At 47.3% G+C, this 72089-nt stretch overlaps 2 protein-coding genes across 2 annotated transcripts; one reads left to right on the top strand and one right to left on the bottom strand.

The window, feature by feature from the left end:
- Positions 1–16523: 16523 nt before the first annotated feature.
- GPA33 (glycoprotein A33) lies at positions 16524–38571 on the top strand. The gene is made up of 7 exons (XM_072138890.1): positions 16524–16713; positions 25720–25877; positions 32968–33178; positions 34700–34864; positions 35016–35132; positions 36710–36836; positions 36948–38571. The coding sequence occupies exons 1-7, from the start codon at positions 16674–16676 to the stop codon at positions 37132–37134; spliced, it is 1005 nt and encodes a 334-aa protein (XP_071994991.1). The 5' UTR covers positions 16524–16673; the 3' UTR covers positions 37135–38571.
- Positions 38572–42813: 4242 nt separating this feature from the next.
- On the bottom strand, positions 42814–54244 carry MAEL (maelstrom spermatogenic transposon silencer). Its single transcript, XM_072138889.1, has 12 exons — positions 54067–54244; positions 51919–52047; positions 51725–51794; positions 50223–50378; positions 49489–49530; positions 49267–49394; positions 48286–48340; positions 47725–47866; positions 47077–47139; positions 45901–46036; positions 43907–43964; positions 42814–43823 (listed from the first exon to the last, which is right to left on the bottom strand). The coding sequence occupies exons 1-12, from the start codon at positions 54196–54198 to the stop codon at positions 43702–43704; spliced, it is 1233 nt and encodes a 410-aa protein (XP_071994990.1). The 5' UTR covers positions 54199–54244; the 3' UTR covers positions 42814–43701.
- Positions 54245–72089: the final 17845 nt, after the last annotated feature.

The following is a 72089-nucleotide window of genomic DNA, read 5'->3' as shown; positions in this document are numbered from 1 at the left end:
TAAAGCTGTCCAGCAGCATATCACTTCCAGATGGTCCATGCACACTACAGCATGTGGGGGTGGAAGTAAAAAAGTGCACTTTAGGGTAAATGCTGGCTATGTGGAGTGTAGGGGAGACAAACCGCCCACGGTCCTGGCTACAGGCACTGGGGTTGGCGTCGGACTAAGTACATAAATGGTGACTGTACAGTTGGTAGCTAACGCCCTTTCTTTGGAAAGGTGTGGTGTCATGTCCTCTAATCCACTCCTTGCACCAAGGCCTGAAATTTGTCTGAATACAAGTCACCTAGGTGGCATCATCATAAACATATATGTTACATGCAGTACATGTTATACACAATATACCTGCCATCTGACGGTCTTACCCTAGTGTGCGACGTCTAGGTGTCACTACTTAGACACCCCCAGTCCCCTTAAGACCCGTGGTTTACAGAGGCCACACAAGTGCGGAGCTCCGATTTGAGACATAAGCCTGCGGTCAGGATTTGACAAAAATACAATGATGGTCCGACACAGTCTTGTCCTCAAAGCTCAGCGAACAAAAGAGGCAGGCCCTGCTCTGACCAACCTCCAGTAGCTGGGGGTGCTGTAGAGGGCATGATGATGACTGCAGGAGCTTCAGATTCTTCTCCATTGCTTAGAGATAGAGGAGTGTCATTCTCAGACTGACCTGCAGCTGTTGGAGGCACTGCTGAGCTATTGGTGGCCACCTCTGTAGCTGGCAGGGCGTTCTCACCGGACAGACTGGGCCTCTTTCAGGTGGTCCTGGATAATCCACGGGCTGGTCAGTGTCACAGGTGGTCCCGCGATCCCCGTCGCGGGTCGCGGGCTCACCCGTGCCTTCGGTCCCCCGCCAGCGCGCCGCAAGCGCCACTCACGGGTCCCGGCTCCTGTCCCGCCGGCATCGACTCCGTCCGCGGCTGCTCCGTCCCCATTCGACTGTGCGCGCGCGTCCCCAACAGCTAGGGCACGCACGCGGCAGGTTCTGCAAATTTAAAGGGCCAGCGCGCCACTAATTGGCGCTGGTCTTTCCCCCTTAAACTATTTAACCCTGCCTCTTCCTGTTACCCTTGCCGGATCTTTGTGCCTTGCGCCCTAGAGAAAGCTGTATTTGATGCCTTGTGCTGTTCTTGAGATTTCCTGTTGTGACCCCGGTTCCGTTTCTGACTACGCTCCTTTGCCGCCTGTCCTGACCTGTTGCTACGACTCTGACTACGAACCTGTGCTGCCCGTCCTGACCTCCTGCCTGACCCCGACTACTAGATTGCCTGCCGATTCTGTACCTCGACCTTGGCTGCCACTGCGGACAAGTCACGCCTGTGGAACGACCTGGTGGTACCACGCCGCAGCAAGTCCAACCCGCTTTGCGGCGGGCTCTGGTGAAAACCGGGTGCCACTTAGACTCCGGTCCCAGGTAGTAGCTTGTGCCATCGTCCGCAGTGGTTCAGAGGATCCACAAGCTCTAAGCCTGACAGTAAGATCCGGCCATGGATCCCGCTGAGGTGCCGCTTCCTACTCGGCCGACTCTGGCTGCCATCGTGGGTCAACAATCCCGAGAGATTGTCGCTCAACGCCAACAGCTGGAACAGGTTACCGCCATGCTGCAGCAGCTGCTGGCCACCCAGCAGCAACAACAGGTTCCTGAGGCCGCTCCAGTGGCTCCCGCTACCCCGGCTTCTCTTCCTGCCGCTGAACCGAGGCTACGGCTGTCTATGCCCGGGAAGTATGATGGTGATCCCAAGTCTTGCAGGGGCTTCATAACCCAGTGCTCCCTGCATATTGAGTTGATGCCGTCTCAATTCATCACGGAACGATCCAAGGTGGCCTTCATCGTCAGCCTTCTCTCTGGTAAGGCCCTGGTCTGGGCTACTCCTCTCTGGGACAGAGGCGACCCAGTCACAGACAATCTCACTGCATTTCTGGCGGAGTTCCGGTCCGTTTTTGAGGAACCTGCACAGGCCTCTTCTGCTGAGACTGCGCTGTTGAATCTCCGCCAGGGGGGCTCATCCGTGGGAGAATATGCGGTCCAGTTCGTAACCTAGGCCTCGGAACGACGCGGCCCTGTACGCAGCCTTCAAGAAGGGACTTGCCTCTCATGTTAAAGACGCTCTGGCCGCTCGGGATCTGCCATCTACCCTGGGTGGTCTTATCACCTTAGCCACCCGGATTGACGTGCGATTTAGAGAGCGTGCCGAGGAATTACGCCTGGCTCCTGCTTTTCAAAGACCGCTCCAGCCTCCTGATGTACCACCTGTAGAGGAGCCAATGGAGGTGGACAGGCTCAGACTCTCTTCCCAGGAGCGTATCAGAAGGCGTCAGGGAAACCTCTGCTTCTACTGTGCCAGTCCTGAACACTTCCTGGGGTCTTGTCCTATCCGTCCCAAACCTTCGGGAAACACCAGCACCTATGGTTTTTGGGAGAAGCGTCCCTAGGTGTGAGCAAAGCTTCTCCACGTTTGATGATACCGGTGCTTCTCAGTGTGGGCACCGGCACCCAGATCCAGGTCTCTGCCTTCTTGGACTCAGGTTCCGCAGGGAACTTCGTGGATGCCGCCTTGGTCTCCCGGCATCACCTTCCTGTGGTCCGCCTTGAAAGGCCGTTGGTCCACTACCGCACCAAGCCACTGTCCGTGAAAGTCGGTGTGCTGCACAAGGAGAGACTGTCCTTTTATGTGCTCCCACGTTCCACATCCTCCATCCTGTTGGGTCTACCATGGTTGCAGTTCCACGCACCCGTTCTTGACTGGAAGACGGGGGAGATCCTTCGGTGGGGACCCGACTGCCAATCTCGCTGTGTGGATTTGCCTCGTCCTGTGCCTGTTCTGGCTTCTTCTGTGACCCTTAAGGCCCTGGAGGGTCTTCCTGCATGTTATAAGGACTTTCGTGATGTCTTCTCAAAGAAGCAAGCTGAGACGTTGCCACCTCACCGTCCCTACGACTGTCCTGTGGATCTGTTGCCGGGCACTGCTCCCCCACGGGGTCTTGTGTATCCGCTCTCAGTACCAGAAACCACAGCCATGTTGGACTATATCCAAGAAAATCTGCAGAGGGGATTTATACGTAAGTCTTCCTCTCCGGCTGGTGTAGGTTTTTTCTTTGTGACAAAAAGGACGGGTCACTCCGACCATGCATAGACTATCATGGTCATAACAAATTCACGGTTAAGAACCGTTATCCGTTGCCATTGGTCACTGAGTTGTTTGACCGCCTTCGTGGAGCCAAGATCTTCTCCAAATTGGATCTTCGTGGGGCTTACAACCTCATTCGTATCCGCCAAGGGGATGAATGGAAGACCGCTTTTAATACCCGTGATGGACACTTTGAGTACTTGGTGATGCCGTTCGGACTCTGTAATGCACCAGCCGTCTTTCAGGAGTTCGTGAATGACATCTTTAGAGAATTGCTTTATGTCTGTGTGGTGGTCTATCTGGACGATATCCTCGTGTTTTCTCCGGACCTTGAGACCCACCAGGTCCAAGTACGGCAAGTACTCAGTCGATTAAGGACCAATCGTCTCTATGCCAAGCTCGAGAAGTGTCTGTTCCATCAGCAGAGTATTCCATTTCTCGGCTATGTCATCTCGGACAAAGGCCTCCGTATGGATCCTGCCAAGCTGTCGGCGGTTCTTCAGTGGCCTCCCCCAGTGGGACTGCGTGCTATACATCGATTTCTGGGCTTTGCGAATTATTACCGCCAGTTCATCCCACGTTTCTGCTCTCTGGTGTCTCCAATTGTGGCGCTTACCAAGAAGGGTGCCAATCCCCGACTCTGGCCTTCGGCAGCTGAGGAGGCCTTAAAGAACTTAAAATCTTTGTTTGCCTCGGCTCCAGTCCTGGTGCGTCCCGACATTGAAAAGCCTTTTCATCTGGAAGTGGATGCCTCCTCGGTAGGGACCGGAGCAGTACTCACACAGAAGGGTTCGATTTTCTCATTCATTTCCGTCCAGCCGAGAAGAACATCAAGGCTGACGCCCTTTCTCGTGCCTCGGATGTCATTGGGGAAGAACCGGTTCCTCGTCATGTCATCTCTCCTGACCGACTTGTACTGGCCGCGCCAGTGGATCTTCGTCTATTACCTCCTGGCAAGACATACGTACGACATGCGCTACGGAGGAGAATTCTGTCTTGGGGACATTGCTCTCGTGTGGCTGGGCATCCTGGGGTGCAGCGTTCTATCGCCCTCATTACCCGATTCTACTGGTGGCCAGACCTGGCCAGGGATGTCCGGGATTTTGTGGGTGCCTGTACTTCCTGTGCCCGGAATAAGCCTTTACGTCTTAAGCCTGCTGGTCTTCTTCTGCCGTTGCTGATACCCAGCTGTCCATGGACTCATATTGCTATGGATTTCATCACGGATCTACCGTCTTCTTCAGGCAATACCGCCATCTGGGTGGTGATTGACCGGTTCTCTAAGATGGCCCATTTTATTCCTCTGGCAGGTTTGCCAGCTGCTCCATGTCTTGCCGACCAGTTCTTTCACCACATCTTCCGACTCCATGGACTTCCACGACACATCGTCTCTGACCGTGGAGTACAGTTTGTCTCGAAATTTTGGCATTCTCTCTGTAGCCAACTACAGGTGAAGTTGGACTTCTCTTCCGCCTATCATCCCCAGTCGAACAGGCAGGTGGAGAGAGTTAACCAGACTTTGGGCTGCTATCTACGCCACTTTGTTTCTGCCCGTCAGGACGATTGGTCCACTCTGTTGCCTTGGGCAGAGTTCTCCTACAACTCCTTGGACTCTGCATGAGCGGGCTCCGCTTATTTTTTGTCAACTATGGACTCCATCCTCGCCCGCTTCTACCTCTACCAGTGGCTTCTGATGTTCCTGCTGTTGAGGAGTTGGTACAGGACTTAAAAACCATTTGGGAGCAGACCCGCCTTTCCTTATTACAGGCTTCTACTTAAACTCCTTCCATGTCTCCCTGCTGAAGCCTGTCATCTTGAACCGCTTTTCCCGACAGCTGTCTCCTCCTGCTCCTGTGGCCGACTCCTCTGACATCTATGAGGTAAAGGAGATCCTTGATGCCAAGACAGTGAGGGGTAAGCGGTTCTTCTTGGTTGACTGGAAGGGGTTCGGGCCGGAGGAGAGATCCTGGGAGCCCGAGGACAATATCCTGGACCAGGACCTCCTGCAGAGATTCCTCCAGCCCAGGAAAAGGGGGAGGCCGAAGGGGGGGGTACTGTCACGGGTGGTCCCACGATCCCCGTCGCGGGCTCACCCGTGCCTTCGGTCCCCCGCCAGCGCGCAGCAAGCGCCACTCACTGGTCCCGGCTCCTGCCCCGCCGGCATCGGCTCTGTCCGCGGCTGCTCCGTCCCCTTCGGCTGTGCGCGCGCATCCCCGACAGCTAGGGCGCGCGCGGCAGGTTCTGCAAGTTTAAAGGGCCAGTGCGCCACTAATTGGCGCTGGTCTTTCCCCCTTAAACTATTTGTTTCCTGTTACCCTTGCCGGATCTTTGTGCCTTGCGCCCTAGAGAAAGCTGTATTTGATGCCTTGTGCTGTTCTTGAGATTTCCTGTTGTGACCCCGGTTCCGTTTCTGACTACGCTCCTTTGCCGCCTGTCCTGACCTGTTGCTACGACTCTGACTACGAACCTGTGCTGCCCGTCCTGACCTCCTGCCTGACCCCGACTACTAGATTGCCTGCCGATTCTGTACCTCGACCTTGGCTGCCACTGCGGACAAGTCACGCCTGTGGAACGAAATGGTGGTACCACGCCGCAGCAAGTCCAACCCGCTTTGCGGCGGGCTCTGGTGAAAACCGGGTGCCACTTAGACTCCGGTCCCAGGTAGTAGCTTGTGCCATCGTCCGCAGTGGTTCAGAGGATCCACAACCTCTAAGCCTGACAGTCAGCAATGGCTAGTGGAGTGCTCCTTTAAGATAGCCTCCAGGGGGGAGGGAGCCCAGGGGAATACTGGTTTCCCTACCGCTTGGACTGGCTGCGGCAGATTCCCCAAACAGAAACGGAAACCCTCCGGAGCGTACAGAACCAGGACGGAGGTAAGTGTCCACAAGGGAGGCCCGAGTTGTACCTCGATGCAGCCGTTGAGCAGCAAATGGCCTCCGGATGGGACGCAATAGCAATGCGTGGGTGTCAAGATCAAGGTGCGGGTGTCAGGAGCAAGACCTGGGTGTCAAGGTGTGGATTTCAGAAGAAAAGTGTAGATGTCAGGAGCAGGGTGTGAATTTCAGGAGATGGTTGAGGTGTCAGGAGCAAGGTGTGGATATCAGGAGCAAGGTTGAGGTGTCAGGAGCAAGGTGTGGATATCAGGAGCAAGGTGTGGATTTAGGTAGTAAGGTGTCAGGAGCAAGATTCAGACTTAGAGAGCAAGGTGTGGATGTCAGGAGCAAGTGGTGGCTGTCAAGGTTAAGGTGCAGATTTTAGGAGCAAGGTGTGGATTTCAGAAGCAAAGTGCATATTTCAGTAGCAGGGTGTGGCTTTTAGGAGAAGGTTGAGGTGTCAGGAGCAAGGTGTGGATTTCAGGAGAAGGTTGAGGTGACAGGAGCAAGGTGTGGATATCAGGAGCAAGGTTGAGGTGTCAGGAGCAAGGTGTGGATATCAGGAGCAAGGTTGAGGTATCAGGAGCAAGGTGTGGATATCAGGAGCAAGGTGTGGATTTAGGCAGTAAGGTGTCAGGAGCAAGATTCAGACTTAGAGAGCAAGGTGTGGATGTCAGGAGCAAGCTCCTGCAGATGTCAGGAGCAAGGTGTGGAATTCAGGAGGAGGTTGAGGTGCGGGTGTTAGGAACAAGGGTGGGTTTCAAGGTCAAGGTGTGGTGTCAAGGTGCGGCTGTGGGGAGCAAGATGCGGGTGTCGGGAGCAAGGTTCAGGTGTCAATAGCAAGGTGTTGGTGTCAAGAGCAAGGTGCAGATGTCAGGAGCAAGGCGTGGGTGTCAAGATCAAGGTGCGGGTGTCAGGAGCAAGGTGTGGATTTCAGAAGCAAAGTGCAGATTTCAGGAGCAAGGTCTGGATATCAGGAGCAAGGTTGAGGTGTCAGGAGTAAGGTATGGATATCAGGACCAAGGTGTGGATTTAGGCAGTAAAGTGTCAGGAGCAAGATTCAGACTTAAAGGTCAAGGTGCGGGTGTCAGGAACAAGGGTGGGTTTCAAGGTCAAGGTGTGGTGTCAAGGTGCGGGTGTGAGGAGCAAGGTTCAGGTGTCAATAGCAAGGCGTGGATGTCAAGGTCAAGATGCAGACTTTAGTAGCAAAGTGTGGATTTCAGAAGCAAAGTTCAGATGTTAGGAGCAAGGTGTGGGTGTCAGGAGCAAGATATGGGCAGTTTGCTGTAACCTCTCTGGAAAGAAGGCTACAATGTCGACCCCCAAAGCGGACCGGGTGAGAGGTCAGTCCTCCAGCCATTCACCAGATGTCAAAATATTCCCCCCAACCTATGAACACAATTTAATGTCTTCTCTTGGTCAAGGCCGACAAGGGCCACAAACCTTTGGAGGTCTTCAGTTCTTACCATAACTCAGGTCTGGTCCAAGTGGATCTACCGCCCAATAAAACCCTATAGCAAGTTGTCCAGAACCTTGAAAGAATCTTATTAGAAGAAAGGGGAAAGGGAAATGTAACTGTATAGAAGTGTTGTCTCGTAATTCTTCATTTCAGCTGTGGTGGCGCCGCAGGACAACAGGACACTACAAGATCTGATATCAACATCATATCCTGATCTACATCATCAGACCCAGGATATACATTACTCATGTCTGTATTTACATTGTACTGCGCGCTGCACCATGTATGATCTGTGTACACACAGTAACGTGACTCACATGTATAATACATCACTCATCACATAACACCGTAATCCTACTACTGGGAGATAAATACACCCCTAATCCCAGAGAAAGAAAGGACTAAAGAGACTGCATGTCCATACATAGGGGGCAGTATTATAGTAGTTATATTCCTGTACATAGGGGGCAGTATTATAGTAGTTATATTCCTGTACATAGGGGGCAGTATTATAGTAGTTATATTCTTGTACATAGGGAGCAGTATTATAGTAGTTATATTCCTGTACATAGGGGGCAGTATTATAGTAGTTATATTCCTGTACATAGGGGGCAGTATTATAGTAGTTATATTCTTGTACATAGGGAGCAGTATTATAGTAGTTATATTCCTGTACATAGGGGGCAGTATTATAGTAGTTATATTCCTGTACATAGGGGGCAGTATTATAGTAGTTATATTCTTGTACATAGGGGACAGTATTATAGTAGTTATATTCTTGTACATAGGGAGCAGTATTATAGTAGTTATATTCCTGTACATAGGGGGCAGTATTATAGTAGTTATATTCTTGTACATAGGGGCAGTATTATAGTAGTTATATTCCTGTACATAGGGGGTAGTATTATAGGAGTTATATTCCTGTACATAGGGGGCAGTATTATAGTAGTTATATTCTTGTACATAGGGGGCAGTATTATAGTAGTTATATTCTTGTACATAGGGGCAGTATTATAGTAGTTATATTCTTGTACACAGGGGGCAGTATTATAGTAGTTATATTCTTGTACAAAGGGGGCAGTATTATAGTAGTTATATTCTTGTACATAGGGGCAGTATTATAGTAGTTATATTCTTGTACACAGGGGGCAGTATTATAGTAGTTATATTCTTGTACACAGGGGGCAGTATTATAGTAGTTATATTCTTGTACATAGGGGCAGTATTATAGTAGTTATATTCTTGTACATAGGGAGCAGTATTATAGTAGTTATATTCTTGTACACAGGGGGCAGTATTATAGCAGTTATATTCTTGTACATAGGGGGCAGTATTATAGTAGTTATATTCCTGTACATAGGGGGCAGTATTATAGTAGTTATATTCTTGTACATAGGGGGCAGTATTATAGTAGTTATATTCTGGTACATAGGAGGCAGTATTATAGTAGTTATATTCTTGTACATAGGGGGCAGTATTATAGTAGTTATATTCTTGTACATAGGGAGCAGTATTATAGTAGTTATATTCTTGTACATTGGGGGGGGCAGTATTATAGTAATTATATTCTTGTACATAGGGGGCAGTATTATAGTAGTTATATTCCTGTACATAGGGGGCAGTATTATAGTAGTTATATTCTTGTACACAGGGGGCAGTATTATAGTAGTTATATTCTTGTACATAAGGGGCAGTATTATAGTAGTTATATTCTTGTACATAGGGGACAGTATTATAGTAGTTATATTCCTGTACATAGGGGGCAGTATTATAGTAGTTATATTCCTGTACATAGGGGGCAGTATTATAGTAGTTATATTCTTGTACATAGGGGGCAGTATTATAGTAGTTATATTCTTGTACATAGGGGGCAGTATTATAATAGTTATATTCCTGTATATAGGGGGCAGTATTATAGTAGTTATATTCTTGTACATAGGGGGCAGTATTATAGTAGTTATATTCTTGTACATAGGGAGCAGTATTATAGTAGTTATATTCTTGTACACAGGGGGCAGTATTATAGCAGTTATATTCTTGTACATAGGGGGCAGTATTATAGTAGTTATATTCCTGTACATAGGGGGCAGTGTTATAGTAGTTATATTCTTGTACATAGGGGGCAGTATTATAGTAGTTATATTCTGGTACATAGGAGGCAGTATTATAGTAGTTATATTCTTGTACATAGGGGGCAGTATTATAGTAGTTATATTCTTGTACATAGGGAGCAGTATTATAGTAGTTATATTCTTGTACATAGGGGGGGGGCAGTATTATAGTAATTATATTCTTGTACATAGGGGGCAGTATTATAGTAGTTATATTCCTGTACATAGGGGGCAGTATTATAGTAGTTATATTCTTGTACATAGGGAGCAGTATTATAGTAGTTATATTCTTGTACATAGGGGGGGGCAGTATTATAGCAATTATATTCTTGTACATAGGGAGCAGTATTATAGTAGTTATATTCTTGTACATAGGGGGGCAGTATTATAGTAGTTATATTCCTGTACATAGGGGGCAGTATTATAGTAGTTATATTCTTGTACATAAGGGGCAGTATTATAGTAGTTATATTCTTGTACATAGGGGGCAGTATTATAGTAGTTATATTCCTGTACATAGAGGGCAGTATTATAGTAGTTATATTCTTGTACATAGGGGCAGTATTATAGTAGTTATATACTTGTACATAGGGGGCAGTATTATAGTAGTTATATTCCTGTACATAGGGGGCAGTATTATAGCAGTTATATTCCTGTACATAGGGGGCAGTATTATAGTAGTTATATTCCTGTACATAGGGGGCAGTATTATAGTAGTTATATAACTACATAGGGGGCAGTATTATAGTAGTTATATTCTTGTACATAGGGGGCAGTATTATAGTAGTTATATTCTTGTACATAGGGGGCAGTATTATAGTAGTTATATTCCTGTACATAGGGGGCAGTATTATAGTAGTTATATTCCTGTACATAGGGGGCAGTATTATAGTAGTTATATAACTACATAGGGGGCAGTATTATAGTAGTTATATTCTTGTACATAGGGGGCAGTATTATAGTAGTTATATTCTTGTACATAGGGGGCAGTATTATAGTAGTTATATTCTTGTACATAGGGGGTAGTGTTACAGTAGTTATATTCTTGTACATAGGGGACAGTATTATAGTAGTTATATTCCTGTACATAGGGGGCAGTATTATAGTAGTTATATTCCTGTACATAGGGGGCAGTATTATAGTAGTTATATTCTTGTACATAGGGGGCAGTATTATAGTAGTTATATTCTTGTACATAGGGGGCAGTATTATAATAGTTATATTCCTGTATATAGGGGGCAGTATTATAGTAGTTATATTCTTGTACATAGGGGGCAGTATTATAGTAGTTATATTCTTGTACATAGGGGGCAGTATTATAGTAGTTATATTCTTGTACATAGGGGGCAGTATTATAATAGTTATATTCCTGTACATAGGGGGCAGTATTATAGTAGTTATATTCTTGTACATAGGGGGCAGTATTATAGTAGTTATATTCTTGTACATAGGGGGCAGTATTATAGTAGTTATATTCTTGTACATAGGGGGCAGTATTATAGTAGTTATATTCTTGTACATAGGGGGCAGTATTATAGTAGTTATATTCTTGTACATAGGGGGCAGTATTATAGTAGTTATATTCTTGTATATAGGGGGCAGTATTATAGTAGTTATATTCTTGTACTTAGGGGGCAGTGTGTGGGGGGGGGATGGGAGTAAATGGAGACATAAGGTAAAACCTTTGCATCAGTGGAAATCATAAAGTGCACAGTAAATCTTTACCAGGTAAGTACTTTCACTATAAGTGTTAATTATAGGCCTATAATGACAGGACGTGGTCACTCCCCCTATGGAGACATTGGTGCATTAGTACTAAATGTTCCTTATACAATAGGAAGAATAATCTCTACCAAAGCCTGAGAGTGGAGGGTGAGACCTTCTCTCCCCTGCAGGGACTATATGATAGACTTAGTTAAAGTAAGGGCACTCTATGGCGGTATTATATGGTCAGTGACAGATAGTATTATGTGATATTATATGGTGGAGTTATTTGGCATTTGGTTTCACCAGGACAATATAAAACGTCAGACGGCCAGAGCACAGAGCATGCTGGGAGTTGTAGTTCTGTAACAGTTAGTGAGCAGCAAGTTGGTGGCTGCAGCTTTATGGACATGTTGTGACCCCGGGGTTATGTGTGGGGGTCACCCACTGTCTGTCAGTCATCCTGTAAGCCGCTGGTGCAGCTCTCTATAAAGTCTTATAAAGCGACTGAACAATGGATTTTATTAGTCAATTATGAGGCTTTTATGGAGGCAGCTCCAGGTTTTACAGGAGGGAGAATCCCACAGCTCGTCCTGCAGAATTCTCTGGATAATACGGATAAGGGACAGGCTCATCTACAGGTTGTCTGGGCACAGAATACACATCAGGGCAGATTTACTTACCCGGTCTATTCGCAATCCAGCGGCGCGTTCTCTGCGGTGGATTCGGGTCTGGCCGGGATTCATTAAGGTAGTTCCTCCGATGTCCACCAGGTGGCGCTGCTGCGCTGAAGTTCCCCAAGGCCCGCCGGTATGCCCGGAAATTCACCGGCCTATACCTGGTGAAGGTAAGCTCGAGTCCCGCGACACTTTTTTCTTTTAAATGCTGCGGTTTTTCCGAATCCGTCGGGTTTTCGCTCGGCCAGGCCCCCCCGATTTCCGTCGCATGCGCCGATGCGGCAAAATCTGATCGTGTGCGCCAAAATCCCGGGGCAATACAGGGAAAATCGGTAAAATCGAGTATATCCACAGCAGCACAGAGTATTTCAGGAGTGGAATGCACTGGATCAATGGAGAGTTTGATAATGGAACAAAAAAGGGCCTCCAGCAGCACAGAGTATTTCAGGAGAAGAGTGGCCTGGTCTAGTAGGGGTTACATAGTCACCAGCAGCACAGAGTATTTCAGGAGAAGAGTGGCCTGATCTAGTAGGGGTTACATAGTCACCAGCAGCACAGAGTATTTCAGGAGAAGAGTGGCCTGATCTAGTAGGGGTTACATAGTCACCAGCAGCACAGAGTATTTCAGATGAGACATGAGCTGCTCTTGTTGGAGGTCACTTATACTGTATATGGAGAATTATTACATGTTTTAGTGTTTTTTGTGGTTTTGTGACCCCGCTGTCACACTGCCGGCTCCATCTGCTCCTCGTACATCCGGCCTCATAGGCTGCATTATTTATTCCTGACCTTCCTTCACCCCCGGTGACATCATCAATCACATCTCTGACCCTATAATCCCCGTCCTATACATCATCAGGACCGGGGCGCATCAGGCCTTGATTGGGTGGGGCTCAGGGGATCATATAGGAATAGGGCAAGAAACTGCCGAAATGTAAGCAAAATTTACTACTTACCTACCCCAGAACCCAGACCAGATCCTCTAATTCACAAAGACCCCAGAACAAGACCCCAGAACAAGATCTCCAAGGCCCGGCCTCTGGCCCAAAATACAGTCCCCAGACCAGATCCTTTAATAGAATTACCTGATCAAACACTAAAATACAGCCCCCAGGCCAGACCACAAAATATGCCAAACCCATAAATACAGTTCCCATTCCTGACCCCAAAATATGAATCTCACATCAGAACCCAGAACAAGAAGCCAAAAACAAGACCCCTAAAGAGACCCCAGCCTGGATCCTCAATACAGAGTGCATAGAGAGGGCCAATAATTACAGCCCCCAGGCCAGACAACAAAATATAGATCCTAAAGCGAACGATTAAATACAAACCCCACATCAGACCCCAGACCACCGCTTGAATTACAGCCTAGTGACCAGAACTTGTTAGGGACCCCTTAATAAAACCACTCGATCAGAACTCCAAATACAGCCCCCCAGGCCAGACAACAAAATATAGATCCTGATCGGAACCCATTAGTACAGATCACATTCCAGACCCCAAAATACAGATCTCACATCGGACCACTGATCAGACCTCAAGAGACATGGGGCGTAACTAGGAGACGCAGGGCCCCATAGCAGGCTTCTGAATGGGGGCTCCAAAGCAGGCTTCTGAATGGGGGCCCCATAGCAGGCTTCTGAGCGGGGGCCCCATAGCAGGCTTCTTAACGGGGGCCCCATAGCAGGCTTCTTAACGGGGGCCCCATAGCAGGCTTCTGAACGGGGGCCCCATAGCAGGCTTCTGAATGGGGGCCCCATAGCAGGCTTCTGAATGGGGGCCCCATAGCAGGCTTCTGAACGGGGGCCCCATAGCAGGCTTCTGAACGGGGGCCCCATAGCAGGCTTTTGAACGGGGGCCCCATAGCAGGCTTCTGAACGGGGGCCCCATAGCAGGCTTCTGAATGGGGGCCCACTTCTCGCTTAAAAAAATATACATATTTGTATACTCACACATGTGAGTTACAATCGCACACATGAATACACTCATATATACACACATTTATATACTTATTTACATATACATACAGAATATACACACATACATGCAGTACCATATAAACCACTCCAGCATATACACATCATATATACACACACATACAGCAAATACACACATACATACAATACCATATACAGACATACAGCATATATACAAACCACGTACACATACACCATATACACACTCAATACCCCAGATGCTGGGGCCCCCTAACACTGTGGGCCCCATAGTGGCTGCTACCCCTGTAGATAAACCCCTGAAAGAGACCAGACCCTCAATACAGGGGTGTAACTACAGTGGTAGCAGCCATAGCTGCCCCAGTATCTGGGTTATTGGTCGTGTATTAGGTGTACATGGTCTGTATATGGTATTGTATGTATGTGTGTATATGTGGTGTGTGTATACTGTATATATGTTTATATGTCTATGATATATATATATATATATATGAGTATACAGTATATTAATATGTTTTATATGAGTGTATACAATGTATATTTTTATAACTGGGGAACGGAGGGGCCAAATTTTGAAATTAGCTATGGGGCCCAGCGCCTCCTAGTTAAGCCCCTGCCTCCATACATTCCCTAGAGACAAGCATTCAGTACAGTCCCCAGACCAGGAACTGGTATTTTGGATGACAGCAACCATATTTTGTAATCCTGGACAACCCCTTTAAGTGGATCCCAGGTCTCTAAATACATTTCAACCCATGTCCAGATTCCAGGATCCAAACCAGAATCACAATCCTGAATACAAAACTCTACAAAAAAAAATACGGACCCCCTGACCTTCCACTATCCAGCCCCTAGCTCATTCAAGCACCTCACAATTGACTGCTTGTAGTCAATGAACATTTCTCTTGAATCTCTAAGCTAAGAACTAAGTTTTGTTACAATGTATCAGTGTGGACACTAAGCGCAGCAGCTCAGGTCTCCCTCTTACCCGGGGCTCCGGCTGTAACTGCTCACAGATGTAACATTTTGGGGGAGAAATACATTTATTTTTACATTTTAGAAACTTGTGAAACACAGAATTGCGTCTTTTCCTTTATTTCACTGTCGCTTTTGTTGACCCTGTGTCATGTGAGGCCGCGTTCACACAACGGGGCTCATTTACTAAGGGTCCGAATTGCGCATTTTCGTTGCGTTTCCCGAATTTTTCCGATTTGTCCCCGGGATTTTGCTGCACGCGATCGGATTGTGGCGCATCGATGCCGGCTTTCACACGACAGAAATGGGGGGGCGTGGTCGCCGGAAAACCCGACGGATTCGGAAAAACTGTGGAATTTTTTTTAAAATTTGGATCGCAAGAATAGCACTCACATACACCGAGATGGAGAAGGTGAACTCCGGCGGACTTCAGCGCAGCAGCGACACCTGGTGGATACCGGGCGCACGACCTTAGTGAATCCCGGCAGAACATGAATCAGCGTCGGAGAACGCGCCGCTGGATCGCGACTGGACCGGGTAAGTAAATCTGCCCTGATGTGTTGAGTTTTTTGCTGCCTTTTTCACGCATTCCAAAGGCTCCAACCGTCATCTAAGATCATGCGCCTGATATCCTGCATGTGTAACTTCCCCGTTCACCTTCTTCTTTCTGGTGCATGTAAGTGCATTAGTTGTGACACAATTTGAAAGTTAAATCCCGCGCTCAGTCCGAATCCGTCAGATCGTCCGACGGCACGGCCCCCATTTTGACGCATGGAAGCAGAGCAGCCGTGCCACAATCCCAGCACAGACACCAGCTCAATACCTGTCACTGCAGTGCAAAACCCGAAAGCATCGGAAAGTCCGACAAAAGTGCGTGCGCGGACCCTTAGTAAATATATAAACATATAGATCTACTACAGATGGCAGCTGAGCGTTTGTGACAATGTATCGGATATTTAAGGGCAAGTTCCCATCAGGGTTCTGTCTTCCAGTTTGCAGGTACCATATTTTTAAAAAACGGATTGTAATTTTTAACTTATGTCTGAACGGACAGATTACTAAAAAGAAAGTATCAGTTTTTCAACGGATACCTTTAACTTATAAGTTTAATAAATACACATGCCTCTGTTAGCGTCAGTTAGTTTCAGTTTTTCATTATATCCATCCTTTTTTTTCCCTACTATCTGCTGGAATAACGGAAGGTGTAAAAACGGATACTAACGGACACTTTTGCAAGTCCAATTTCGAGAAAATGGATCCGTTCTCATCGGTGGATAATAATGGGTAAAACATAGAACTGAGAACCGGTCTTCCTGCTCTTTTTTAATCTCCACTCCTGGTTTGGACACCAAAAACTGCACGTGTGAACGCAGCCTAACAGTTTAGACACTAGGGAGAGATGTAGCGGAGCTGAATGCACCACGAGCTGTGACAAGTTTATCTGCAGTCCTATGTAAACCACAGATAACCCTCTGTGTTATCTCCACGAGCAGCGCCGTAAGACAAACTCAGCTCTGCTACACCTCTATGTTGTTTGTCTGTAGTGAGGGGTGTGAATGGGACCCAGAGGTGGTGGGGGGATGGGTCAGGGAGGCAGAGACCTGGAGACATCATTGTTCTGCTATTGGTTGTTACCTGCAGGAAGAGAAGGGACTACGAGGAGGAGGAGGAGGAGGGTGAGGATCAGTTTCTTCAGATCTGACTCTGGGAAAGTCTTCACTCTTTACCCTCAGTGATTTGGACTAGTCTGGATTTGGGTTAGGAGCCCCCCTGATCCCTCCGCTGACCATGCAGAGACATGAGCAGGTGATCCTGTACCTGTGCACAGGTGAGTGCCGCTCCCATTCCCCAGGTGTGTGTGATCCCTACTGCTGCTCATGTTACACCAGTAACTGACAGGGCGTCTGCGGGGTCACGGATCAGTCAAATTACCGCCAAAAAATGGCCCTGTAAGACCTCCGATATATACAGAACTTATCGTTATCGGTGTAGCAGAGCTGGGATTGTCACAAGGTGCGAAGTGTTGGCTGTAGAATTAAATAGAGAAGCGGTTAAATGACAGATTCAGCTCTGCTACATCTGCACGCTGGACTGATGGCGTTTAGGGTCACGATACTGATATCTTATCTGTTATATAGAGATATGAACAAATGCAGGCTGGAAAATCTATCCTGGCCTATTGCTCTCTGTTATCAGCCATTCCAGGCAGGGGAGGGGCTGACTGTAATGTTCTGTAATGGGGAAAGTCAGTTGACTCCCTGCCCCGGGGATCGGCGCTCTATTGTATGTCACATGATGAGGCTGCGGAGTATAAGGGGAGCGCCCCCAATGACTTATTGCCCCCCAAGGAAGGGTTTAGGGCAGTGCCGTGATGGGCCCCAGTGCAGAGTCTGTGCCGGGCCCCCGACTATAATGTATGGTTTATAGTAATAGTCTTCACCATAAGGGCCCCCTAAACCTCTTGGGCCCGGGTGCAACCGCAACCTCCTCACCCCCTCGAGTTACGCCCCTGGTTTAGAGTTTCTGTTGTTGAGTGTCTTTACTACATCACACATAGACCGGGGATGTGTCACAGCTGAGGGTTTGGGACAGGGTATCAGTCCTGCCGTAGTTTTTAGCCTATGACTTACAAGTTTAGTTGAAAATGGGGAAAATTGAAACACAAAGTCTATAGGAAAGATCTAGAACTTCCCATTATTTCCCACAATTACAGATTTCCATATATTGTGTAACCACTTCTGTCAATCGCTGGTCATAGAGGGGCGAGGCCTGTGACCCTGCCCCAGTTATGTGGTATAAATACAGGATAGGGGGAGTAGTAGTACTGTGCCGTGCCAACATATACGAGATAGGGGGAGTAGTAGTACTGTGCCGTGCCCACATATACGAGATAGGGGGAGTAGTAGTACTGTGCCGTGCCCACATATACGAGATAGGGGGAGTAGTAGTACTGTGCCGTGCCCACATATACGAGATAGGGGGAGTAGTAGTACTGTGCCGTGCCCACATATACGAGATAGGGGGAGTAGTAGTACTGTGCCGTGCCCACATATACGAGATAGGGGGAGTAGTAGTACTGTGCCGTGCCCACATATACGAGATAGGGGGAGTAGTAGTACTGTGCCGTGCCCACATATACGAGATAGGGGGAGTAGTAGTACTGTGCCGTGCCCACATATACGAGATAGGGGGAGTAGTAGTACTGTGCCGTGCCCACATATACGAGATAGGGGGAGTAGTAGTACTGTGCCGTGCCCACATATACGAGATAGGGGGAGTAGTAGTACTGTGCCGTGCCCACATATACGAGATAGGGGGAGTAGTAGTACTGTGCCGTGCCCACATATACGAGATAGGGGGAGTAGTAGTACTGTGCTGTGAGATCAGGGCTTTTATATACATGTGACAGTGATTATCAAAAAGACCTTTAAAAATAAACTTTAACAAGTAACAGCAGCAATGGATACACAGGGGATTTACAGCAGGTCCCTTGTATCTTCAGGTTGGTCCCTGCTAGTTTTATGTAGGATCTCCAGCTGTAAGTGAGGGGCGCTCGGGCCTCCTCTCCTCGTCTGGTTGTCACTTAGTTTGTATCCGAGCCGCTCAGTCCTTATCTCTAGGAGGAATGGGATGGGGAGGCCTCACCTGCAGTCCGGATGATCCAGACATCATCAATGTAACGGATTTGTTTCCCTGAGGGCAGGCCCGAATTTAGACAAAGTAGGGCCCTGGACAAAACTAAAAGTGGGGCCCCAAAAAAAAAGTCGGCGGTCAGTAAGGGGCCCCGGCACAATAATGACACTTTGTAGTTACACACAGTGAGGGCCGTGTCACCCGGATGTCGGGATGGAGCTCACATGATGACGACTCCTGATATTTTATTAAACAGCAGCGCCGAGACTGTAACCCTGCAGGAACCATAGATCGCTGTCATGTAAGAAGTTCTGCAGCAGTATTGTCCGTCCGTGCCACAGGAATCGGCACGGTGCGGGGTTCACGAACCGACAATAACATCTGCCCTAATATGGCGAAATATTCTGTAAGATGGGATTCAATAGGAGAGAGATGATGGTAAAATAACGCCATAGACAGCGGCACTTCCAGTGGTTCTTTATCCCACAAAGAGCAATGTAATCCGCCCGCTACCTGCTTTACAGCCCAAATGTTACCTCCCTATGTGGGAGCGATGCCGTCCGGTGCTGCTATGTCAATCCTAGATTGTGCTGCTGATTTTGTATCTTTTTCTAGATGGATAAATGGATACATGATGGTAGAACAGTTAAATATATAGATATGGATACAAAAAGTATCGATTTATAGATGGATAAAAAGATTGTAGCAGTGTAGATAAATGGACAGATAAGTAGATTTAGAAAGAATAAAAAAAAAAAGAGAAGATATGTAGATAAATGGACACATGTATAAAGAAATTAAAAGTGGATGACAAATTATAGGAAATAGATATAATATAGATATAGACAGATGCATAGATGGATGGAAAGAAAGATAGAAAGAAAACCTCTCCCCACATAAGTCACACACTGGACAGGACCCTTTTGGTATGTGGGGCCCTGGGCAATTGCCCATTTTGCCATGTGGTGTTGCCGGCCCTGTCTGAGTGTATCAGACATTTTACTATCACATATCAATAAGATGCTTGGGTCCAGTTCCTAGAAATGGGTTCGGATCGTGAAGCAGAACTTCATGGTCTTTTGGTTCACAGACTGCGGTGGGGTTAGGCATTTTGTTTGTTCCCGCCTTAATTTAGGCCGCAGCAGGTTGGATGAAAAACCAGCAGTGGCTGCGCCTGTGTGTACTCAGGTGTCCTCCGCTCAGATCCAGGGGGGACGACTCTACTGTCCCCAGTCACTGGTCTCACTGCAGCTGCATTCACCCCCTGGACATGGCAATGGGTGCACGTCCTCCACCACTCACCCTGATGGTACTCATGTAGGGGGTGATAGGGAGTCACAGCCTAAATCCGCAGATTATAGGAAGGGATGGAGGAGCTGTCACCAGTAATTGGGCAGATGGCGGAATAGCACCTCATCCAGGAGGGCACATACTTCCTACATTACACTGGATAATTGTGTAGCATGACTTTTCAGTAATGTCAGTGTTATGTCAGCAGCTGTGACCATACAGGAAAGCAGAAAATATGTTTTCCTAATATGTGTAAACCCCTTCAAGTTTTGGCCTTGTCAGCAGCAGGAGTGACCATACAGACTGCAGCCGGTATACTGCATGTAGGATATGGGCAGACGTAGGGTATATACTGCATGTAGGGTATGGGTAGACGTGGTGGTGGGGTGCACTGCATGTATGGTATGATAGGCAGATGTGGAGGGTGCACTGCATGTAGGGCATGGGTAGACGTGTGTGTGTGTGGGGGGGTGTGCACTGCATGTAGGGTATGGGTAGACGTGTGTGGGGGGTGTGCACTGCATGTAGGGTATGGGTAGACGTGTGTGGGGGGTGTGTGCACTGCATGTAGGGTATGGGTAGGTGTGTGGGGGGTGTGTGCACTGCATGTAGGGTATGGGTAGGTGTGTGGGGGGTGTGTGCACTGCATGTAGGGTATGGGTAGGTGTGTGGGGGGTGTGTGCAATGCATGTAGGGTATGGGTAGACGTGGGGGGTGTGTGCACTGCATGTAGGGTATGGGTAGGTGTGTGGGGGGTGTGTGCACTGCATGTAGGGTATGGGTAGGTGTGTGGGGGGGAGTGCACTGCATGTAGGGCATGGGTAGGTGTGTGGGGGGGAGTGCACTGCATGTAGGGCATGGGTAGGTGTGTGGGGGGGGGGTGCACTGCATGTAGGGCATGGGTAGGTGTGTGGGGGGGTGCACTGCATGTAGGGCATGGGTAGGTGTGGGGGGGGGTGCACTGCATGTAGGGCATGGGTAGGTGTGGGGGGGGGTGCACTGCATGTAGGGCATGGGTAGGTGTGTGGGGGGGGTGCACTGCATGTAGGGTATGGGTAGGTGTGTGGGGGGGTGCACTGCATGTAGGGCATGGGTAGGTGTGTGGGGGGGTGCACTGCATGTAGGGCATGGGTAGGTGTGTGGGGGGGGGTGCACTGCATGTAGGGCATGGGTAGGTGTGTGTGGGGGGGGGTGCACTGCATGTAGGGTATGGGTAGGTGTGTGGGGGGGGGGTGCACTGCATGTAGGGTATGGGTAGGTGTGTGGGGGGGGGGTGCACTGCATGTAGGGTATGGGTAGGTGTGTGGGGGGGTGCACTGCATGTAGGGTATGGGTAGGTGTGGGGGTGCACTGCATGTAGGGTATGGGTAGGTGTGGGGACGGGGTGTGCCCTGCATGTAGGGTATGGGTAGGTGTGGGGGTGCACTGCATGTAGGGTATGGGTAGATGTGGGGGCGGGGGTGCCCTGCGTGTGACTATTTGTTTGTTGTGGGCGTGCAGTAGGTGAAGTTACTCATTCACTCAGTTTCACTGTACATGACCCTGGACGGTATTATTACTCCACCACCTACTATGCTGCATTATTTATATAGTGTATACATATACCGCAGCACTACATGCTCCTCTGCTTGGGGGACCCACATTCGTCTATAGACAGTACGATACTTTGGTTCTTTGGACCCACACTCCATCAGATAGCAGTCCCTAGTAGCCCTCAGGTTGGGTTATGTTCTACTCAGGGTCCACAGGTTTTGCTTTCCTTGTATCGAGGATAAGTTGCCCCAAATATAACTTCTCTACTCAACAAATACTCAGGTCAATGTCGAGTTGACCCCAGTGTTTACAATAACAGGAAGCTCTGCAGGGGCGGGGCTTATAGTGCGGGGGTGGGACTAACTGCTCAGCTCTGAAAGTGTTGGTCATCATAGGCTGCAGGTCTCTACATTCAGGGCCATTAATACGATAATTGTTTTGGGTTTCCCATTATATACAGATTAGTGGACCCAAGATTTTACTACCCTGTATATAGCTGGTCCCAGCACATGCCCCCACAGTATATGATGTCCAACCAGCACTGTACATACCCCCACAGTATATGATGTCCAACCAGCACTGCACATGCCCCCACATTATATAGTTGCCCCACCCCAGCATTGTACATGCCCCCACAGTATATGGATGCCCCCCCGCAGCACTGCACATGCCACATAGTCCTAGCCTTGGGGAAAAAAAAAATACTCACCTTCCCGCGCTCCCTGCAGCCTTGTCCGTGCTCTTCTATGGCAGTATCACTGTCTGATACGGGGTCCTCCACTTTATGACCCAGGCACCCCACCTAAGCAACAAGGGCAGCAAAGGCTCAAGCAGCGGAAATATTGTCCAGTGATCTCTATGGAGGGTCCGGACGAGGTGGGCGGTTTTGGGCCCCCTGCCTTTCACTGCAAAAAGGGGGGGCATGAACACTGTCCCACTGGACCCCCTCCCATGATGGTGGTTGTGATTACATTACAGATCCAACAGATTAGAGTTTGTTTCTATTGTATCCAATCTAAAAAGCTTAGAATCTGGAGTGATACATTGTAACAAACCTGAGGGTGAGAGTTGTGCTGTTGATGTATCTCATAGAGGATTATGTGGACTGGATACAACTGAAGCAAACCCCCAGCTGGGGAGTATTAGGTCTATACCTGCCCTTCATCCATTCACTGACCGCAAGCAGAGATCTTTATGTTTTTAGAAATGTTCAGATACAAAGATCTCCGTCCTGTTTGGTTGAGTCCCCGCCCCCATTGTTTCGGTGGGGTTTGGGTTTCACATTCGCCTCTTCTTTTTTTTTTTCTTTTTCCTGGTTTCTGACTGTCGGTGATACTGAGGATTCCTGACCCGGGGGCGGACAGGACGATAGCGGGAGGAGGGGGCACCGCACAAACCTGAAAAACCGGATCCTGACTCAGCCCCATGTACTGAGCGGAATGTACAGTGTGGGTCAGGGGCGAACTCCCGGGGTCACAGAGGAGGGTTAAAGGTTGTCCCATTATTATTGATCTCATATAATATTAGTGGGGGCCGACACCTGCCACCCCTACCCAGTGCATTCGGACAACCAATGTGATCTGTTCACTGCTTGCCCAGCACAGCTCCACTCACTGTATAGTGGCCATGCTTGTTTATTGCAGCCTAGTCCCATTCACTTAAATTTGTAAGAGCCCCCACCAGGTCATGTGACAGACGCTCAGAATCCGGGCTCATCAATTGGAGCAGAGACTGATCCGAAATTTGTGTCCCTACTCGGAGCTAGTATTACATCCCCCGCTACTGACCCAATGCTGTCCCTTTAAGAGGCTAATACTGTATAGTGTGTGACCAAGGAAAGGAGATTAGATTGTGAGCTTTTAAGTTCAGAGGTGAAAAAAATAGATACATTGTAATGTGTAGTCCGAGATCATCTTCTCTCTGCAGTCTGTAATAATGGGGTCAGTGGCCCTTTAAATATCCATAGCAGCGTTACAAGAGGAGCGTTTTTTACGGGGTTTTTTTGTATTTTTTTTTCCCTTTCTTCTCCGGCCGCCCTCGGATAACATTAGACCAGTCGGCACACGCCTCCACCTGCTCTCCTCTATGACGGGGCGTTCCTGACATTCCTGGGGCAGGTTAAGGGCTGAAATTAAGAAAATTCTTCCAGACTTGTCCCCATCTTATACACAAAGCTGCGACACCAGACAAAATGCTATTTAGATCCCCTATCATGGAGCCAGAATCCCTCACCTAGGAGCTGGAGCCAGGACATGAGTAATACCTACTCCCTCCTGCGGGGGCGCTGTAGGGAAACGAAACACTTCTAAATTCCTGGATGGATCACAGGAGGTCCTGCTGCGGAAACCTCAATCTGGAGATTGTTCTCACTTAAAGGGATTGTTCAGAGAGATGCGTTTTGAATACATTTGGGGATAAATTATAATTAGGAAATTCTAGTCCAATTATGGCATCACTACAGGAATAACGTAGTACACAGCACCCACCGAATATCTGCCCGGGTCCATGGGGGATTAGGACAGCAAAACTTTGCAGTGTTCCCCTTCATAGTCCGTGAGGTCATATGATGGGAGATGAGAAATTTGGCATTATATTCCTGGATTGTAGTAACATCCTCATACTGCTGTGCTTTTACTTGTGCCCCAGTGCACTAGGAGAAGCTACAATCCTGGAATATAAACCCATATATCACAGTCCTGCTGCTACTAACAACATACACAAAACAGTATGATTGCACATTTATCCAGTGGCAATACCTCACACAATGACTGCAGAAAGCACAGAGCACAGCAGTGTGAGGATATTCCCCCAGTGCACTTGCAAAGCTACAATCCCGGAATGTAAATCCATATATCACAGTCCTGCTGCTACTCCAAACATACACAAAGATCTGATTACACATCTCTCCAGGGACAATACCTTACACTGATTGCAGAGAATACAGAGCACAGCAGTGTAAGGACACGCCTTCAGTTCATTTGGAGAAACCACCATTCTGGAATATAAATCCATATATCACAGTCCTGCTGCCACTAACAACCCTGGTCTGATTACTCATCTGTACAGGGACAATACCTAACACTGGATGCAGTCTGCATGGTTACACCTGTTGACAGGTTCCCTTTCCAAAGACTGTATGCCTAATCTCAGATGTGTAACCCAGATTAGGAGAAAATATTTGATTTCTTCCAGGAATAATGCTGCACTTGTCCACAGGTTACACCCGGAATTGCAGCTGAGTTCCATATGAATGAATGGGACAGAGGTGCAATACCAGACCCAACCTGTGGACACATGTGGTGCTGTTTGACCCAGAAGCAGACCTGTTCTTCATGTACTGTAGCTCCTCCCCTCTGACTAATGACACAATCCTGATCTCTTTATAATCCGCCAGTCATCCAGGGAGTAATATTTTATGATGGATGATACAGAGCGCGGTCACTGCCAACATGGGAGGAAGAAAACCATCATCGCCGTGTAATAAAACGCCAGACCTTTGAGACGCGGGTGGGGACGGGATTGTGATCTTACATGTAGTTATTTGTTTGAAGTAAGCTGGAGACTGTCAGCAAGCAGGATGAATACTATGCTGAGAACACAGCGCCACCCCCATGTACAGGTGATGTGTGGTATTACAGCTCTGATCAATGGCCACTCAGCTCACACAGACACAGCCCAGAGTTTTTCTAATTCTGGACAACCCCTTGAATGGAGGCTCATGCTCCGGGTGTGAGTTGTATGCGGTTTCGGTGCAGTGTGTCGCAATCCTCCTATTGTTTGACACTGTAAATAGTAATGTATGAGGTCATGGGAGGATTTATTCCGTTCCTTATCTCCGTTACATGGTGTGATGTGTGTTTATTAAAGTTTCTAGTGGCTTCAGGTGCCATTTTTTTTTAGATCTCTGCTTGCTGTGTGTAATAGACGACAATCCTGTCCCCCATACATGGATCTGCTCTCAGCCGAGAAGTGGAGACAATAGAATCAATACTGAACTTCATTCCGATACATTGTAGCAAACCTGTACAGAGCTAGTCCTGCTCTCAGCTGAGTGTCTGTTACAACTGCGGCCAGTTTAGACAATGCTCTGTGAGCTAAACACACCAGCTACACAGATCTAGTTTGCTACAATGTATCATTCTGGAGTCCAGGCTGTTTGTTACAATTGTATCCAATATAGACAATGCTCTGTGAGCCTCCTTCTATAGGATATAGTGAGTTGGATCTGATCAGTTCGTTAGACCACATTCACATTGATATCATGTTTATGTAAACGCAGTGTTACAGCGATGTGTGAACAGGGCCTAAACTCATCCACACATAACCTGTAATTCTGTATTCTGCCCCGGCGCCATATTAATAGTCTTTTCTCCCCCAGTGCTGATCGCGGTCAGAGCCATCTCTGTGCAGACGCCGCAAAAAATTGTCGAAGCTCCAAGAGGAAAAAGCGCCAAACTTCCATGTCAGTACACGTCCAAGTTCCCGGACCTTAACTCTGGGAGTATTTTCTGGAAGAAGCTGAGCGCAGGGGATGAGGTAAGACCAGAAATGATGTGTAACATAGGAGATTAAACACTGCATGATGGTATCATATCTGGACAGCAGGGGGAGACAGAGTACACAGGACAAGTACTACTACTATATTACAAGTATAATAAAAACTATAGTCACATGGAGAGTCCAGAGCAAAGGTTACAGATACGAGGGAAACCTGAGCCATCTATACAGGATAGGAGTAGTAGTACTGTGCTGTGCCCATATATACAGGATAGGAGTAGTAGTACTGTGCCCATATATACAGGATAGGAGTAGTAGTACTGTGCCCATATATACAGGATAGGAGTAGTAGTACTGTGCTGTGCCCATATATACAGGATAGGAGTAGTAGTACTGTGCTGTGCTCATATATACAGGATAGGAGTAGTAGTACTGTGCTGTGCTCATATATACAGGATAGGAGTAGTAGTACTGTGCTGTGCCCATATATACAGGATAGGAGTAGTAGTACTGTGCTGTGCATATATATACAGGATAGGAGTAGTAGTACTGTGCTGTGCCCATATATACAGGATAGGAGTAGTAGTACTGTGCTGTGCATATATATACAGGATAGGAGTAGTAGTACTGTGCTGTGCCCATATATACAGGATAGGAGTAGTAGTACTGTGCTGTGCCCATATATACAGGATAGGAGTAGTAGTACTGTGCTGTGCCCATATATACATGATAGGAGTAGTAGTACTGTGCCCATATATACAGGATAGGAGTAGTAGTACTGTGCCCATATATACAGGATAGGAGTAGTAGTACTGTGCCCATATATACAGGATAGGAGTAGTAGTACTGTGCTGTGCCCATATATACAGGATAGGAGTAGTAGTGCTGTACCCATATATACAGGATAGGAGTAGTAGTGCTGTACCCATAGGAGTAGTAGTACATAGGAGTAGTAGTACTGTGCCCATATATACAGGATAGGAGTAGTAGTACTGTGCCCATATATACAGGATAGGAGTAGTAGTACTGTGCTGTGCCCATATATACAGGATAGGAGTAGTAGTACTGTGCTGTGCCCATATATACAGGATAGGAGTAGTAGTACTGTGCTGTGTCCATATATACAGGATAGGAGTAGTACTACTGTGCTGTGTCCATATATACAGGATAGGAGTAGTAGTACTGTGCTGTGCCCATATATACAGGATAGGAGTAGTAGTACTGTGCTGTGCCCGTATATACAGGATAGGAGAAGTAGTACTGTGCCGTGCCCATATATACAGGATAGGAGTAGTAGTACTGTACTGTGCCCATATATACAGGATAGGAGTAGTAGTACTGTGCTGTGCCCATATATACAGGATAGGAGTAGTAGTGCTGTACCCATATATACAGGATAGGAGTAGTACTACTGTGCTGTGCCCATATATACAGGATAGGAGTAGTAGTACTGTGCCTATATATACAGGATAGGAGTAGTAGTACTGTGCCCATATATACAGGATAGGAGTAGTAGTACTGTGCCCATATATACAGATTAGGAGTAGTAGTACTGTGCTATGTCCATATATACAGGATAGGATTAGTAGTACTGTGCTGTGCCCATATATACAGGATAGGAGTAGTAGTACTGTGCTGTGCCCATATATACAGGATAGGAGTAGTAGTACTGTACTGTGCCCATATATACAGGATAGGAGTAGTAGTACTGTGCCCATATATACAGGATAGGAGTAGTAGTACTGTGCCCATATATACAGGATAGGAGTAGTAGTACTGTGCCCATATATACAGGATAGGAGTAGTAGTACTGTGCCCATATATACAGGATAGGAGTAGTAGTACTGTGCCCATATATACAGGATAGGAGTAGTAGTACTGTGCCCATATATACAGGATAGGAGTAGTAGTACTGTGCCCATATATACAGGATAGGAGTAGTAGTACTGTGCCCATATATACAGGATAGGAGTAGTAGTACTGTGCTGTGTCCATATATACAGGATAGGAGTAGTAGTACTGTACTGTGCCCATATATACAGGATAGGAGTAGTACTACTGTGCCCATATATACAGGATAGGAGTAGTAGTACTGTGCTGTACCCATATATACAGGATAGGAGTAGTAGTACTGTGCCGTGCCCATATATACAGGATAGGAGTAGTAGTACTGTACTGTACCCATATATACAGGATAGGAGTAGTAGTACTGTGCTGTGCCCATATATACAGGATAGGAGTAGTAGTACTGTGCTGTGCCCATATATACAGGATAGGAGTAGTAGTACTGTGCCCATACATACAGGATAGGAGTAGTAGTGCTGTGCTGTGCCCATACATACAGGATAGGAGTAGTAGTAGTGCTGTGCCCATACATACAGGATAGAAGTAGTAGTACTGTGCTGTGCCCATACATACAGGATAGGAGTAGTAGTACTGTGCTGTGCCCATACATACAGGATAGGAGTAGTAGTACTGTGCTGTGCCTATATATACAGGATAGGAGTAGTAGTACTGTGCTGTGCCCATATATACAGGATAGGAGTAGTAGTACTGTGCTGTGTCCATATATACAGGATAAGAGTAGTAGTACTGTGCTGTGTCCATATATACAGGATAGGAGTAGTAGTACTGTGCTGTGCCCATACATACAGGATAGGAGTAGTAGTACTGTGCTGTGCCCATACATACAGGATAGGAGTAGTAGTGCTGTGCCCATACTGAATATGCAGGATTAGATTAGTCAAACTAGTAGTATCATGTATCCTAATTCACAGGTGAGCACAGCAAGAGACCTGCATCAAATACACAATCCTCTATAAATTTAACCCCTTCCCGCCGCAGCCCTTTTTCGTTTTTGCGTTTTCATTTTTCACTCCCCACCTTCAAAAATCTAACTTTTTTATTTTTCCATGTACAGGCAGTCCCCGGGTTACATACAAGATAGGGTCTGTAGGTTTGTTCTTAAGTTGAGTTTGTATGTAAGTCGGAACTGTATATTTTATCATTGTAATCCCAGCCAGAACTTTTTTTGGTCTCTGTGACAATTGGATTTTAAAAATGTTGGGTTGTCATAAGAATCAGGATTATCAATAAAGCTTCATTACAGATGCCTGTGATAACTGTAATAGCTGTTTATTGTAGCCAGGGACTAAAGTAAAATAAATCACCAACATCCAGAGGTCCGTTTGTAACTAGGGGTCGTATGTAAGTCGAGTGTTCTTAAGTAGGGGACCGCCTGTACAGAGCTGTGTTATGTCTTATTTTCTGCGTAACAAATTACACTTCAAAATGTTGGTATTTAATATTCCATGCCGTGTACTGGGAAGCGGGAAAAAAATTCCAAATGCATTGAAATTGGTATAAAAAAAAACGCATTTCTGCCATTTTCTTGTGGGCTTGGATTTTATGGCTTTCACTGTGCGCCCCAAATGACAAGTCTACTTTATTCTTTGGGTGGGTGCGATCACGGTGATAACAAAGTTGTATATGTTTTCATACATTTAAAAAAATTAAAACCTCCTGTACAAAAATTTTTTGTGGGATTTTGCCATCTTCTGGCGCTAATAACTTTTTTATACTTTGGTGTACGGAGCTGCGGGTAGTGTCATTTTTTTTGCGGATTTGGATGACGTTTACAATGTTATCATTTTTAGGACTGTGCGACCTTTTGATCACTTTTTATAGAATTTCACATTTGTTTTTAAATGGACGCGATTTTCCGTTAAACGCAGTGAAAAACTTATCATATTTTGATAGATCGGGCATTTTCGGACGCGGAGATACCTAATGTGTTTTACTGTTTATTTACACTCACCGGCCACTTTATTAGGTCCACCATGCTAGTAACGGGTTGGACCCCCTTTTGCCTTCAGAACTGCCTCAATTCTTCGTGGCATAGATACAACAAGGTGCTGGAAGCTCCTCAGAGATTTTGGTCCATAGTGACATGATGGCGTCACACAGTTGCCGCAGATTTGTCGGCTGCACATCCATGATGCGAATCTCCCGTTCCACCACATCCCAAAGATGCTCTATTGGATTGAGATCTGGTGACTGTGGAGGCCATTTGTGTCCAGTGACCTCATTGTCATGTTCAAGAAACCAGTCTGAGATGATTCCAGCTTTATGACATGGCGCATTATCCTGCTGAAAGTAGCCAACAGATGTTACAGGGTACATTGTGCTCATAAAGGGATGGACATGGTCAGCAACAATACTCAGGTAGGATGTGGCGTTGTACCAAGGGGCCCAAAGACACCATGACACCAGCACCACCAGCCTGAGCCGCTGATACAAGGCAGGATGGATCCATGACACCACCACCACCAGCCTGAGCCGCTGATACAAGGCAGGATGGATCCATGACACCACCACCACCAGCCTGACCCGCTGATACAAGGCAGGATGGATCCATGACACCACCACCACCAGCCTGACCCGCTGATACAAGGCAGGATGGATCCATGACACCACCACCACCAGCCTGACCCGCTGATACAAGACAGGATGGATCCATGACACCACCACCACCAGCCTGAGCCGCTGATACAAGGCAGGATGGATCCATGACACCAGCACCACCAGCCTGACCCGCTGATACAAGGCAGGATGGATCCATGACACCACCACCACCAGCCTGACCCGCTGATACAAGGCAGGATGGATCCGTGACACCACCACCACCAGCCTGACCCGCTGATACAAGGCAGGATGGATCCATGACACCACCACCACCAGCCTGAGCCGCTGATACAAGGCAGGATGGATCCATGACACCAGCACCACCAGCCTGACCCGCTGATACAAGGCAGGATGGATCCATGACACCACCACCACCAGCCTGACCCGCTGATACAAGGCAGGATGGATCCGTGACACCACCACCACCAGCCTGACCCGCTGATACAAGGCAGGATGGATCCATGACACCACCACCACCAGCCTGAGCCGCTGATACAAGGCAGGATGGATCCATGACACCACCACCACCAGCCTGACCCGCTGATACAAGGCAGGATGGATCCATGACACCACCACCACCAGCCTGACCCGCTGATACAAGGCAGGATGGATCCATGACACCACCACCACCAGCCTGAGCCGCTGATACAAGGCAGGATGGATCCATGACACCACCACCACCAGCCTGACCCGCTGATACAAAGCAGGATGGATCCATGACACCACCACCACCAGCCTGAGCCGCTGATACAAGGCAGGATGGATCCATGACACCACCAGCACCAGCCTGAGCCGCTGATACAAGGCAGGATGGATCCATGACACCACCACCACCAGCCTGAGCCGCTGATACAAGGCAGGATGGATCCATGACACCACCACCACCAGCCTGAGCCGCTGATACAAGGCAGGATGGATCCATGACACCACCACCACCAGCCTGACCCGCTGATACAAGGCAGGATGGATCCATGCTTTCATGTTGTTGACGCCAAATTCTGACCCTACCATCCGAATGTCGCAGCAGAAATCGAGACTCATCAGACCAGGCAACGTTTTTCCAATCTTCTACTGTCCAATTTCGATGAGCTTGTGCAAATTGTAGCCTCAGTTTCCTGTTCTTAGCTGAAAGGAGTGGCACCCGGTGTGGTCTTCTGCTGCTGTAGCCCATCTGTCTCAAAGTTGGACGTACTGTGCGTTCAGAGATGCTCTTCTGCCTACCTTGGTTGTAACGGGTGGCGATTTGAGTCACTGTTGCCTTTCTATCAGCTCGAACCAGTCTGCCCATTCTCCTCTGACCTCTGGCATCAACAAGGCATTTCCGCCCACAGAACTGCCGCTCACTGGATGGTTTTTCTTTTTCGGACCATTCTCTGTAAACCCTAGAGATGGTTGTGCGTGAAAATCCCAGTAGATCAGCAGTTTCTGAAATACTCAGACCAGCCCTTCTGGCACCAACAACCATGCCACGTTCAAAGGCCACAAATCACCTTTCTTCCCCATACTGATGCTCGGGAGAACTGCAGGAGATTGTCTTGACCATGTCTACATGCCTAAATGCACTGAGTTGCCGCCATGTGATTGGCTGATTAGAAATTAAGTGTTAACGAGCAGTTGGACAGGTGTACCTAATAAAGTGGCCGGTGAGTGTATGTAGTTATCCTGGTTCTGATAATGTATCTATATTGTATTCTTGGTACTTGTAAAGTATCTAAGTAATAAGCTTGGTTCTGCTGCTGTATTGATGTAGTAATCTTGGTTCTGGTTGTGTTTCTATGTAGAAATCTTGCTTCTGCTGCTGTATGCATGTAGTGAGATTGGTTCTGGTGCTGTTGCCATGTAATACAGTTCTAGGGAAAGGGGGGTGATTTGAGGTTTTTTAGTTATATTTTTTGTAAACTTTTTTTTTTTATTTTTACAATATTTCAGACTCCCTAGGGTACATTAACCATAGGTTGTCTGTAAGATCCGATCATATATTGCCATACTACAGTATATGGGGATTTTACTCCTCATACATTACAATGTGCTGATGTACGTCACATGTTGGTAAGGGGTTAAAAAGAAATCTACCATCAAACTCCATCCTGATAACCCAGGGACATTACTCATAGATCCAGGCACCGGGACTGTGGTATCTCCTTATATCTGTTATCCATGGCCTCCTTCCTTCTAAAAGCAACTTTTAGATTTATTCTACTGAGATAGAAGGGATTCAGGGGAGGGGATACCAGAGCCCCTCTGTGCTGCAGTTTCACTGGGTGTCCTTTTAACTCATTAGCATAATTATAAAATTTGATATTAGAAGGAAGGCAGTATTGCACATATGAGTTCCATAAAGCAAATCTGCCATCAGATCCCCTCAGGGTCTCATCCCCCTCTGCTGGGAACTATTGGCTTCCAAATTTCTAGAAATGACATAAGCGAGCACTTTTTTTAAAAAAAATATTCAAATAGAAATGCTCTGAGGAGCCCCTCAGCCTAATTTGAATATTTTTAAGGTGATTTTCTTTCAAATGTGTCCATTTCTAGACATTGACATAAGCAAAGATTCTAGCACAGGGGGACGAGGCGGGGAGGCGAGTACTAATCAATGGATCTCATGATGTTCAATAGTGATGAAGCAAACTCCGCTAATTCGGTTTCTCTCGTTCCCCTCCGTCAGGTGGTTGCACTTTCCTACATTCAAAATGAAAACTTCAGTGACGATGCTTTTAAAAACCGGGTGTCCTTTACCGGGAACTACAAAGTAAATGACGCCTCCATTCTTATCGACCAACTCCGGATGGAGGATAACGGGACCTATCAGTGCGAAGTCATCATCGGCCAAGACCTGTCGGGGACCCGCGCTGCCAGGATGGAGCTCGTCGTCTTGGGTGGGTATGATGGGGGTCCTGCTTATTTAGTAAAGTGTCCCTCACTTGTGCACAGTCTCCAAAAAAACAACCCGGTCCCATGCTCCCTTCCTCAAATTTATCCAAGGATTCTCTTTGGCTGAATGATTGTCTTTGTGGTTGGGTGGGTCCATTGCCAGGTTCTCTTTGTGGGTTAAACGGAGTGGGACTTGGATCGTTTCTGTGGTTACTTAGCCTTGGTCTGTGTTCTATTTGGCGATCAGGTGGGCTCTGGGTCTGTGTTCTCTTTGGGGGTCAGGTGGGCTTGGGGGTCTGTGTTCCCGTTGGGAGGTCAGGTGGGCTCTTGGTCTGTGTTCCCGTTGGGAGGTCAGGTGGGCTCTTGGTCTGTGTTCCCGTTGGGAGGTCAGGTGGGCTCTGGGTCTGTGTTCTCTTTGGGGGTCAGGTGGGCTCTGGGTCTGTGTTCTCTTTGGAGGTCAGGTGGGCTCGGGGGTCTGTGTTCCCGTTGGGAGGTCAGGTGGGCTTTTGGACTGTGTTCCCGCTGGGAGGTCAGGTGGGCTCTGGGTCTGTGTTCTCTTTGGAGGTCAGGTGGGCTCGGGGGTCTGTGTTCCCGTTGGGAGGTCAGGTGGGCTTTTGGACTGTGTTCCCGCTGGGAGGTCAGGTGGGCTCGTGGGTCTATGTCCCCATTGGGAGGTCAGATGGGCTCTGGGTCTGTGTTCTCTTTGGGGGTCAGATGGGCTCTGGGTCTGTGTTCTCTTTGGAGGTCAGGTGGGCTCGGGGGTCTGTGTTCCCGTTGGGAGGTCAGGTGGGCTCTTGGACTGTGTTCCCGTTGGGAGGTCAGGTGGGCTCTTGGACTGTGTTCCCGTTGGCAGGTCAGGTGGGCTCTTGGACTGTGTTCCCGTTGGCAGGTCAGGTGGGCTCGTGGGTCTGTGTTCCCGTTGGCAGGTCAGGTGGGCTCGTGGGTCTGTGTTCCCGTTGGCAGGTCAGGTGGGCTCGTGGGTCTGTGTTCCCGTTGGCAGGTCAGGTGGGCTCGGGGGTCTGTGTTCCCGTTGGGAGGTCAGGTGGGCTCTTGGACTGTGTTTCCGTTGGCAGGTCAGGTGGGCTCGTGGGTCTGTGTTCCCGTTGGCAGGTCAGGTGGGCTCGTGGGTCTGTGTTCCCGTTGGGAGGTCAGGTGGGCTCTTGGACTGTGTACCCGTTGGCAGGTCAGGTGGGCTCGTGGGTCTGTGTACCCGTTGGCAGGTCAGGTGGGCTCGTGGGTCTGTTTGGGCTTGTGGTCTGTGTTAATAATCGGATGGGCTGGGACTTGCATTTTCTTTGCGGGTTGGATACACTGGAGTCTGGATTCTGTTAAGCATTGGATGGGTTAGGACTTGGATCCTCTTCGAGACTAAGGTTTGGGTTCTCTTCGTGGCTAGGGAGAATGTGGCCTGGATTCTTGTAGGGGTTGGATGGACCCCATTTTTTTTTTGACATTTTTTATCAAAATAATCCTAAAACTGTCCATTTGCATATTTTGAAAAAAAACTATTTTTCTTTCTCCTCTAGTGGCTCCCTCCAAACCAGTATGTGGGATTGTTGGAACGGCAGAATACGGCCAGGACATCAAAGTGACCTGTAACTCTGAAGAAGGGTCTCCAATCCCGGAATATGCATGGAAAAGTTACACCCCCCAAAACGTGGAACGGCAACTACCACCGACTGCAGTGATAGGTAAAGCCAAAGTATACTCTATGTAGCTGCACACAACCCTAGAGATGTCCTGGGATTAGGATGCTATTTGGTTTTTCTAGAAGTTGTGCCCCTCCTGTCTGTGGTAGTGTCTGGTATTGCAGCTTATTTTCTTGTTTCCTTCCTATTTCAGCCAAAGGGGAACTGACATTGAAGAACATTTCCATGGAGAGCTCCGGATTCTTCATCTGCACGTCCTCCAACAGAGTAGGAAGTGAATTCTGCAATATCACCTTGGCCGTGATGCCACGTAAGACACAGATTGCACTTTTAAAATCTTTAATCCGATTTCCTAAAGTGGGCGTGGTTATTCTGAGAGCTGATTCACCCCTGATTCATAAAGAGCAACATTTTAGGGAAAAGTAGCAAAAAATGGTCACAACCTTGAGTCCGGGCAGTGTTACAGAACGAAGGGGGATTCCATATGATGGGCTGACACATTTTTCTACCAAAAAAGGATCCAAATGTGAGCTAGAGGCGTCTACATTCACGCCAATGCACATATAGTGCGCTTTGTGCTTCATAAACTTTTTTAAAGCGCAACTTATAATAATTTATTTTCCCCACAAATCAATAGTTATTGTGATGTAGGACAACTTTGCCTATTACATTCATTACCCACGTGCAGCGGTTTCTTTGCTATTCTCCTCAGTTTAGCCTGTCCCTGCAGTGGCTGTATCCTCTGGCTAAGTGTAGCTAACAGGAGAGCTGTGTCTGTGCAGCTCTATGGATACTGTAGTCTCCTGCAAATGGCAAGGTAGTAGATTTCCCCTGTTCCCTACCCCTCTGCTTTCAGAAAACTCTTCACACAGCAGGGAAGCTGTTAACCCTCACATAGCACAAACTATACACTGCATTTACCTGTTTCACTGCAGGTTTCTACTACTTATTGCATATTCCATGCTCATGCATGCGATACCAAGCTAGTCACTGTATAGAACCTATAAGTACAGACTAGGCTGGGTTCAGTGGATTTACTTGTGGGACTCTTTCTGGATTTTATAATTATTTTATGAGGGAGCACAAAGCATCATGGGAAGTGAGGTCAGCTTATAACTGACTTGGTTTTAGTGCAAAGACCAGAAGAGGTTAGTCTCTGCCCACTTGATCGCTACTGAGGAGGATCTCTGACGAGTAGCTTCAAAATAGAAAATGCTGAACCTTGGGAAGAAAAGGTCAAGCTGCACAATATGTACATCTTTTTTCTGTTTGTTTGGAAAGGGGGAAATCAAATTTGACAATTTTGTATAAATTAATATGAAAGCAGAGTTAAAATTCAAAACTTGGCACAATTTAAAATTGACAAAGTTTTTTTTACTTTTGTATAAAAATTGATGTAAACGTATGAAACCATGAGGACGCATATGCCACGAAAACAGAAACTTACAGCTTAATATCCATCATCTCCCCCCCCCCTTCCACTATTTGGGGATGCCCATCTATGTCCACTTCATTGACGTAAGAAGTTTCAGTTGATCTTCTTATCCTATTACTGTCGGCCCTGGAAGTCTGACTCCCCAGCTATTTGTACGTTATCCCCAATTCTGTGTATAGGGGGGATATGGTACGTTGGCACAACCCCCTTTAAGGACCTTTGTCCAGTACAGGTCATCAGTATCAGATTGGTAAGGTGATCCATCTCCCGGTACCCTTACCAAATAACTGGCAGTGGTAGCTCCTAAGTGTAATACCTAGCACAGCCACTGTGTGATGTACAGCGCTGTGATAAATCGAGTGATTTGCAAGGTGCCCATTTAAGAATTATGTAATGAAATGTATGTAACAGGACAGTTTATTTTAATCCTGATATTTTTTATCCTTGCTCAGCCTCCATGAACATTGCGCTGTACGCCGGAGTGATCGGGGGAAGCGTAGCCGGGATCATAGTCATCGGTATCCTCGTCTACTGCTGCTGCTGCCGGGACAGCGACGACAAAGACGATTACGAGATGGCGTAAGTTTTTGCCTTAAAACCCACAGATTTTAATATTGCATTGTTAGCCGGATGCAGCTCTGGATGTGACTGGAGTATAAGACCTGATGCATGTTTCTGATTGGTTTGTAGGGATAGAGAAAACGAGGAGGATGACCACCAGCCACAACAGAAGAAGAGAGCGCAACAACAACAGCAGCAGCAGTACCACCAGGAGGACGAGGAAGAGGATGACTACGATGAGGACGACGTCCCACAGAAACCACCCATGCCCCCGGGAAACAAACCGCGCCTGGCCCTCAACACCGCAGAAGCCTAAGCGGGAGACACAAGACTTATTATTTTTTTGTTTAATTCTTTTTACTTTTTAAACTAGGACTAAAGAAAAATGTGTTGCACCCTAGTGCCTGGACACGGTGACTAGGGGGGGCGCCACTTACAGAAACCAAAGTTTTAAACTGGAAATAACAACATGACCGGCGCCTGATGGCTCTGCCATTACTTTTATATCATTGGGGTTTATTGTTTTGTTAAAATGTATTTTTTGGAAATGGGTCAGAAATTTGCTTTAATGGCTACAACAGCCCCTCCCCCCTACAGGACTGACTGGGTACTACACGTAACGCGATGGGTGGCTATGTTGGGTTCTCTGATGACTTCATCGGACACGTGGACCGCTACCGAGGTGATGTCTTCACCTTGGTTTGTAGTCGGGTCTTGTATCTGAGGAGCTGGAGTCACACAGATCTTGTGCAGCTGCCAAGAGGGGATCCAAAGCAATAGATAAAAGGGAAACCATCAGCAGCTGTGACCATGTAAACTGCAGCCAGTGTTATGCATTGTTCCTGGAGAGATATGTAATCGTACACTTGTTAGTAACAGCAGGGCTGTGATGTATTGATTTATATTCCAGGATTGTAGCTTCACAAAGTACAATTGGGTGTATCCTTACACTGCTGCATTGAGCTACTCTACAACTTTCTGTTCTACCCGTCTACATCTCCCTGTGTTCTGAGGAAAATCTCAAGCAGAATAGTGGTAAAGTGCTTTATAGAGGTTTAATACAGAGCACAGCAGTGTGAGGACATGCCCCCAGTGCACTTGTAGTAGCTACAATCCTGGAATATAAATACATTTCTCACAGTCCTGCTGCTACTAACATGCATAAAGCTTCCGGGAACACTGGCTGCAGTCTATGGTCCCACCTGCTGCCAGGATTATCTAGTGATCCCATCATAATCTCCTCCAGACCAAACCCCTTTGAAAAGGGAACCTGTTTACATTTCCCAAAACTTTTCAACTTGTAATGTAATCAGAACTTTTTTTTTTTTTTGCATTTTGTTCTTGTGCAAAACATTTTCTGTATATTGGAGCATTTGTTTTAGAGTAAGGGTCTACTTTTTATTATTGGGTTTGACATTTTTTTTTAATTTCACTAAAGTGAGAGCCTAATGTTCTGATCTAAGGTTCAAATCTCCTACACAGCTGTACATTTCTAATACAAATGTCTCGCTATCTACATCTACCACTAGAGGGAGCTCAGTGCAGACAGGTTTTACCATTGACCTTATGGTGCCATAGTCTGCAGTAGCTCCTGAGCTCCCTCTAGTGTAGGCTGTAGAATATACTGAAGTCTCCTCTATGCAGGGACCTGGAGAAATGTTAATCTAGTAACAAAAAAAAAAACTAAGTAAATGCTCCCCCCATGTTTTATTTATGTACAGATGGAAATAAATAAAATTTTATTCTCATACAATCTTCCATTCATTATTTCCATCTATCACTACTACAGTCACGGCCATAAGTTGTGAGAATGACACAAATCTCCTCTTGTCACATGATGTGTCCCTCTGGTCTGTCAGATGTTTATCACATACAGAGATACAAGTGCAATCATATTATGGGGAGCAGAAGCTTTTATTGTCAGGTAGGAGGAGTTACTGCAGCGAGTCAGTATCTGCAGGACCTCTCCTTCTTCTTCAGGACCTCTGCAATTCTCCCCGGCAGCTCTCACTCACCTCCTGCACCAGATCCTGACTGATCGACGTCCATTCCTGCACAATCACTGCTGCATTCTGTCACAATGTGTTGGGTTTTGTTTGTCCTCCGTCTCTTGATGATTGACCACAAGTTCTCAGTGGGATTAAGATCCGGGGAGTTTCCAGGCCATGGACCCAGAATCTCTGTGTTCTGTTCCCGGAGCCATGGACCCAGAATCTCTGTGTTCTGTTCCCGGAGCCATGGACCCAGAATCTCTGTGTTCTGTTCCCGGAGCCATGGACCCAGAATCTCTGTGTTCTGTTCCCGGGCCATGGACCCAGAATCTCTGTGTTCTGTTCCCGGAGCCATGGACCCAGAATCTCTGTGTTCTGTTCCCGGGCCATGGACCCAGAATCTCTGTGTTCTGTTCCCGGAGCCATGGACCCAGAATCTTTGTGTTCTGTTCCCGGAGCCATGGACCCAGAATCTCTGTGTTCTGTTCCCGGGCCATGGACCCAGAATCTCTGTGTTCTGTTCCCGGAGCCATGGACCCAGAATCTCTGTGTTCTGTTCCCGGGCCATGGACCCAGAATCTCTGTGTTCTGTTCCCGGGCCATGGACCCAGAATCTCTGTGTTCTGGTCCCGGAGCCATTTAGTTCTCCCCTTTATGGCCGGTGCTCCATCATGCTGGAGGAGGCATTGCTCATCACCATCTGCTCCTGGAGGGTCGGGAGAAGCGGCTCCTGAAGGACATTCTGCTCCCATTCTTTATTCATGGAGGTGTTATTAGGCGATTCCCTTGGCTGAGAAGCCCCCCCCCCCCCCCCCCCCCACGTGAATGGCTGCAGGAGCTTTACAGGTGCAGGAGACAGGACTGGGGGCATCGCTCACCTTGTCTTCTCCCAACAATCCGAAAGGGGATTCATCAGAGACAATGCCTTTCCCCCAGTCCTCAGCCTCCACTCCCTGCACCTCCTGCAGAATATCCGTCTGTCCCCCAGTCCTCAGCGTCCACTCCCTGCACCTCCTGCAGAATATCCGTCTGTCCCCCAGTCCTCAGCGTCCACTCCCTGCACCTCCTGCAGAATATCTGTCTGTCCCCCAGTCCTCAGCGTCCACTCCCTGCACCTCCTGCAGAATATCTGTCTGTCCCCCAGTCCTCAGCGTCCACTCCCTGCACCTCCTGCAGAATATCCGTCTGTCCCTGATGGTTTCTGGAGAGAAGCGGCTTCTGTGCTGCCCTCCTGGACACCAGGCCTTGCTCCAGGAGTCTCCGCAGTGCGTGCAGATGCCTCACACCTGCTGCTGCCATTCCTGAGCTCTGCGATGCTGGGAGCCCCATCCCCAAGCTGAGACACTTGTAAGAGACGTCCTGGCGCTTGCTGCTCCTTCTTGGGCTCCTGGAGCCTTTTTGACAACAATGGAGCCTCTCTCCTTGAATTCCTTAACGCTCTGCGCCGTAGCTCTATGGCACAGAGGTATAAGGGATGTATGAAGACGGCTCACGGGCTGAGTCCTCTTCATACAGAGGTGGGGGTTTTTGCATTTTGCAGAAAACCCCCACCGCTAATAACCGCGGTAGGTGCTTGCACCGATCGCGGCTATTAACCCTCTCAACGCGCGGGCGCTGCCATCTTTTTTACGATCGCCGCCCCCCAATCGGTTACCATGGTAGCCTCGGGTCTTCTTTTGACACGAGGCTATCTGGCTTCTACAGATTCGTTACAATGAGCCAGTAGCTCATTGTAATGAATGATCTGCAAAAATGCCATATATTGCAATACAGAAGTATTGCAGTATATGGTAGCAGCGATCTGACTATCTAGGGTTAATGTACCCTAGATGGTCTAAGATATAGTGGAAAAAAAAAAAAAAGGAAAAAATTAAAAAATAAAAAAAAATTAATAAAATATTAAAAATTCAAATCACCCCCCCCTTTCCCTAGAACGGATATAAAACATAATAAAAATCACAGACACGTTAGGTATCGCCGCGTCCCAAAATGCCCGATCTATCAAAATATAAAAACGGTTACGGGCGGCGGTGACCTCCGAGGCGGGAAATGGTGCCCAAATGTCCGAAATGCGACTTTTACACCTTTTAACATCACATAAAAAATGATCAAAATGTCGCACAGACCTCAGAATGGTAGCAATGAAAACGTCGGCTCATTTCCCAAAAAATGACCCCTCACACATCTCCGGGCACCAAAGTATGAAAAAGTTATTAGCGTCAGAAGATGGCAATTTTTTTTTGTTTTGTACACATTCGTTTAATTTTTGAAAATGTATTAAAACACAATAAAACCTTTATAAATCTGGTATCACCGCGATCGCACCGAACCAAAGAATAAAGTAGAGCTGTTATTTGGAGCGAAGAGTCTTAAACTGAGCCTACAAGAACGTGCGTTTTATTTTTTCTTTCAATTTTTCCACATCTGGAATTTTTTTTCAGCTTCGCAGTACACGGCATGTTAAAATAAATAACATTACGGGAAAGTAAAAATTTGTTACGCACAAAATAAGCCCTCACACAGGTCTGTACACGTAAAAATGAAAAAGTTATGGATTTTTGAAGTTGGAGAGCGAGAAATGAGCGGAAAAACCCTCCGTCCTTAAGGGGTTAATGATGCGATAGATTGGTGACCGAGGTGAAATCTTTCTGGCTGCGATACTCTTCCCTCTTAGGACAGTTTTGTGCAGTGCAATGATGACTGCACGTGTTTCTTTAGAGATAACCATGGTTAACAGAAGAGAAACAATGAGGCCGAGCACCAGCCTCCTTATACAGTGTCCAGGGGTGTGATTGTTACTGGAGATCGATCTGTCATGATTAAGTAACGCAGGTGTGGGTGTTGATAAGGACCGGGCTGGAGATCAATCACTGAAACGATGTTAGCTGCTCCTTTTAAGGCGCCTGCAATGAAGCTGAAATGTGTTTTGGGGGAAAAAGTAAATTTTCTAGGCAAATATTGACTTTGCAATGAATTGCTGTTAGGCTGATCCCTCTTTATAACATTCTGGAGTCTATGCAAATTGTCGTTATAAAACCCGATGCCGGAGACTTCGGAAAAATTAACATTTGTATCATCAAAACTTATGGCCATGACTGTAGAGGTGATTGTCCTATACCATGACTCCTCACATCACCCCAGCAGGGGGCAGAGTATCCTATATCATGACCTCCACATCTCCCCAATAGGGGGCAGTGTGTTCTCCCTGCACTTGAGGTAACCGGATTATCTGGCATAGGACATGGCAGTGCAGGTTTCTTGTTCACTTCATACAATAAGGGGAATCAGGGACTGGTCTGAGTGTCCTGATAAAACTGACGTGTCAGCATTTAATATAGTCATGTACTTGGAAGTAAGAATATTCACATAATTGTGCCATTTTCTTACAGACTATGTACTCCATATGACACCTGTTTATTTTGGTTGGAATGATCAGGGAGAAACCAAAATGTATATTTATTTTTTTTCTTCAATCATTTAAGGCCCAGTGCAGACTCTGTGTTCTGATGAATAGGAGGAGCTGCAGCAGGAACGTATGTATGATCCTGCTCCTTCCCCTCCCCTTGTATCTGTCACTGACAACAGACTGGAGTAGATAGATACATTGGGAGATGTCCTGGAGCAATGAGAAAAGCAGCTGTCTAAATACGGGGCAGTGTGCCGAGAACGGGCAAAGGCTGAATCTCCCAAGACACAGGTGCATATATACAGGCAAAGACCCGTCTAATGGAATGGATTATGAAAACACCATTGGATGCTACACCGGCCCTTGATTATAGATGAGCAGAGCCAACATTTCAGTTCGGCCAATCGGACAAATTGATGTCTCTAAAAACTAGTCGTGATAATGTTTGGGGGGCATAAACTTGCCCGCATCGGCTGTTAAACCACCAAACAGCCAATACCTCTGGGTCGGGAACGTCGAGTCTACTCCTCATACCTCAACACGGCCTGAGAGAACAACACCGAGTGCTGACGATCACATGAATAATGAGCACCAGGGACAGGATTTACAACCTTTATTTCTTAACCAATCCCTATACAAATGAAAAAACAAACCTGACACAGGAAATCTGTGACCCCTCCTTGGCTGAGGATGCATGGATCCCCGGGCATCTTGTGCACTTTAGGATGTCAGATGTTAAGGTTTCCTTCACTGTTAACAACCCAATTGAAGAAAGCGCCTACTAATACGGCAACACTTAAGGAGAGGACCTCATGCTTGTAGATTTAGTTAAGGTCTAACATAACCCCCCTCCTCATGGCCACGCCTATAGTGCACCAAGTATCCATTGCACGGAAATAACAAAAATGAAAATTTCTTTGCATGCAGGTCAGACTTTTTTTTTTGAGGAAGAGACCGGTTTATGATGCAGGACCCATCACCCACTAGGGCGTCGGAGCGGATACGTGGCCTATAGATGTGGCCACAGACCTGGCACTACCCATTGCAGAACCCTTGGCTGTAAATCTGTGCCATGGCAGAATGCCAAAAAGAAAATATATATTTATTGACTTTACAATAATAAGGAAAATCCACCGCTCCCAAGCGGCACCTGGATCAGTAGTTAAACGGTTAAGGCTACGCCCACCTCTGACCACATATGTTTTGCTCCAAAGCATTTGACAATAAAGTAAAGTTAGCAGCTCTGCTAATATTCTGGATTGGGATGAACCCGACCGTTTTGTGTATACAGCTCCATGGCAGATCTATGTGTCCATATGGCTACAGGTATAACAAACGTATAATAAAGTGCAACTCCAGCTCTGCAAGTGCTCGCTCTGCGCACAAACTAAAACAATGTAACAGAACTCAACCTTTAGAACACAATCACAAATGTTCATCAACTAAAACTGGAACCTCAGGTAACGGAGGAGACAAATAAGAGGAGTCATCCCGAGGACGAGAAAGAGGGCGGCATTTCCTCTAGTAGGCGCAGGATTCCTCGCCCCCGGGCCTGGACCTTGCTGGTGGGGAAGGCGCTCACTCCACTCATCCCCAGAGAACCTGCACCTGTTACCAGAAGCAAATCACACAGGTGAATGGAAGAGGAGAACAATAGAAGAACAATGTATAATAACTACAGGAGTCCTCACCTCCTACAGCACCCAGGTAGTTTCCATTTTCTGTGACGTAAGGACGATCCATTTTTTTCTGCAAAATATCAGAATAACAGATTGGTGATGGCACCGCTGCTCTCTAGTGATGGATAGGCTGTATTCTCAGTGATGTCACCGCTGCTCTCTAGTGATGGATAGGCTGTATTCTCAGTGATGTCACCGCTGCTCTCTAGTGATGGATAGGCTGTATTCTCAGTGATGGCACCGCTGCCCTAGTGATGGATAGGCTGTACTCAGTGATGACACCGCTGCTCTCTAGTGATGGATAGGCTGTATTCTCAGTGATGGCACCGCTGCTCTCTAGTGATGGATAGGCTGTATTCTCAGTGATGGCGCCGCTGCTCTCTAGTGATGGATAGGCTGTATTCTCAGTGATGACACCGCTGCTCTCTAGTGATGGATAGGCTGTATTCTCAGTGATGGCCCCGCTGCTCTCTAGTGATGGATAGGCTGTATTCTCAGCGATGGCACCGCTGCTCTCTAATGATGTATAGGCTGTATTCTCAGTGATGGCTCCGCTGCTCTCTAGTGATGTATAGGCTGTATTCTCAGCGATGGCACCGCTGCTCTCTAGTGAGGGATAGGCTGTATTCTCAGTGATGACACCGCTGCTCTCTAGTGAGGGATAGGCTGTATTCTCAGTGATGACACCGCTGCTCTCTAGTGATGGATAGGCTGTATTCTCAGTGATGGCTCCGCTGCTCTCTAGTGATGTATAGGCTGTATTCTCAGCGATGGCACCGCTGCTCTCTAGTGAGGGATAGGCTGTATTCTCAGTGGTGACACCGCTGCTCTCTAGTGAGGGATAGGCTGTATTCTCAGTGATGACACCGCTGCTCTCTAGTGATGGATAGGCTGTATTCTCAGTGATGACACCGCTGCTCTCTAGTGATGGATAGGTTGTATTCTCAGTGATGTCACCGCTGCTCTCTAGTGATGGATAGGCTGTATTCTCAGTGAAGGCACCGCTGCTCTCTAGTGATGGATAGGCTGTATTCTCAGTGATGGCAGCGCTGTTCTCTAGTGATGGATAGGCTGTATTCTCAGTGATGACACCGCTGCTCTCTAGTGATGGATAGGCTGTATTCTCAGTGATGACACCGCTGCTCTCTAGTGATGGATAGGCTGTATTCTCAGTGATGACACCGCTGCTCTCTAGTGATGGATAGGCTGTATTCTCAGTGATGGCACCGCTGCTCTCTAGTGATGGATAGGCTGTATTCTCAGTGATGACACCGCTGCTCTCTAGTGATGGATAGGCTGTATTCTCAGTGATGGCACCGCTGCTCTCTAGTGATGGATAGGCTGTATTCTCAGTGATGGCACCGCTGCTCTCTAGTGATGGATAGGCTGTATTCTCAGTGATGGCACCGCTGCTCTCTAGTGATGGATAGGCTGTAATCTCAGTGATGTTGCTGCCGGTTCCTTCTCATACATGGCAATGCTAGGCCTCAAGTGGCTGCAGTGTGTCAGCAGGTTTTGACCTGAATCCAGTGGAGCACCTGGTACATTAAGTCTTCTTCCATCTGCCAATGTCACAAACAGAAAAGACTGTCCAAGAGTCAACTGATGCTTTAATCAAGGTCTTTTAGAAGATCCCTCAAGAGAACATCCACTTCCTCATCAGGAGCGTGCTCAGGTGTTATAGGGAGGTCATACAGGCACATGGAGGCCACACAACACTGAGCCTCATTTCTTCGCACTCTCACTAAAGTTGGATGAGCCTGAAACTGATTTTCCTCTTTGATTTTAATTATCAATCCAAATCCAGACCTCCAGGGACTATTTATTTGGATTTTCATGCATCATTTTTATGCATTCCTCTATGTAATGAATAAAGAATTCCTACTATAAGACTTCACTCATTGACATCCAGGATGGGGGAGTGTAGTGTATTTATTGAGTGTATACTGGCTAATGTCCGAAATACACACAAAGTGACGATTGTCAGATCCTAATGAAACACTCACCTGATACCTCTTCGCATCCAGGACAACAGTTTTCGTATTCTCAGACCTCTGGTTGTCATTGGCCTTTAGGTTAGGTAAGTGCGCGGAGGTAAGGACCACATCATACACCGAGGCCAGCGCTCTGCTGATACAGTATCTGCAGGGAGATAAAGGGCACAAAAGCAGAATGAACGTCACCTTGTAGGATTGTAGACTCCATTGTATCCAACAGTCCCATAGAAAAAAAATAGAGCAGTGGTTTGTGGGTGAGGAATGAACATGGACGGCCTAGTGATATCAGACGGCGGATCTGCACAGACACAATACAGGGACTGCAGCATGTGGCGCTGTGCTCACTGCAGTGGCCGAAAGCTGTAACTGCAGCTATGAATCTCAATGAAGTGAACCGGAGCCACAAATATAGTTCTAGCTTCACCCCCTCTGTTTGGAATCAGAAATTGACCCTTTTTCTTTTTTTGGATTTACACTATTCACTGCCCAGTCTGCAAAACTCCTCATCAAACATTTCTTTTTCCATGTACAAACTGTATGAGGTTTGCCGTATAATCTGCGGGACACATTGCACCTAATGGTGTCAGCATTTAATAGTCCAAGCAATGTACAGGCAGTCCCCGACTTACGGCGTTTCAAGTTACGGACAACCCGTTGATACGAACAGGGCACTCGGCACCCCGCGCATGCGCAGTCCACTTCCGAGTTTCAATAGCGCTGGTTGGAGTGCTGCGCCTCCTCATTGGGCGGGCCACGGAGGTGACGGGGATTATTGGGCCGAGCGAGCGAAAGGCTGAAGTGGCCATGGAGGTGACGGGGGATCACAATCCGTTGCCGATATAAAGTAAGTAATTGCCGACAGTATGGGGGGGAGTTCAGGTAACTAAGGATGCATTAGCTGGTGCAATCTCACGCTTCCTTAGTTACCAGCCAGTGCACTAGAAGCCGGAGATTCCACGCTAAGGAAGCGTGAGATCGCACCATCTAATGCATCCTTAGTTACCAGAAACCCAACTTACATACAAATTCAACTTAAGTACAACCCTCCGGTCCCTATATTGTACGTAACCTGGGGACTTCCTGTAGTGGGAAGTTGGGAATAAATTCCATATTGGTCCAGAAACACAATACTGTGAACAACCCATGTCTAACTTTGTATTCTCATAGAAAAAGGCTGTAACTTACGTGACCTTCTTGCAGCTTGCGAGGGCGCAGTACCACATATCATTGTCCTCGTGCCATTTACATCTGCCAAAAGAGATTCACATTGTTATCACTATGAAACAAAGCTCCGAGCCACCTGGTGCAGAGCTCCACTTTACTGACACAGTGTAACAACAGCCCCGAGGTCTGCCATTTTACTCCACTACTACAGACTGATAAATGACGGAATCCAGAAAGGTTTCAGATTTCCAATGTAGAGTAGGATTGCGGCCTTGACCCCACAGATTCAATGCATTATAATATTGAAGACTGTCCTCTGCAGACTCCCCCTCATGCTGTGCTATTAAGAAATGAGCTGTCATGGAGCAATTCCAGAGATCTGTTTTTAAAGGGGCTTCGTTAACTTTGCCGTAAGAACACAGCTCCAACAATTGCCCCAGACCCAATGCAGCAGCGACAACTCCAATGCGGCTGAATGGCCAATACACTAAAGATGGAGCTGTATTTATGCAACTCTGATCATACTGTATGACAGCTCATGGTTTGTCCCACCTCCAACTATCAACTAGTAATGACTTCTCCTGTGTATAGGTCATCAGTAGTATAAGGTGACTAGAAAACTCCCTATAAGTATAACTTGTCAAGTTCCTGACACCAAACAGCCCTTACCTGGTGTTGGGGGCATAATCCCACTGAACGACGTCCAGCAGACGATGCACGCTGGACTTTGAAGGTTCTTCGTTGAGTTTGTCTCTGTAGAATTTGATGATTAAGCTTTCGATGTCCTGCAGTTCAAAAAGATTCTCCATGCCTGCGAGATGAGGGGGTGACATAAGACATAATGAATCCCTGTCCTCAAGACAGTGTTGGCTAAATTTAATTAAATTCCAAAACACAACAAGGGTTGCATCACACACCCCCGTTTTTTTTTTTTTTTTTTTAAGTTGAACTAGAAGTTTCCAAAGCCCCATATTGCAATGGAATATAAGACACAGCATTGACTTTAGGGATATGTACACTGGGTTACAAGTCGGCTGTAATGAAGTGGTCAGAGGGACTTGCGGATCACCGCCACTCTCCATACGACTGCAGTATGGGCTTATTAATAATAATTATTATAATAATTCTTTATTTATATAGCGCCTACAGATTATGCAGCGCTGCACAAAGCATGCCAAATTGGTCATGTTATGTTTCAGTACTGTAGGCGATCCATGATGATGTACTTACCCGCTTTGATGGACAACCACTGCAGACACCATTTGACTCTATAGAGATCATTGTTCTAAAATAAAACAAGAAAATATAAACACAAGGGAATGCTCAAGAAATAGGGAATAAATTATAAAAGATAACATTTTGTTAACTTTCTGGGTAAAAAGGGTGAAGATGAAATAATATTAATTCTTTATATAGCGCACACAGATTACGCAGCGCTGCACAGAACTCACCAAATCAGTCCCTGTCCCCAGGGAGCTCAAAATCTAATCAACCTACCGGTATGTTTAGGAGTGTGGGAGGAAGCCAGAGGACCTGGAGGAAACCCACGCAAACACGTAGAGAACATACAAATTCTTTGCAGATGTTGACCCTGGATGGGACTTGAACCCAGGTCCCCAGCACTGCAAGGCTGTAATGCTAACCACTGAGCTGCCCGAAAGCATTTAATTCATACATGATACCATTTGCGCTACTCATACAGTAAATATAAGACATTGCACTCCACCGTATTTGGGGGCCATGAGCTAGACTCACAAATTGAGGATAGCTCATAGCCCCCACATAGGTCTATTGTCCGGTTCATGAGCGGTGTCTCACCACATCGTGAGTGGGCTGATATGCCTTGCCATATCCTGCCCGGCAGCTCAGTCCCCATAGACAAGGGTGAGGCGAGGGACATGTGCAATGTGGGTTGCACACTATCCGATATTTGAGTTCTATATTGCACCAACAGTTGTGTACATTAGGCCAACATTAAATTTTTTCTTTGCCCCCTAGGGAAAACCTAGCAAGAAAAAAAAAAAAAAAAAAGTATCTAAGTTTCTAATATACCCGATTGACGTACTTATGTACAAAGTATACAGAAATTTCATAGCCTCACCACACTATAACCGAGCCCCATTAACATAAAACTGAGAAAATCCTCACTTGGGAAGGTTTTAATTTTGGTTAAATCCCCCCCCACTAGACTGTGTAAAGGTGATAGCAAACCTTGCAGTAAACTGTGGTCGGTGGATTAGTGGCGGGACACACAAAGTCGTACAGGGAGTTGAAGATGTTGTGGTAATCTCTGTTTGCGAGTTCAAATCCAGACACAGGGATCTGATGTGTAGCTGCACCTGGAAAGACACAAGAAAACATCCACCTTTACATACTGTAACAGGGAGCTGGTGACACGAGATCTACAGACACAGAATGAGATATAACACTCACTTCCTGCCTGACAGTGATAGCGGAACCCGAGAGGTAGATCTCCTGCGGGAAAGAAACCCAAAGACTGTTACACGGTGATTACTACAGGTAACACTTTCCAATGCTACGATACTATCTGCGAGGAGTTCACCAATGTGACTTGTATCCAGATATAAACCCACCCAACAACGTACAACAACAGCTATTAGACACATTGGGGCAGATTTACTTACCTGGTCCATTCGCGATCCAGCGGCGCGTTCTCTGCGGTTGATTCGGGTCCGACCGGGATTCATTAAGGTAGTTCCTCTGACGTCCACCAGGTGGCGCTGCTGCGCTGAAGAGCATCGGAACGCACTGGAATTCACCGAGGCCGGCTGAGTGAAGGTAAGCGGGTGCCGAGCGCCAATTTTATTATTTTTTTTTTTTAAATGCAACGGTTTTTCCGAATCCGTCGGGTTTTCGTTCGGCCACGCCCCCCCCCCCCTTTTCCGTCGCGTGCATGCCAGCGCCAAAATCCGATCGCGTGCGCCAAAATCCCGGGGCAATTCAGGGGAAATCGGCGCAAATCGGAAATATTCGGGTAACACGTCGGGAAACCGCGAATCGGGTCCTTAGTAAATGACCCCCATTATAGTAAAGATCTGTATAAGCTTCTCATCCATATGTAATTACACGTCATATTGCGAGTTTATATCTGATTTCATATCTCCAGAAATACTTAATCTGATGATGTTCCTGTAGCAGCTCCTCACCTGGATCGATGAAGTCATGGTAGGAGTCCATGACGCCGTCCTGCAGGGAGTAGCGCACGCAGCCGATCTCACAGGGAACGTACCGCTGCTCGCACACGCTGGGCATCTCTCCGTGGCTGAAGATGTTCAGGATGTAAATGACACATTTGTGCAGATCTACAACATTAGTTACATAAATGCATCAAAAAACAAGAAAATATTCACCAGCCCAGGGGAGAGGGCACAGGACTGAAATGGGGGAAGAGTTGCAACTGTTACTCAGAAATTACTGCTTGCAGAGTGGGTGTCAGCGGCCTAAATATGCAAACAGTCGCTGAATAGCTGCCTTAAAGGGATATTCTTGTACTATATTACCCACAGGTAGACGGGGGGGTGTGACTGCAGATACTCCCACTGATCACCAGAACCTCCCCATGTAAAATCTATAGAACTGATCTGAAGTGACAATGACGGCCAAGCACTGGGCTACTGTCAGCATTTCCATCCAGAGCCGGCATCATGCATTCTAGGGAGACACACGGTGTAATCCCACCAAATACAGGCGGTCCCCTACTTAAGGATACCCGACTTACAGACGACCCCTAGTCAAAGACGAACCCCTATGCCCACTGTGACCTCTAGTGAAGCTCTGTGGATGGTGTAAGGTGTCTGTAATGCAGCTTTATTGGATAATCCTTGGTCCAATTACAGCAAACTCCAATTGTCAATGGGGCAAAAATGTATTCGTCTGGAACTACAATTATAAAATAAACAGTTTCCACTTGCATACAAATTCTACTTAAGTACAAACCTATGGAACCTATCTTGTATGTAACCCGGGGACTGCCTGTATAACATGTGGTGCCTAAAAAAAAAAAAAAAAAAACCACTACTTTCCACTGTTGGGTTTTAACCTTTGCAAAACTGCACGGATCGCAGCAGAAAACACCCAATCAAAGTTTTATTTTTCGTAGACACTACAGAATGGCCCCACAGCGATTCATTGCTATGTAATCTCGGCCTATGTTCACACACTGCAGCCATGCCGAGGATTATCTGTCTGCTCCAAAACTGCATCAGATTTGGCGTGGATCTACAGCAGGCCAAAGCAGAGACAGAGGCAATGCAGAGATTGAAATGTAAGTGTATTTGGATCCCACACTACTTCACACTCTGTATGAAGACGGTCTAAGACTATGTTCACACCTGTGTAACCACATTTGGTCAAGGTTCCTGCTTATTCTTGCTGTGTAAAATTCAATGGACTGATTTTAAAGTCGAAGCGACTTCATTGAATAATACATTTATTTAGCAGGGCCTGAAGGGAGGAGCAGGACTCATTTCCGTTGTATTCCTGGAACCTCATGTTTCTTCCTTCAGGACCTGCACAAGGTTTTATTCAATGAATCAGCTGTGAATGGAGCGTCCCTTTAAGACCCCAATAAGTTTATTTCTATTAAAGCTTATGGGTAATATAAAAAAAGCCCAACACACAAAAAGGGGGTTTGGATGAGCACTCATACCTTCACATTTCTTCTGCAACCGTTCCGGCGCTCTCTTCTCTGCTGCAATCTGAATGCTGGGCATCTGCACCTATTCATGAAAGTCATAATCAGTATCAATGCTGCACATAGCACTTACACAGGACAGATAATCAATTCCTATGACTATGGAGATGTATGCACGGCCATACGCTGCACTGCACGGTCGCTCTCACCCTTTCCTGATAACACTCTTCTGGATAATAGATTCCCACCCTGGGATCTGATCTCGGGGGAGACTGATCACAGCTCTTCCATTCTTTGGCCTTTTCAGAATATTTTTCTTTTTCCGCAGGAGAAAGCAGCTGAAAAAAGGTAGAAATGAGATAATTATCAATTATGACTGCGATCCAGGAGGTAGAATAGAAGACGAGACTGAGCTGGAACAGACACCTAAAAGAGAATCTATGACATAAGATGTGCACACACAGGAGGGTAACCTGCAGCATTGTACAGAACAAGTACCGTATATTCCGGCGTATAAGACGACCCCAGAGAAGACAGAAGATTTTTCTGTCTTCAAAAGTCGTCTTATACGCCGGTATATACGGTATACCAGATTTTACACAACCCTCAGTACAAAACACTGGGCCGGATCAGGTCCTGAAAGTAGCACACGGCCGGGTGGAGAATGGAGGGGGAGTGAGCGCTCCTCACCCCTCCCTGCTCCACGTGTGACCGCAGCCTAATCTGTGTGCAGGCCGTTTGTGAAAAGTTGCACAAAAGTCTCAAGCGACCCCTCGCCTACGTCTGCTCTGGACTGGACACTATAGGTGCAAAAATAACTGCAACTTATTACCGCAATGGCGCAAAAATCTGATGTTTTCAGGTGTCCTCATCTGGATTTTTATGATAAATCAGGTACAAGAGTGTTAATCTCTGTGTCAGCCAACAAAACAGGGGGGGGAAAGCCGCAAATTTAGGCGCAATTATGCTAAAAAGTATCAATTTTAAAAAAAAAGGAGAAAAAAAAATATACAAAAACAGTTTGTTGCATGACCCCTATTGTGTGAACACAGTCTAGGACATCTCATACTTGACCTGAGCGGCTTGAAGTTTTAAGCTACATTCACGCGCGGCGTTAACACATGCGTTTTGTAAACGTAATGTTGACAGCAATGGAATTCAGCAAGTTTTCTCCTAACGCAAACAAAACGCAACATGTGAACGCAGCCTCATGGGGTAAAATCTGATGACAGGTTCCCTGTGATAAACAGCCAGTACATTATCACAGCACATGGAACATATGTGCCTGATACACGTATATAGCACATGTGTAGCATGTATACAACAGTATATAACACTTGTGTGAATGTGTCATGTATATAACATGTGTAGCATATATGTAACAGTATATAACATGTAGCATATACATGTAACAATATATAACACATGTGTGGCACATATATGAATAACAGTATACAGGCAGTCCCCAGGTTACGTACATGATAGGTTCTGTAGGTTTGTTCTTAAATTGAATTTGTATGTAAGTCGGAACTGTATATTTTATACTTGTAGTTCCAGACAAAAAATTTGCCCCAGTGACAATTGGTTTCAAATTTTTTTTGCTGTAATGGGACCAAGGATTATCAATAAAGCTTCATTACAGACACCTTACAGCTGATCATTGCAGCCTGGGACTATAGTAACATCCAGAGAGGTCACCAGAGGTCACAGGGGGCCGAGGGGTCCGTCTGTAACTTGGGGTCGGCAGGTTTCAGATGGAAATACCGGGTACCAGCGCAGGGTGAGATCAGGGTGAGCTGGTGCCGGAGCTTATTTTCGTTAGTGTTTTAAACCGCGGTATCGCAGTTTAAAACACTTTTTAAACTTTATAGCCGGCGCAGGCAGGTACGCGCTCGGCGCTTCTTCACCTTCACTTCCTATGTAGCCGCGCGCAAGGTAAGCGCCGAGCGCGTACCGCCCTGCGCCCGCTATAAAGTTTAAAAAGTGTTTTAAACCGCGATACCACGGTTTAAAACACTAACGAAAATAAGCTCCGGCACCAGCTCACCCTGATCGTGCCCGGTATTTCCATCAGAAACCTGCCACTACAAGTGGTAGGTTTCCTTTAAGTAGGGGACCGGCTGTATAACACATGTATAGCATATATATGTATAACACTTGTGTGTACGTGCCCCTCACACAATACATGTATATAGCACGTGTGTAGCATGTATGTAACACTTGTGTGTACGTGCCCCTCACACAATACATGTGTGTAGCATGTATATAACACTTGTGTGTACGTGCCCCTCACACAATACATGTATATAGCACGTGTGTAGCATGAATGGAGCACACTTGTGTGCAGTGTCCCTCACCGCCCAGTCCCCGGAGCACAGCGGGATGGCCTCCTTCACCCCGGACACCCTGAGCCCGCGGCGCCGGAGCTCGGGGATCATGTCCAGGACGAAGTAGAAGTACGCGTTCCGCGAGGCCTTCTTGTTGGGCATGGCGCGTCCTGTCCTGTCCTGTACTGTACTGTACTCCACCTCCCACTCACTGACCAAAATGGCGCCCGCTCCGCGCAGGCCCAGCCCGGCCACGTGACCCCTCCCTCAGCACGCTGAGCGGCGCGCCACGTGACCCACTGCCGAGCGCACGGCGGGAAGAAAGTGTCACCTGACCTGCGACCCGCCAATCACAGTGCGGGATAATATAATCAGGGGGACGTCAATAATAATCGCCCTCGGGCGCGGATTTTAATTTCTACAAGTCAAGTAGGTTATACTCATCTAATTTCATCTGAAAATTAAAAAAAAAAAAAAGATTTTAGCCGCAGCACAGAACACTGTGTGAACACACCTCGACTCTGGTGTCTTTATAGATTGCATGGCTGTGACAACCAGTGTGTAGTCGGGGCGCGTTCACATGGAGAGTTTCTGTCACGTCTTGAAACAGCACACGTGAGGCTGGCACCACACGTGGCGCTTTGTCTGCGCTTGCAAACGCAGACAAAGTCGCGCCCACCGGGGCGGGCCTCGGCCCGATCGCATCGGCGTTTCTATGGAGACGCCTGCGATCGGGAATGAGCCGCCGGTGTTTCGCGTTAAATTAACACAAAACACCGGCGGCTCGTTCCCGGTCGCAGGCGTTTCCATAGAAACGCCAATGCGATCGGGCCGAGGCCCGCCCCGGTGGGCGCGACCTTGTCTGCTTTTGCGTTTGCAAGCGCAGACACAGCGCCACGTGTGGCGCCGGCCTTACAGCACTTGCGTTGTGTCTGAAAACGCAACACAAACAAGTACTTTCACACTGATTGATGCAGTTTTCTGACTGTTAAAGCGTTTTTCCTGTATATGAGCCCCAGTGGGGTGTAGAGCTAAGGGTGGTGAAACACGTGGCGTTTTTGGGCCGTTTTTAGTTAGTGCGTTTTAAGATTGTAAAAAAACGCATGCGTTTTTGACAGGTTTGACCAATTATCTTAATCCAAACTGGTCAAAAACAAATGCGTTTTTTTCCGATCTAAAACGCTCTACTAAAAACGGCCCAAAAACGCCACGTGTGTCATCACCCTTAGGCCGGCGCCACACGTGGCGCTTTGTCTGCGCTTGCAAACGCAGACAAAGTCGCGCCCACCGGAACGGGCCTCAGCCTGATCGCATCGGCGTTTCTATGGAAACGCCGGTGCGATCAGGCCGAGGCCCGCCCCAGTGGGTGCGACTTTGTTTGCGTTTGCAAGCGCAGACAAAGCGTGGCGCCGGCCTTAGTCCATGTTCACATGGGGAGTTTCTTTAGCCTTTAGAAACACAATACAACAGGAGATATGACTAATGACATTGCCGTTAACATTTGAATTTACAAATCACAATGTTAACACATGTGTTAACAGAATGTTACCCTTTACAATGTGTTAACAATAGCCGTGAGGGAGGGGGCTTTGCCTGATCCCGGATACGTATCCGTTTAAAACACTTGCGAACAGGAACAAGCTCTACAAAGCGTATCGCTGGAAACAGACCTCCAATCAGGCCAAGCCCCGCCCTTGCAGCACTTGCGTGGCGCAAATGTAGAAGCTGCGGTCACATGCACAGGGGACAGGCCTCAGCCTGATCGTATATGCGTTTCCAATAAAATGCCTGCAATCACAGGAAACGCATATGCGATCTGGCCGGTCCCGCCCCCTCTGTGCTACTATCGCTTTAGGAAGGGCAACTCGAGGGTCAACATCTGCAAAGAGTTTGTATGTTCTCTCCGTGTTTGTGTGGGTTTCCTCCGGGTCCTCCTGTTTCCTCCCACAATCCAAAACATACTGGTAGGTTCATTAGATTGTGAGTCCCATGGGGCAGGGACTGTATTGGCAAACTCTGTGCCAATACAGAATTGTTATTATCAAAGGATACCTACCATGTGATTTGATGCATTATGAAACACACATACCTTGAGAATGCTGTAGCTACACTGATGCAGGATCATATCTTGTGTAATCCCTATACTGAGTGGTTTTTCTGATAAAACAGATATAACATTATGATAATGAAGCTCTGTCCCTTATATGGCTGGTTCAGCACTTCTCCTAGCACCTGAGTTTTTCTCTGCAGGAGAGGATGATGTAATCACTGTTCTCCCTGCCAGACTGAATAATCAATTGCTGCACCATCCCCCAGCTGCTGTGTATGAGTGATCCAGCTCAGGTTGATTAGTCATGCAATTTGTAATTACAGGATGTGTAATGTGTTTATTTAGACAGAAGCCTGTCCCAGCTTTCCCAAGGTCCGGAATGTTATAATAGTTTTTTCAGCAAAACCATTCAGCTCAGGGATTAACCAAGATATGATCCTGCATCAGTGTAGCTACAGCATTCTCCAGTTATGTTTGCTTCATACTGCATCAAATACAATAGTAGGTTTCCTTTAACCCCTTACCGACATGTGACGTAATACTAAGGCTGAGGGTGTATGAAGAGGGCTCACGGGCTGAGCCCTCTCCATAGCCGGTAAGTCTTTGTGTTTTCCCTCCGGTGGCTTCAAAACCATGGCGGCGTGTGGGCGCCGGCATCTTGCCAGGGATTGTCCCTCCCTGTGACGTCATCGGGGAGTGGCGATCCGTCGCCATGACAGCCTCGGGTCTTCCGAAAACCGAGGCTGCTTCGTGTTAACCCATTCATTACACTGTGCTATCAGTAATGAATGAGGAGGAAAATCCCCATATACTGCCATACTGTGGTATATGATAGTTTGGTACAGACAACCTAGGGTTAAAGTACCCTAGGAGTCTGAAAAATAGTAAAAATTAAAAAAAAATTATAATAAAAAAAACATAAAAATTTAAATCACCCCCCTTTCCCTAGAACTGATATAAATATAAATAAATAGTAAAAATAATAAACACATTAGGTATCGACGCGTCCGAAAATGCCCGATCTATCAAAATATAATAACTTTTTTCACTGCGTTTAACCCCGTAGAGGAAAATCGCCCCCAAAGTCGAAAATGCCACTTTTTTGCCATAAAAAAAAAAATTAAAAATTCTATAAAAAGTGATCAAAAGGTCGTACAGTCCTAAAAATGATAACATTGAAAACTTCATCAGAAGTCGCAAACACCACCCACCGCTCCGTACACCGAAGTATAAAAAAAGTTATTGGCGCCAGAAGTTGGCAAAATCAAAAAAAAAATTTTTTTGTACAGGAGGTTTTAATTTTTGTAAATGTATGAAAACATTATAAAACCTATACAAATTTGGTATCCCTGTAATCGCACCGACCCAAAGAATAAAGTAGACCTGTCATTAGGGGCGCTCAGTGAAAGCTCTAAAATCCAAGCCCACAAGAAAACGGCGCAAATGCATTTTTTCACCAATCTAACGGCATTTGGAATTTTTTCCCAGTTGACGGCGTGGAATAATGAATATCAACATTTTGAATTGTAATTTGTTATGCAGAAAATAAGCCGTCACACAGCTCTGAAAATGAAAACGCAAAAACGATAAAGGGCCCAAAAAGGGCCTAAAAACGCCATGTGTGTCTTCATCCTAAGGGATCGGGTAGAAATTATAACAATAGTTGGGAGGCTTCTAAAAGGAGATAATTGTTAGGGCACATGAAAAATCTCAGATCTCAGACCACCCCTTTAAAGCATGAAATCTGATATTTTAGCACTAGGGGGCAGCAGCGCTCTGTGGAGTCTTGCGTATCCGCAGCACAAAGTCGTGACAGTGTTTTTGTGTCTGCAATATGATTCATATGTGGAGAAATGGCCGCCCGTGTGATGAATGGATGAGGCCTCCAGACACGCGGTGTACAAATGCAACCGGGAGGGGCTTGGTCGAAGAGCATTTTGGAAACAGCACCACATGTTTCGCATGTCAGTAATGTAATGCAAACGCCATCTCCGCCCCCGTACCCTGTTGCTGCGTTTGTAGACTAGCACTAGCGGTAGGTGTGACCACACCCTAAACATCACGTTACTGTGTAAATTTGATGTTAACAGATTGTAAATGTTAATTCATTGCGTCTCCTATATACTCCTGTTAACATATTTTTTACGTATCGGAAACGCTATGTGTGAGCGCTGGTTATATGCTTTCCGCTCGGCAGGCCGCCCTTGTCACCTTTATTCTCCAATTTCTTTTATGAGGCCGCGTTCACACATGGCATTTATGCAACGCTGAAAAAGCGTCATTACTTACTTTGCGGATGCGCTAAAAGCAGCAACAATAGAATGTAAACATAATGTTAGCACAATTTAAGTGTGAACGAAGCCTAAGACCATGTTCACACACTGGGCCAGATATATAATTGTCTACGCGCCAGTTTTGTATGTTGTATGTAATGTTTGCGCGACTTTTGTGTTGTGGCCGAACTTTGTCCATCACGCCCTAAAGGGGCATGTTAGAGCTTAGTCGAATTTTGTGACACATTTAATACAGCGACTCGACGGATAATGTAAGTGAAAGAGGAAGGTGCTACTGTGTCCACACTGGGAGCGCCAGATAATCGAATGCCCTACGCCAGTATTCAGTGATCTGCCGCATCCTGCACAGGAGGGAGGACGCTGCACCCAGGCTGCTGTCACACGGTTCTGGTTTGTCTCTGTTTTACTTCATATCTGGAAGTGTAAGCAGCCGTATTATCATTTTCACAGCTGCTTAAACCAGCCAAACGCTTGGCGAACATTCAGAAATGCATGCGTTTTCAGTGCTTTTAAAAACGCTCCAAAACGGACCATATGACAGCACCCTAAAGCAGATGACACTATATCCAGGGCCCATTGGATGTTCACAGAAAGCCACCCTTTAAATAAATGTCCACAGCAGATGCCCCCCTTTAATGAAATGTCACAGCAGATGCCCCCCTTTAATGAAATGTCACAGCAGATGCCCCCCTTTGATGAAATGTCCTCAGCAGATGCCCCCCTTTGATGAAATGTCCACAGCAGATGCCCCCCTTTAATGAAATGTCCACAGCAGATGCCCCCCTTGAATGAAATGTCCACAGCAGATGCCCCCCTTGAATGAAATGTCACAGCAGATGCCCCCCTTGAATGAAATGTCACAGCAGATGCCCCCCTTGAATGAAATGTCACAGCAGATGCCCCCCTTTGATGAAATGTCACAGCAGATGCCCCCCTTTGATGAAATGTCCTCAGCAGATGCCCCCCTTTGATGAAATGTCCACAGCAGATGCCCCCCTTTGATGAAATGTCCACAGCAGATGCCCCCCTTTGATGAAATGTCCACAGCAGATGCCCCCCTTTGATGAAATGTCCACAGCAGATGCCCCCCTTTGATGAAATGTCCACAGCAGATGCCCCCCTTTGATGAAATGTCCACAGCAGAGCCCTTGGGAAAAAAACTTGCTACTTCCAAAGCTTCAACTAACCCTATACTAAGCTCTGTCTTCTTCTTCTTATCCTCTGGCCCACGTACATGACCATGACGTCACGCGGCGGAGTCATAGTGTATGCGTGTGGCAGGAGGAGATGATGGAGCAGCAGGGAGAAGAAGCCGGAGGTGAGTATAAAGGGTTTTTTTTTTAACCTGAAGTTTTGGCAGCGGCGATCTTTATATAGGACCTGGGTATGGGCAGTCCTTGGCCCCTGAGAAGCTGAAGTCCCCTGGAGCCCGTCCATAGCGCCTACAGGAAGATCCACTATTGTCTGGGCCACGGTGTTTGAATTGCACTTGCAATGTGTTAATAATATGTTTACATCGGTGTTACCAGAGTTCCCCCCGCCCCATGCTGTAGCTTCATAGGCTGTTACACGGTGCAGGAGCACAACACCAAGGGGAAGTGCTCAGGGGGACGGGGGCGGCAGCATAACAGCAAGGAAGGACTCTGACAACATCCCCGAAATTATCAAAGTAGATTTTAGCCATGGATAACAAAAATAAGAAGATTCCCACAGTTGCCTGGAAATAGGAGTAATGTCCCAGGTTTATCAGGATGGATTGTGATGGGACATTTCCTTTAACAAGCACAATGGGGCTCATTTACTAAGGGTCTGCGGACCGCGATTCCGTCGGGTTTTCCCGAATATTTCCATTTTGCCATGAATAGCCCCGGGTTTTTTGGCGAACGGGATCGGATTTTGTCGCATCAGTGCCGGCTTGCACGCGACAGAAATCGGTGGGCGTCGAACAACCCGACGGATTTGGACAAACCGCGGAATTTTAAAACTGAATTGTGTGTCAAGATCAAGCACTTACATGCAGCGGGAAGAAGAAGATGAACTCCGGCGGATCTCGGGGGGGAAGAGACACATGCAGGAAATTGGATGCACAACATTAGTGAATCGCGGCAGACCCGAATCATCATCGGACAACGCACCGCGGGATCGCGACCGGACCGGGTAAGTAAATGTGCCCCTATCTGCCCCTGACGCACAGGTGTGACTGTCTCTCCATTCATTCTCTATGGCAGTGATGATTGTATTGTGGAGCTTTATCTATCCAGACGGATCCGATGACAAGGGGCGCAAAAACTTTAGCACACGACTACATATGACGACGCTGTCATCCTGGCCGTCCTTACATCCCAGACATCCGGCAGCGATCTGCTCTCTGCTCTCTGCTCTCTAGACAGGAGATGCAGAAGTGCAGAGATGTAATGTTTTAGTTTCACCCTATGTCAGCGCCCAATTAAAGTTGCCCTTTAAGTCTGTACAGCGGGGGCTCTGCCTGTCCCTGGTAACGTGGTGAGGAGCAGGCGTCACAGTGAATCAGACCTATAATGAGCTCTCATCTATAATCAGCCCCTACCTGTACATGACTTCCAATTACAGCTGCTGAGCGGCCGGATTTATAGGAGAAAGTTTCATGTTCTGAGATCAGTGACTCATTTTATAATGTGATTTGCGTTTTAAGTTTAAGGGGGTATCCAGGACCTCTTTTTTTTTTGTTACTGGCCTCAGGGTTTGTAAAAAAACTAAAGAACTATGACGTCCCTGTCTCCTCCGGTGCAGCTACGCGGTGATACGGGGTGACAGGAGACGCCGGAGAACGTAATCGCAGACGACCCCTTCAACCCTATATCTGTTTTTCACATCCTTCAGTATGTGTTAACACATTGTAAACACAATTCAATTACATTTACAACATGTTAACATTCTGGGGGGGTTGGTACATCGGCTCATGGTGTAATCCTCGGGCCTCTTGTTGCGGCGGGTCCTGCCTAGCGTAGAATTGCGTGCATGAGACCAGCGCAGAGTAGGATTAGACCAGTATCTTATCGCTGTGTCTGATGCTGGATGATACATCTGGTTTCTACTCCAGAATTCGGGTGCCCACTGCCTGATACATCACCCCCATTGTGCCCAGCGCTTGGTGTTCCTTTTACTGGTCCCTTGTCATATTTCTATGCCAGGTCCTGCCTGTACGCTCCACGTCACCCCACTCCGCGGCCGAGCATGACCCACCACGTCATCATCCAACACCAACGTGGCAAAATGGGGAAAAGAGTCACAATTCCAGGACTCGCAACTTCATGAATATTTGTAAGTACAAGCCTTGAAACAAACTAGCAGAGCAGGACTGGCTGTGTACAGGTTTGTTACAATGTATCAGCCTGGAGCCCATTCTGTGTAACTCACAGAGCATTGTGTAGACTGGATACAATTGTCTCCACTTACCAGCCGTGAGCAAGACAAGGTATATACCGGTCTGTTACAATGTATTAGTCTGGAGTCCAGGCTTTTCAGCTCACAGAGCATTGTCTAGACTGGATACAATTGTCTCCACTTTTCAGGTGAGAACAGGATTCGCTATGTACTGGTATCAGGCAGGATTCCAGTCTGTTGATCTCACAGAGCATTGCCTTGGCTGGATACAATTGTCTCCACTTCTCCGGTGAGAGCAGGACAAGCTGCATACAAGTTTGTTACAATGTATCAGGCTGGAGTCCAGACTGCGCAACTCACAGAGCATTGTCTAGACTGGATACAATTGTCTCTTCTTCTCAGGTGAGAACAGGACTCGCTGTGTACTAGTATCAGGCAGGATTCCAGTCTGTTGAGCTCACAGAGCATTGTCTAGACTGAATACAATTGTCTCCACTTCTCCGGTGAGAGCAGGACAAGCTGTGTACTAGTTTGTTACAATGTATCAGGCTTGAGCATTGTCTAGGCTGGATACAATTGTCTCCACTCTGCTGAGATTTTGGGGCTTCCTTCCATCCTCTTATCATTAAACATGTTGCAGAGAAGTGAAGAAGCTCTTTAATGTTTAGTACGGTGCCCCATGAGGCTCATGTCTGCGATGTACTTATCTCCATTATGTAAGTGCAGGTACGAGGTGACCCGCGCTCAGGTCAGGGAGCGGTGCAGCCGGAGGAGCAGACACCGGAGATAATGGACATAAGAGACTTGTCAGAAAATAACACAGAAAACCTGTTCACACTGCGCTCAGGGGAAGGGAACAGCTGCTGTGATGGCAGCCGAGCCGACAACACGTGGGAAAGTGACACCTTACATGACAGCGCCGCCTGCCCCCACATCACATCTTATATAACCTGCCGGTCACTGCACATCTCCCGCAGGAGGACCTACCACATCCCTATGTATCCCAAAGCCCCCCAGTAACTCAGGACTCAACTCAAGTGGGGGCTTCATGATACCCTGGAACACAACTCACCTATCAGCAGATATGACCTTGTAGACTTCACACAGTGTTAGGTATTGACCCTGTAAGCAGCAACAGGACTGTGAAATTTGGATTTATATTCCAGGGCTGAAGCTTCTCAAGGTGCACTTGTCCCCCACACTGCTGTCCCCACACTGCCGTCCCCACACTGCCGCCCCCACACTGCTGTCCCCACACTGCTGTCCTCACACTGCTGTCCTCACACTGCTGTCCCCACACTGCCACCCCCACACTGCCGCCCCCACACTGCCGCCCCCACACTGCCGCCCCCACACTGCCGCCCCCACACTGCCGTCCCCACACTGCCGTCCTCACACTGCTGTCCCCACACTGCTGCCCCCACACTGCCGCCCCCACAATGCTGTCCCCACACTGCTGTCCCCTCTGCAGCCGGTGTGATGTATTTTCCCTGGAGATATGTGTAATCAGACCTTTGTGTAAGTTGTCGGTACTATGAAATATGGATTTATATTACAGTGTTGAAGCTTCTTTAGGTGCACTGGGTGTGTTGTGTGTCCTACTGGGTGTTATACCCCATATAGAGGGGATTACAGGTAAGAGGGGTATTACTGGGTGTTATACCCCGTGTAGTGGTAGTTACAGGTAATAGGGGTGTTACTGGGTGTTATACCCTATGTACTGGAGATTACAGGTAAGAGGGGTATTACTGGATGTTATACCCCGTGTAGTGGTAGTTACAGGTAAGAGGGGTATTACTGGGTGTTATACCCCAAGTACTGGAGATTACAGGTAAGAGGGGTATTACTGGGTGTTATACCCCATGTAGTGGTAGTTACAGGTAAGAGGGGTATTACTGGGTATTATACCCCATGTAGTGGAGATTACAGGTAAGAGGGGTATTACTGGGTATTATACCCCATGTAGTGGAGATTACAGGTAAGAGGGGTATTACTGGGTATTATACCCCATGTAGTGGAGATTACAGGTAAGAGGGGTATTACTGGGTATTATACCCCATGTAGTGGAGATTACAGGTAAGAGGGGTATTACTGGGCGTTGTACCCCATGTAGTGGAGATTACAGGTAAGAGGGGTATTACTGGGTGCTATACCCCATGTACTGGAGATTACAGGTAAGAGGGGTATTACTGGGTATTATACCCCATGTAGTGGAGATTACAGGTAAGAGGGGTATTACTGGGCGTTGTACCCCATGTAGTGGAGATTACAGGTAAGAGGGGTATTACTGGGTGCTATACCCCATGTACTGGAGATTACAGGTAAGAGGGGTATTACTGGGTATTATACCCCATGTAGTGGAGATTACAGGTAAGAGGGGTATTACTGGGTGTTATACCCCATGTACTGGAGATTACAGGTAAGAGGGGTATTACTGGGTGCTATACCCCATGTACTGGAGATTACAGGTAAGAGGGGTATTACTGGGCGTTGTACCCCATGTACTGGAGATTACAGGTAAGAGGGGTATTACTGGGCGTTGTACCCCATGTAGTGGAGATTACAGGTAAGAGGGGTATTACTGCGCATACGTCAGTGAGTAGTATGACGTGTGCTGCTATGGCCATCCCTGACCTGGATGAAGATCCGTGGATCCCGGAGACTGTTGACAGCTCAGCTCCGCTGCTGCCCCCGGACAGCCATGGCCCCCCCAGAGGGAAGACCCCTATGAGAAGAATCAGATTATTCTCTCCGCGGCTGCGCAAGCCATTTAAGTGGATATCCAGTCTCCACCACAGAGGGACCTACCACCTCACCGAGGACCTTGAGACCCCAGCACCCAGTGCCAGTATGAGGTCATAAGTGTTGTATTAGGGGATAAACTCATCATCTTCATCCTTCTTTTGCCAAATTGTGTTATTTAGCGCTATAATATGCCATGTCCGGTCACTAATTATATGTATTGGCTTCTCCATAGGCGATGCTGCAGAGCAGTGCCCAGTGCCAAGCACCAGCCCGATGCCAGGAACCCCCTGCTGCAGGAGCCTCCTCCTGCACAGAGCTGCTTACTCTGGACTGCTTCAACTTCCACCAACTCCTGGGTTCCGGAAGTTTTGCAAAAGTTTATTTGGCTACCGACTGCAAGAGGAAGGAGCGAGTGGCTTTAAAAGTGGTGGATAAGAGAGACCATACGGATCATGGACTCAACTTCATGGAGAACAATGTACTGAGGATCTCATACAGGAGCCCTTTCCTGATCCAGGGCCTGGTCGCCTTCCACGGCCTTAATAATATATATTATGTGCTGGAGCTGGCAACCAGGGGGGGGGGATCTGTTTGACCTCATGTTGCAGAGTTTTCCTTTGGATATTGCAGCTATTATATTCCTGACCGCAGAGATTTTCCTGGGAACAGACTTTCTCCATCTGCACGGGATTCTGCATCGGGTCTGTGACCAGACCACACCCTTGTTAGAAGGCTGCACCCGCACCTTCACCCTTCCAAATGTGACACAAAGGCTGCACCCGCACCTTCACCCTTCCAAATGTGACACGAAGGCTGCACCCGCGCCTTCACCTACCAAATATGACACGAAGGCTGCAGCCGCGCCTTCGCCTACCAAATATGACACGAAGGCTATACTCGCGCCTTCACCTACCAAATGTGACACGAAGGCTGCACCCGCACCTTCACCTACCACATGTGACACGAAGGCCGCACCCGCACCTTCACCTACCAAATGTTACTTGCTGGCTGTTCCCTACACACCGCACAGTCATAGATTTTTTATCAGACGTGACAAAAAAAATGTAAATTAAAAAATGTTTTGTTTTTTTTTTAAACTGATGAAAGTCCTTATGTGTTTTGTTATTCTTTAAATAAGTCAATATAATTGGTGGGAAGGGGTAGAGGTCTCACACATCTAAGGTAAAGGGGGCATCAGGTATTGGTGGTGAGTCCTGGGCAGAGCTGCACATTTGGGGGACATTGTATTGTAGAGGTTCCTGGACGTCCTACAGATCAGAGACACCACATAGGAGGGTAATACCAGGAGACAAAGCTGATCTGTAATACCACACACAACCCATGGGCAGGGGGGGGGGGGGCGCTGTTTCTAGAGTAAAGTGTACATATCTCCTTATCCTAAGACTTACAGTCACCTGAGATCACTTTTATCATTGACAGCAGAGGGAAGGGGGACACAGAGGGATACTGGGAACAACCCCTGTAGCTCAGGATCATTAGCGTAATTATAAAGGTTGATTTTGGCATGAAGGATATCAAATATAAGAAGATACTCATAGATCCAGGCAATGGGATTGTGGTTAAGTGCTCTGGTTGACAGGGCCACATCTGCCATGAGGCGAGAGGGGAATCTCGCCTCAGGCGGCAGATGTCGGAGCCCTAAGGGAGCGGCAATGGTGTAGACAGGAGCAGAGAAGAGCCGTGCGGAGAGGACAGGAGAGGAGCAGAGCGAGTCATCAGTGGGATCAGATAGGTCCTTACAGTCCACCTATCTGCACCCCAATATACTTGTCTGAGGTCCCCAGGCCCTCAGGCAAGTATCAGACACAGTACACCAAAAAGCGAGCAATGAAGCCCTGGTACTCTAAGGGTTCCGGAAGTTTTGCAAAAGTTTATTTGGCTACCGACTGCAAGAGGAAGGAGCGAGTGCCTCTAAAAGTGGTGGATAAGAGAGACCATACGGATCATGGACTCAACTTCATTGAGAACAACGTACGGAGGATCTCATACAGGAGCCCCTTTCTGATCCAGGGTCTGGCCGCCTTAATAATATATATTATGTGCTGGAGCTGGCAATCAGGGGGGATCTGTTTGACCTCATATTGCAGAGTTTTCCTTTGGATATTGCGGCTATTAAATTCCTGACCGCGGAGATTTTCCTGGGAACAGACTTTCTCCATCTGAACGGGATTCTGCATCGGGATCTAAAGCCAGAGAACATTCTGCTGACCAGTGATGGACATGCAAAAATCTCAGATGGCGTCTCCGAGTTCACTAAAGACCCTTGCAGAGGAACATCAGGATATGCTCCTCCTGAGATGATTTTGGGTACGCCCCATGGAAGGGCGGTAGACTACTTCGCCATTGGAGTAATCCTGTATAACCTGCTACTAAGGAAAAGACCAAACAAATCCAGAAGAATTTGACTATTCTGTCCTTCATGTCACTCCCGTGTACCCGGACTCTCTCACTGCAGAGACCGTCCGCCTCCTCCAAGGACTTCTGCAAAAAAAAACCTTTAAGCACCTTGTAAGAGAGACTGTCAGGACGCACCAGTTCTTTCTTGGGCTGAACTGGAAAGCCATTGAGGCCAGAAGAGTCACCCCACCGGCCGTCCTCACCGGCATTGCCGTAGACATGAAAGTGGAGGAGACACTGGACTATACTGAGACCCCATCTCTACATATCAAGTATGGTCAACAGGAAATGTTCAACAATATCAGCTTTGTGTCTCCAGCTTGGTCACAGGATTACTATGCCGAAATCCCCCGGGCCAACAACGTCACCAAGAGATAGAACTGGATGAGCAGGACCTTCAGCAGATGGTCTCCCAAGAAGAAAGAAGTCTCCTGCTGTGTCCCCGGCTCCTGATCTTCATCACCAGTGCAGCCACTCATAAGACTTTACCCACCAAGCGGCTCATGAAGTGTCGAGCCTTGCCACCTTCATGTAGTTGTTTCAACCTCCGCAATTGGCTAAATACTGAAGAGTAGCGTCTTGCGACGTCAGTAAATGGCCAAAGACTTAAATCAATCACGAATGGCTCACCTAAAGCGTTGCGTCTGGCGCCTTCTGTGACCATCGTTGATTGTTAGAAGGCTGCACCCGCACCTTCACCTACCAAATGTGACACGAAGGCTGCACCCGCACCTTCACCTACCAAATGTGACACGAAGGCTGCACCCGCGCCTTCACCTACCAAATATGACACGAAGGCTGCACCCGCGCCTTCACCTACCAAATGTGACACGAATGCTGCACCCGCGCCTTCACCTACCGAATGTGACACGAATGCTGCACGCACGACTTCACCTACCAAATATGACACGAAGGCTGCACCTTCACCTACCAAATATGACACGAAGCCTTGCCACCTTCATGTAGTTGCTTCAACCTCCGCAATTGGCTAAATACTGAAGAGTAGCGTCTTGCGACCTCAGTAAGTGGCCAAAGACTTAAATCAATTGCGAATGGCTCACCTAAAGCGTTGCGTCTGGCGCCTTTAGGCAGAAACCATAGTTACAGAAAGGTTGCGTCTGGCGCCTTCTGTGACCAGACCACACCCTTGTTAGAAGGCTGCACCCGCACCTTCACCCTTCCAAATGTGACACAAAGGCTGCACCCGCACCTTCACCCTTCCAAATGTGACACGAAGGCTGCACCCGCACCTTCACCCTTCCAAATATAACACAAAGGCTTCACCCGCGCCTTCACCCTACCAAATGTGACACCAAGGCTGCACCCGCGCCTTCACCTACCAAATGTGACACCAAGGCTGCACCCGCACCTTCACCTACCAAATGTGACACGAAGGCTGCACCCGCAACTTCACCTACCAAATGTGACACCAAGGCTGCACCCACACCTTCACCAACCAAATGTGACACGAAGGCTGCACCCGCACCTTCACCTACCAAATGTGACATGAAGGCTGCACCCGCACCTTCACCTACCAAAAATGACATGCTGGCTGTTTCCTACACACCGCACAGTCATAGACTTTTTACCAGACGTGACAAAAAAAATGTAACTTAGAAAAAAAAAAAACTTTAAACTGATGAAAGTCCTTATGTGTTTTTTTATTCTTTAAATAAGTCAATATAATTGTTGGGAAGGGGTAGAGGTCTCACACATCTAATGTAAAGGGGGCGTCAGGTATTGGTGGTGAAGATCCATGGATCCCGGAGACTGTTGACAGCTCAGCTCCCCTGCTGCCCCCGGACAGCCATAGACATCCCCCCGAGGGAAGACCCCTATAAGAAGAATATCCAGTCTCCAGTATCCAGTCTCCACCACAGAGGGACCTACCACCTCACCGAGGACCCTGAGACCCAAGCACCCAGTGCTAAGAGAACCTTCACCATTATGAGGTCATAACTGTTGTATTAGGGGTTAATCTCATCATCTTCATCCTTGTTTTGCTAAATTGTGTTATTTAGCGCTATAATATGCCATGTCCGGTCACTAATTATATGTATTGGCTTCTCCATAGGCGATGCTGCAGAGCAGTGCCCAGTGCCAAGCACCAGCCCGATGCCAGGACCCCCCGCTGCAGGAGCCTCCTCCTGCACAGAGCTGCTTACTCTGGACTGCTTCAACTTCCACCAACTCCTGGGTTCCGGAAGTTTTGCAAAAGTTTATTTGGCTACCGACTGCAAGAGGAAGGAGCGAGTGGCTTTAAAAGTGGTGGATAAGAGAGACCATACGGATCATGGACTCAATGGAGAACAACGTACTGAGGATCTCATACAGGAGCCCCTTCCTGATCCAGGGCCTGGCCGCCTTCCACAGCCTTAATAATATATATGATGTGCTAGAGCTGGCAATCAGGGGGGATCTGTTTGACCTCATGTTGCAGAGTTTTCCTTTGGATATTGCGGCTATTAAATTCCAGACTGCGGAGATTTTCCTGGGAACAGACTTTCTCCATCTGAACAGGATTCTGCATCGGGATCTAAAGCCAGAGAACATTCTGCTGACCAGTGATGGACATGCAAAAATCTCAGATTTTGGACTTGCTGTAGGTGGCGTCTCCGAGTTCACTAAAGACCCTTGCAGAGGAACATCAGGATATGCTCCTCCTGAGATGATTTTGGGTACACCCCATGGAAGGGCGGTAGACTACTTCGCCATTGGAGTAATCCTGTATAACCTGCTACTACAGAAAAGACCAAACAAATCCAGAAGAATTTGACTATTCTGTCCTTCATGTCACTCCCTTGTACCCAGACTCTCTCACTGCAGAGACCGTCCGCCTCCTCCATGGACTACTGCACAAAAACCCCTTTGAGCGCCCTGTAAGAGAGACTGTCAGGACACACCAGTTCTTTCATGGGCTGAACTGGAAAGCCATTGAGGCCAGAAGAGTAACCCCACCGGCCGTCCTCACCAGCATTGCCGTAGACATGAAAGTGAAGGAGACACTGGACTATACTGAGACCCCATCTCTACATATAAAGTATGGTCAGCAGGAAATGTTCAACAAGATCAGCTTTGTGTCTCCAGCTTGGTCACAGGATTATTATGCCGAAATCTCCCGGGCCAACAACGTCACCAAGAGAAAGAACTGGATGAGCAGGACCTTCAGCAGATGGTCTCCCAAGAAGTATGAAGTCTCCTGCTGTGTCCCCGGCTCCTGATCTTCATCACCAGTGCAGCCACTCATAAGACTTTACCCACCAAGCGGCTCATGAAGTGTCGAGCCTTGCCACCTTCATGTAGTTGCTTCAACCTCCGCAATTGGCTAAATACTGAAGAGTAGCGTCTTGCGACTTCAGTAAATGGCCAAAGACTTAAATCAATCACGAATGGCTCACCTAAAGCGTTGCGTCTTGCGCCTTTAGGCAGAAGCCATAGTTACAGAAAGGTTGCGTCTGGCACCTTCTGTGACCAGAGTTGATTGTTAGAAGGCTGCACCCGCGCCTTCACCTACCAAATGTGACACAAAGGCTGCACCCGCACTTTCACCTACCAAAAATGACACGAAGGCTGCACCCACACCTTCACCTACCAAATGTGACTTGCTGGCTGTTCCCTACACACCGCAAAGTCATAGACCTTTTACCAGACGTGACAAAAAAATTTTATAAAAAAAAAATATTTTTTTAAACTGATGAAAGTCCTTATGTGTTTTGTTATTCTTTAAATAAGTCAATATAATTGGTGGGAAGGGGTAGAGGTCTCACACATCTAAGATAATGGGGGCGTCAGGTATTGGTGGTGAAGATCCATGGATCCCGGAGACTGTTGACAGCTCAGCTCCCCTGCTGCCTCCGGACAGCCATGGACACCCCCCCCCCCAGAGGGAAGACCCCTATGAGAAGAATCAGATTATTCTTTGTACGGCTGCCCAAGCCATTTAAGTGGATATCCAGTCTACACCACAGAGGGACCTACCACCTCACCGAGGACCCTGAGACCCCAGCCCCCAGTGGTAAGAGAACCTTCACCATTATGAGGTCATAACTGTTGTATTAGGGGTTAAACTCATCTTCATCCTTCTTTTGCCAAATTGTGTTATTTAGCGCTATAATATGCCATGGCCGGTCACTGACATTATATGTATTGGCTTCTCCATAGGCGATGCTGCAGAGCAGTGCCCAGTGCCAAGCACTAGCCCGATGCCAGGACCCCCCCCCCCCCCCCCTGCAGGAGCCTCCTCCTCCTGCACAGAGCTCCTTACACTGGACTGCTTCAACTTCCACCAACTCCTGGGTTCCGGAAGTTTTGCAAAAGTTTATTTGGCTACCGACTGCAAGAGGAAGGAGCGAGTGCCTCTAAAAGTGGTGGATAAGAGAGACCATACGGATCATGGACTCCGTTTCATTGAGAACAATGTACTGAGGATCTCATACAGGAGCCCCTTTCTGATCCAGGGCCAGGCCGCCTTCCACAGCCTAAAGCTGGCAACCAGGGGGGGGGGATCTTTTTGACCTCATGCTGCAGAGTTTTCCTTTGGATATTGCGGCTATTAAATTCCTGACGGCAGAGATTTTCCTGGGAACAGACTTTCTCCATCTGCACGGGATTCTGCATCGGGATCAAAAGCCAGAGAACATTCTGCTGACCAGTGATGGACATGTAAAAATCTCAGATTTTGGACTTGCTGTAGATGGCGTCTCCGAGTTCATTAAAGACCCTTGCAGAGGAACATCAGGATATGCTCCTCCTGAGATGATTTTCGGTATGCCCCATGGACGAGCTGTAGACTACTTCGCCATTGGAGTAATCCTGTATAACCTGCTACTACAGAAAAGACCATTTCCTGGAACAAATCCAGAAGAATTTGACTATTCTGTCCTTCATGTCACTCCCGTGTACCCGGACTCTCTCACTGCAGAGACCGTCCGCCTCCTCCAAGGACTTCTGCAAAAAAAAACCTTTTAAGCGCCTTGTAAGAGAGACTGTCAGGATGCACCAGTTCTTTCATGGGCTGAACTGGAAAGCCATTGAGGCCAGAAGAGTCACCCCACCGGCCGTCCTCACCAGCATTGCCGTAGACATGAAAGTGAAGGAGACACTGGACTATACTGAGACCCCATCTCTACACATCAAGTATGGTCAGCAGGAAATCTTCAACAAGATCAGCTTTGTGTCTCCAG

This window comes from Engystomops pustulosus, chromosome 2, assembly GCF_040894005.1.
Source record: "Engystomops pustulosus chromosome 2, aEngPut4.maternal, whole genome shotgun sequence".
Classification (NCBI taxonomy): Eukaryota; Metazoa; Chordata; class Amphibia; order Anura; family Leptodactylidae; genus Engystomops; species Engystomops pustulosus.
Note: the sequence above shows the minus strand (reverse complement) of the source record. Positions and strands in the feature narration are given on the sequence as shown.

What these genes read in the sequence shown, in the direction of transcription:
- GPA33 (XM_072138890.1), top strand. Translation starts at nt 16,674, where the DNA reads ATGCAGAGACATGAGCAGGTGATCCTGTACCTGTGCACAG. An exon ending in GATGGAGCTCGTCGTCTTGG is followed by an intron (nt 33,179 to 34,699) that starts GTGGGTATGATG and finishes TTTCTCCTCTAG; the next exon opens with TGGCTCCCTCCAAACCAGTA. An exon ending in AAAGACGATTACGAGATGGC is followed by an intron (nt 36,837 to 36,947) that starts GTAAGTTTTTGC and finishes ATTGGTTTGTAG; the next exon opens with GGATAGAGAAAACGAGGAGG.
- MAEL (XM_072138889.1), bottom strand. Translation starts at nt 54,198, where the DNA reads ATGCCCAACAAGAAGGCCTCGCGGAACGCGTACTTCTACTTCGTCCTG. An exon ending in CTATCACTGTCAGGCAGGAA is followed by an intron (nt 49,395 to 49,488) that starts GTGAGTGTTATA and finishes GTGTCTTTCCAG; the next exon opens with GTGCAGCTACACATCAGATC. An exon ending in GTGGTTGTCCATCAAAGCGG is followed by an intron (nt 47,867 to 48,285) that starts GTAAGTACATCA and finishes CTCATCTCGCAG; the next exon opens with GCATGGAGAATCTTTTTGAA.